General features: G+C 34.5%; 1 non-coding gene and 2 pseudogenes across 1 annotated transcript; 2 read left to right on the top strand and 1 right to left on the bottom strand.

The window, feature by feature from the left end:
• Positions 1 to 17,955: 17,955 nt before the first annotated feature.
• On the top strand, positions 17,956 to 21,403 carry LOC129081039 (keratin, type II cytoskeletal 8-like; annotated as a pseudogene).
• An 11,361-nt stretch (positions 21,404 to 32,764) lies between these two features.
• LOC129081198 (U1 spliceosomal RNA) lies at positions 32,765 to 32,928 on the top strand. Its single transcript, XR_008530270.1, has one exon. It is a non-coding gene; the product is annotated as a U1 spliceosomal RNA (small nuclear RNA).
• A 6,548-nt stretch (positions 32,929 to 39,476) lies between these two features.
• On the bottom strand, positions 39,477 to 42,278 carry LOC129081092 (AP-2 complex subunit beta-like; annotated as a pseudogene).
• Positions 42,279 to 66,662: the final 24,384 nt, after the last annotated feature.

Raw genomic sequence — 66,662 nt, 5'->3', positions numbered from 1 at the left:
TTCATTTATTTGTTCCTGAATGTATGTCAGTATAAACAAAACTATAAAAAGCACAGATAAGCTCTCAAAATGTTACATGGCATTTTACCCAAACATCTGTCAAAAAAAAGGTTAGAATTTTCACTTCTAGAACTAAAACATATACCAATTAGCAGCAATATTCTGCTGCCTATTGCATAATTTTTTGGGGAAACTGATGTGCTTGTTGGATATACGGAGGGCATTTCTACGTGGCTATTTATCTGCTGAATGTCTACAAATTGATTCAAAAAATAACTTCTGCACATTATTTATATAGTTATTTGATAAACATACATTTAATTTCAGCATGTAATTTGAATATATACTAAACACATTACCAAAAATTATGTTATATTAGTTAATAACATTTGTATATATTCCAGAACACTAGTGAATACCACCTTTCTGAATTTGTAAAGAAATTTTTCTATGTAAAAAAATACTACATTGAAGAAAATACTTGAGGTTATAATAATATTTTTAGATGTCACTAAAATTCTGATAGATATAATGTTGGAAACCTGCTAAATAATTACATTTATAACATTTTTAATAAAATAAGTTTTAATTATTTAAGTATAATTTTAATAATATTAGGGGGGACCCCCCAAAATAGCAGAATCATCTTCTAGGGGGCATGCCCCTTGTAATACAGACATCCCCCTCTGGGTGAGTTTTATAGGAACGCATCTTTATCAATGTACCAGCTGATGTTGTTGTGAGAGGCTGCATTTGGCTTAATTAATTTTCTTTGAAGATTCTTTCAAAGTGTTAGCCCATTTCATGATGGCTGATATATGAGCACACCTGCCCACACCACACTGAGTGTTCAGGAGTGTTTGACCGAAAACCGCATGAGCCCTGTGCCCCATCCTCCGTATTTACTTGATCTTACCCCAAGTGACTTCTTTCTATTTTCCCAGATGCAAAAGTCCTCAAAGGAAATATTTTGCCCATTTGGAACAGGTGAAACAAACAAACAAGCAAAAAATGGCAGAAACACTAAAAGGCATCAAAGTCAGTAAGTTCAAAAACTGTTTTGAGCAGTGGAAAAAAGTCTCAATAGTGTACTGCATCAAATGGAAAGCACTTTGAATGTGACTGAAGTTTAAACATGTAAGAATAAATACACTAATTTTTATAAATAAATTCTGGGGTTTTGGGGTTCTCCCTTGAATTCTAAATTTTTGTGTTTGATAGGAAATAATATTTAGTACAAATTAATATTAATATACATTTTTCAAAATGTGTTTTAGTCATAGTATTTAAAAAAAGTAACAATACCTTACCATATTGGTAGGGTATATCATATGGGTAGGATATGAATGAATGTGATTAGAGTGCTAATCACACATTTATATAATTTATTTTTCACCAACTATTGATAAGTCAAGCACATCTTTCCATAATAGAACATTATGCTTCTGAATAAATATGTGGAATTTCATGGTATAGACACACAATCATGTATATAACTAATTCACTGTTAATAGGTACATAGATTGGTTCTTATGTTTTATTTTTTAAGTGTTGAAATTGACATAGTTATTTACATACTTTTATATGTGAGTGAAAATTTTTTCACATAAAATTAAATGATGAAAAATTAATTATCTATGTTGAGACATGTATATTTTAATAACAATGAGCTATATTCTACTCAAAAGGGAAACTATATATTCTTTATACATGTCAATGGCATAAAAGACAAAAAAGACTTTGAAATACTTCAGATTAAAGAGACTAAAGTGATATAACAATTGTAGTACCCAATCCTAGACAGAATTCTGTACTGAATTTTCAAAATGCTATAAAGGACCTTATTGGATAAAGTGATATAACTGAAATACACATAGGTGATTAAAGAAAAAAGGTATCAATATTTTTGATGCCAGAAACAGTGCTGAAGTTATGTAATACAATATTCTTTTTAAAATTTTTTTTATTTGTTGGTGAGAGAGAGAGAAAGAGAGAGAGAGAGAGAGATCAAGTTGTCCCACTTATTTATGCATTTGTTAGTCGATTCTTGCATATGCCCTGACCAGGGCTCGAACCTGCAACCTTGGCTTATCAGGACAACTCTCTAATCAACTGAGCTACCCAGCTATTGAGAAATCTACATTAAAATAATTAGGAGTAAATTGCTATGGTATATAAAATTACTCTCAAATTATTCAGAAAAATACTCTCTGTGTGTATGAATGGATCCATATGTATATACACACGTTTTAATAGAGCATATGCATTGTATACAAGCACCATACAGAGAAAAGAGAGAGATGAGAAAGAAAAGGAAAGCAAATGTGGCAGTGTTTATCAAAGTAAACCTTGTAAAGGATTTATAGGTGTTTGTGTAGTACTTTTATTGTTGCAACTTCTCTTTACATTTCAAGTTATTTCTAAGTAAAATTATAAAAATTAATAGACAATTACAAGTTGCTCTCACAAAAGCAGGACTAACTGTTCCTGTTCTTCTTTTTTCCCTCTTCCCTTTTCTTTAAACAGTATTTATCACCTTCCTCCCTTTATCTCCCGTCTTCCTCCCTCCCTTCCTTCCTTTTTTCCTTCCTTATATTGTCAAAAATTCATTAGGCAAACTCAAATGAGGTAGGCATTATTTGGCTTCAGACTGTAGTTAGTAAAAGGGCCACCTTATGAGGACAACAGCCTGGTAGCAACGAGAAGAGTGATTACACTCAGGATTGCAATGATAGGAGTCCTATTTCACACTGCACCAATGGAAGGAATGGAACCACAAGCCATCGAGGAATGAGAGTGGCTTCTAGCTCAAAATAGGAAAAACAGATTCTCTTTTTGAGCTGCTAGGAAGAACTGCAGTCAGGTAGGCACTTTGATTTTAACCTTTGAGATTCATTTTGTCTGACTTCTACAAAAATACTAAATTTGTGTTGTTTTCAGCCACTTACCTTGTGATAATTTGTTACAACAGCAATAAGAAACTGAAAGAAAGGCATACTAAAAAATTACTGACATATTCAAGCATGCTACATTTGAGGAAGTTAGGAGAAACAAAGGACTGTTCTCAATTAAATGACAGTGATTAAGAATTGGCTGCAGTGGTGATTCTGGATCAAATCTTTTATGACGAAGAACTTTACTGAGATACTGGAGCTAGCCAAATGAAGGATACATGGTAATTTTTGCACTCTATTCTTGCAATTATATTTTGAAACTATCAAAAAACAATTTATATAACTAAAGAACGACCATAATAGAATAAATAAAGAAGAACTTCCCCACAGTGTATTTACTATCTACTTCTGCATATCATCCAATTAGTGGACATTACGAAATATTTTTCTTCATTGCCAAATTAACAAATGAAAATATAATTTGGTTATGAGCAGTTTTCATTTTAATATATAAAGGGATGCATTTCTAAAACTCAATTGTATGCTTGATTTCTTTTTATTAAAATGATAGTCTATGTAATACTAAATACCTTGAAAGTAGGGAAACACAACCTAAATGAAATATTTTGCTTATATAGCAGTACATTTATTAAATTAAATAACAAATGTATTAATTTTAAAAACATAAAATAAATGTAGAAAATTTTAAAGGGTTCAAAAACAGGTTGTTTAATTTAACTTAACTATATAAGTGAACTTACTTATTTTTTATAGCCAAACTGATGTATTCCTTCTCCAGTAGAAAATTTGGGGTTCAGTTAATATTATTCTGGATCTAGTGGTATAAATTTTTATATACTTAATTATAATTTGTTTGTTATCTTTAAATTTATAAAATACTTTATTCTTATTTTATTTATGTAATAAGTACCTTTTGAAATATGAATGTCAGAAATTATCATTCTCATGTTTCAAAGAGGGAACTAAGTATCACAGAAATTAAATAACTTTTAAAGGGTTACAGAGCTATTAGATGAGAGAGATAGGACTATATTCAGGAATTATGATTCAGTTGGTATAAACAAAGTTTTCATGGTCTTCTGAATTTATTTTATTTTTCTTTAATGTGTATTAATAATGTAAAACTAGAATATTTGATAAGGAAGCTGAACTTTGCATTTCAGAGTGAAGTTACAATATAAGGTCAGATTTCCTCACTTCAGATCCTGATTCTACCATTTATTTTCTATGTTACTGCAGGCTATTTTCTGACTGTCTGTGTGTTCTTTATGTACCTAACACCTAAAAGATGCAAAAACCATAGTCCCAGTAATACATGCCAAATAAATATTTTTATTAGTGCTATTATCATGATTTAAAATAAATGTAAATGGCATTGATCTAATAAAGTAAATTAAGTCAACATCACCAGGAAAAAAAATATTGTGATTACATTTCAGTGTTAAATTAGCTATTGAATGTAAATCACCTATCCGAGGACTTGTAATAATTAGTTCAGTTTTCTTCATCATCTTCATCATAATCTATTATTATCTTGTAAAGAAATTGTGTATGACGTTACGACATGGCCTAAAGCAATGTGTGAAATTAATATGAAGGAAAAATTTACACATAAATTTAAATCTCTTTTATGCTTTCTGTTTTCCAAGGAGCAGAAAAACAAAATAAAGTAAACAAAGCCCCGATTCTTTTCATAGTTTATCCTAAATCCATCATTTGAATGTTGCTTTTGCAATTGAGCCAGAAATGTATTTGTTTCTTGTACTACCTGGGTTTGCATTTCAGCTCATGCAAATGTTGGATGTTTGAGTAATTTGGACAAGATACTTAAATATTTCTATACATCCGTCTCCTCAAGTATATATTGGACATAATAGAAAGGTTTACTTCCAGGTGGGTGTTATGAAGATTAAAATAGTCTTGAGAAGTCATTGTAATACAAGTTTAGTCCTGATGTCTTCTTTTCAAAATCCTGGTATTTCAGATGAAATGAATCCTGGTATTTCAGATGGATAAAATCCTGGTGACTCACTGGAATCCAAAGTCACCAGTTGAAATATTGACAAACTATGTTCATATAATGCCCAACATTTTTACAAAATGTTCATTTTAACTAAAAGGTGAAACATCATCCAACGAAGATGGCTTTAATGTTCCCCTCAGCTTGACTAATGCTCAGGCAGGCTTCCTCCTGACTCTAGGCCCCTGACCTCTGTTTTCTTAAAGAATTTACTTCAGAAAACTTGCAGTTGTAAATTATTTGTCTGCCTCTTTGAGTTGTATTCTTCTACAACCAAGGAATATCTTCCTCAAAGACTCGGGAACCATTTCTTTGAAATGCAATCATCTAGTAAGGTAGGCCACCTATCTCCCAGTTATGGTGGGAATTTAGGGCCTCACCTCTGTTAAGTGATGATTAGCAAATACAAATAACTACATTGACCAAAACTTCCCACTGCGGTCCTCTGTTAATTTTGTGCTAGGTCACCCAAGCTTTAAAAAACTTTCCTGTATTTTCTTTCAGTGGAGTTAAAATTAATCATTCTCTCCTATTTCAATAGTCCTTAATAAAGTCTTCATAGCTTATTTAATTGATCTGGTTGATTTTTTTTTCTTTCATACATCTTATCACAGAAAGTTGTCTCCAGAATTAGAGAATTTATTACATTATTGTATGTAAAAGAATTATAGTAATCTGTTAAATTTGCAAAGGGAATCATCAAAATTCAAGTATATTTTATACAAAATTTATACTTATATTTTCATTTAGGTACAAAGTTATCAATTTTGACATCATGTGTTAAATAATTGACAGGATTAATTTTGGAGTCACTTTATGGTGTATTTTTTACCTTGCTTTATTGTTCCAATTATCCATATGAAGTTAATTTCAATTTTTGCTGAAGTGTCAGATCCACAAATTTTAGCAAACTGCTTTACTCATCATATAAGTCATACATATAAATAACCCAATGCTATAGTTTAAGATGTGTTATGATAATTAGTCAAGGACTTAATTATGCTTTAAGATGAAGACTCAAGAAAGCATTTTTATTTCTTTAGTTATTAGCTTGATCTTAGGATTAAAAATAATTTATGAGATACCAAATTGTCATAAACACAACAGCTTGCTATTAAAGTTTTAGTTACATTCCATATGGTTTTAATATAATGAAATACTTATATATTTTTCTACATTTTAAATATCTGTTCATGTGAAATATATATAAAATGAAACTTTTAAACTATAGTTGGTGAATGATTTGGTTGATAGGTTAAATGAAATGGTATACATTAAATGCCATGCATAGGACTGTAGAAGGCACGGACTGAATGCCTTTGCTCTCAGTTTCCATAGCTGTTTTTAATTTATTCATTCATTAATAACAATAGAAATAGTTGGAATGATACAAGTAAAGTGTGAATAAGATTGGCCTAAAGTAAGTTGGATATGGCTAAACACAATAACAGTGCGAGTTTAACAATAACAATAAAATACTCACTGCATTAAAAATTAATTTGTAAACCTATAATATTAAATCTTGAATGAGCACTGTTATTGGATTGAGTATGGCTTAGTTGTCTGTCATTAAAATGGATTAAAAAAATACATGGCATTAAGAACCTCCCAGAAAAGGCCGATAAGCTTTTGTCCTTGTGTCCATTTAGTATTATACCTATTTTAATGATCTAATTAAAATATCACTGTATTTATGTCCAAATATAGGGAAAATATCATTAAATATAATACTATAAACACAAAATAAAATAAGTGGAATGGAAAAAATATACAGAAGAAAAATGAATTAACAGAGATTTCAATATGCAATAACAGAAAACGTGCCTTTGATCATGAGAAGCATAAAAAAAGTAGAAATTTTTAAAAATCTCTTAGATTTTGAAGTATTTCTAAATATTAGCAAACAATATGCCATAATAATTTGACTCAAAATAGTATTTTTCTCACAGCTTTTCTATTGATTTTATAAGAATTAGTTTATTCTCTTTAACTCCAACTTCAAAAATATAGATGTTCCAAAGCAACCTTATTACAGATTTTTAATAAGTCATATAGGTAAATTTACTTGACTCTCTTTCTTTTAGCCAGTGCACTATTTAATAAAAAAATTAAATAGTTATTGTTGCACAAAGAGAAAAACAGTCAATATAAAACTATGACTTAAGAATGGTTTCTAACTTTTAAGCAAACCATAATCATTTTATATAATTTGAAAGTGTCATTTTAAAGAGACAATATACTATGTGCCCAATTGCATTCCTTTTTCAGACAACAGTGTAATCAAGAGAAAGTGTGATGAAGTTTAATCAAAGGTTAAACCCTTTTAATTAGGGAATTTTGTGACTAGTCATTTGGCATTAATTACTGTTTTGGTTGGATTCTTTTTGATTTATAAAGGGCCCCGAGCACTGCAAAAATTATATTGCATCACAGAAATTGTTGACAATTAAAGCAAAAGCTTGTCTTCATCAACCCATCACACACCTTAAAAAGGAACATCATTTTAAATGCTACATGGCTGCCTTAGAGAAACAGACTAGAAGCTTTTAAAGGAAAAATAACAGATGGCATATCAAGCCAGCTGCCTTGGATGGGCAGTTTGAATGTTGTTAATTGTAATGATTTACATGCTGTTTTAAAATGTTCAGCCACAAGTTTAGGTGCTAACTAGTGGCAAGAGGTATATGTGCAGTCCAAAGGCTCAAAACACCCCTATGAGAATCATAAACCTAACGCACACTACTGCTGTATGAATAGAGGTCATTAATCACACTCAATGGTAAAATAGTAACTGACCTAAAAGTTCAAATAATATTTTATTTGTGGACCCATGGAGAACAAAAGGTAAGTTGAAACTATTTTTGTAAGATTATAACTCTAAATCCAGATAGAATGACCATAATAAGAACTACCATTTGTCTCTCTGTGATTCAGAGAATACATTCAAGGGTTAATCAAAATAAAAGAATTTAAAGATCAATAAACTAGTTTGTTTCAAAAGAATCTGAGAAAAAAGTAAGAACTTATACATGTAATGATAATTGAAAAACATAATAATGTGCTGTGTTTGTGCAAGACTATAGTGATTCTACTTGTGCAGACATAGACAGTGAATTTTTTTTTTCCAATTGGGAAAAAAGCATCACATTTTCTCTGTGCTAGCTGCTTTGTAATGGAGGGTATTCAATTTTTATCACAATTTGCCTTAGGTTTGGGTTATGGTCTGTGGACACAGTAAAACTAATTGGCCTGAAAATGGATGTCACCCATGCCCTCACTTCATTAGCAGCACGTGCTAACAACTAAGTTAAATAGACATGGTAGGACTAAAGTAAAACTTAAAATGGTTGTGTGAACAAAGGATACATAATGCTGAGAATGGAACATGTGATTAATTTTGCCTTTCTTAGATCATGCATAAAAGCTAGTAAGCTAAAATGTGTTCAATATAATTATACTTAATTACCTTAAAGATAATAATCTCTCACAACAGTAAAAGTATTTAAATAATATCAATATTTGAAGCCACTTCAATCTCCATTAAAATAAAAATTATAAATATAAATTTATAAGAGGAGATGATATATGTTGATTTATTTAGACTTTTTATTAGCTAACATTTCAAGTTTATATTTTAGGTTATTTTCATGTCCAATGGAGACAATATGAAAATATGCAAAAGTGGAAATTAATTGCTCATTATGGTGAAGAGCTTGTGGGCATTGAGAAGGCATTACTGATCTCGCTCCTCTCTTATCCAGCACTGGGGTAAAATAAACTGGCTCCAAAACAAAGCATAGCTACAGGGCCAAATTTTCCAAGATAACTAGGAAAATGGCTATGTTATGGTAATATGCCCAAAATATCACTAAAATATCTCGGGTTTCCTAGCAAGCAGCAGAATTAAGGAAATGCAAAAACCAAGAGGCTAGATAGAACTTTACAATTAATAATAATAATTTATTTATTGCTGGCTATTTATCAGTTTACATGCATCATGTCATTTAATCCTTTTGACAACATTTTGATGTGTGATTATCCTCATTTTACAAATGAGAAATTCAGAGAGGTTAAAAGTTTCCAAGATGAAGCAGTTAGTAATGGTCTAGCTAATATTTAAGTCATGCTTTTTTTGGAAAATAATTCTAAGATTAAAAAAAAAGATTGGAAAAATATTAGCTTTAAATGCTCCCTTTATTTTAATAAGCGGATTGCATTTCTTTTAAATGTTGAGATATCACAGAAGATATAGAAAACTAAATAACAAATGTGGGGCAAGAAAAGGAAATGTGAGTAAGACAAACACTGGAAATGCACTGAAGTTTCACCAGTACAGACTAAGGAATCCACTCTTGAGTATTTATCTGTGTATTTAAGCATAGTCTGTCCAGCCCAACTTTTGCTTGAACACTATCTGGCCAACCTTAGCCCTGGAGTTTTCGGTCTGGATTAGAATCAAGGATTTAATCCTTCAAATCTCTCTCATACTGATATAAACAAAAATACTTATGAAAAAAGTCAAGTCTCCAGGTCTTTTTTCAACATTAATGGAAAAACCCCACAGATCGATCTGGGTAAAATAGACCCTATATAAAAGGAATTCCAAGTTCTTGAGTCCTTCTGTCCAAACTGAGATCGAAACTCCTCCTCCAGGCATTTCAAACTCCCTTTGTAACCACTTATGCAAGTTCCCTTTTGTTTGAACAAAACCTAAGCTTTTAACTAAGTGTCCCATAAGGTCATGTACCCTCCAGTAAATATACTCATGAAATCTGTGCTCTCCCTCTGTGCTAGCAACAGTTTGTGGGCCTCTTTATGAGCCTTTTGGCGTCTAGATTAAGAATCTAGAAGATAAGAAAAACAAACTCTTAACAGAATGACTATGCAATATAACAATTTTCTCACTTCTGTTGTCTGTAGACAGCCTATAGTCTGATATTTAGTCTTAGGGTGAGGACCATTCTCATTTCTGTCCCAAGCAAAGGGAATAATGTCAGAGCTTCACCATGGCAGGAATATTCTTTGGCATGGCATCAATCAGACCAGGGCTGGAGCCTAAGAAAACTTCCTCATTTTGGTATCATACTCTACTATTACTATTTCTTTTTTTTTCCTAATCAAACCAGGAGAGTGCTGAATAACCTTGGATTTTCTCTTACAATTTCTCTCAAAAAATAAAGAAAAACTGAAAGTTCAGAACAGTAGAAATTGTTTTTAATCTAATTTTATATTTCTGAAAGAACTTGATGTTTTAAGTTATGATTAAAGTTAATTCTATTTCTTGCATCCATTAAACACAGTCTCAAATCTAATCTAAGAATGAGATTTAGTACATCAAACATGAAGGAGTTAAAATTACAATTCACAGGTTGCAATATTTCACTTAATATTTTTTAAATTCAGAAATATACTTCATGAAGAACAAATATCAATAATATCAAATATCAAATATAATATCAATAAGTATCATAAGAAGTCAGTTTATAATTGAAACAAATTATTTTCCACTTAGAAACATTTTTGGTGAGACTAAATATTAGAACTATATTTGGTATTCTTTGCATTACTTACTTTCCCACAGAAAAACTATCAGTTAAAATGATGAATTTTAACCTTTTCCATTTCTCCTTGAGAACGTTTAATTCATATTCTTCAGGGTTTTTGAAACTGGTTTCCCATACTGATGAAAAAATTATTATTTTCATACTATTTACTAATGCCCAGTTACTGAATCTTTCTCAAGCATATTTCATTTGCTTTTAATGTGTAAATCTCTGAGAATCATTTTGGGGAAAAAGGCAGGTAAACAAATTAACATATGCTGCTAATTGCATGATTTAATGAATTCAAATTAAGCCATAATATATTAAATACAATGCATGTGATGCATAGAAAATAAAAAGGCCATGGCAGGTAAGAATAGTAGGATCAAGAACAGAAATACTAATGGACCATAAACATACTGTTTAAATATTTGTTTTCTACTCTGAGTCCCAATTTTTTTTTCAAATTGACTGTTCTTAAAACTATTTTAAAAAGTCAACGACGTGATTTTTTAGCGTTCTGTGACTTCAAGAAAAGATAGGATTATGTTATTCATTAAAATGTGTTATTTCCAGAAGTAGTTAAATTGTAATACTGAACATTAATTATCTGGAGATGTGAACAATAAGCTATAATTTAAGAAAAACAACTTCTTGACTCTCTTTACAATTACAGGCATAGAAACATATTGCTCAGAAGATGCTGGCTCATCTAAAGGAAAGGATCACTACTTAAATGCTTCCTCTGGATATGTACCCATAGCCAGAGGGAAAGGGGTTGAGGGGTAGGTGGAGGTTGGTAAAGGGGGAAGGGGAGAGTGGGGATGGAAAGAGAATTTGTGTAAGGCAGTGGGTACATGATGCAGTGTGTAGATGTTTTATTGAGTTGTACACTTGAAACCTGTGATTTGTGAACCAATGTCACTTTAATTATTTCAATTTTAAAAAAAGGTACATGTAGTGAAGTGGTAACTGGGGTTGGTCCACATGACTTTTTCTAATCTCTTCCAACCTAAGACAATTATAACTGAGGACTGAGGAGAGAAATATTATCTTCCAAATCTTTGTCCTTGGATCCTTCTGTTTTATGATTTATTTCTAACATGTATTTTACTGTTACAGACCCATGCTGTATATTATTTTTTCCTCAAAATCACAGACTATAATTGGTGTTTGTGCTTTATACATACAGTTTGGTGACATAAATTTTTTGTTGGAACTGAGTTTAGATGTTTTAAATATTTCAATTATTGTCTATCATTATGACGTTCTAAGTTTTGCTTGTGATTTTTCTTCTTGGCATAATGGTTTGAGCATGCACTCTAGAGATACTGCCTCAGTCAAAAACTGTGGCTGCCATTTACTACTTATGTGATCTTGAGGAAGTTATTTAGCCTCTCTGTGGTTTGCATTCCTCATCTGTAAACTGCAAATAATGTTAACAATATTGTAAGTGTTCATTTTTGTTACCCACTTGATAGAGAAGGAAGCCAAATCTTACATAATTGAAGTAGTTTAGCTGAAATGAAATAACTAATCTGAAACAATAAATTTCTGGTCAATAACTAATAAGTAGTAAAGCCAGAATTTGAAAAAATAAATTATTTTTTTCTCTTTGTTAGTGGTAAAACATGTTTATTAATTTTGCAAATGAGTATAAATTCAACTGACCTTTTCTCCCTAATGCAATATAAACAGTAGCTTAGCAAGGAATTAGTTTATACTTAAGTAACATTTAATATTTATTCAAACATATTTGTCTTAGATATTTCAGAGTAAAACACTCAAAGACCAATTTGAAAATCCAGTCATCTTTAGGAAGTGGGTAGTGGACAAATACAATGGTCATTATAGTAGGTAAACTTTGTCTCTTCGCCCACCATAATTTGCCATTGTCCATCCTGGATATGACTGGATACAATAAGCAAGTACAAGACACTTGAAACTTCTTTGATGTGACCAAAATTTTGGACCCTGCAGAAGTAACAGAGCCTCAAGCCTTGAACACCTTAATGATCTCTGAATAATCCTACACTGAAATTTGGCCTCTACTTTATCAGGAATAAGAATCATAGTAGAATTCTACATCTCCTCCCTTAAGTACCAACGTCCTTTCCCAGGTAGTGGTATTGGAATGGTACAAAGATTCTGCCCTTCAATAATTCCCTCACTCATTCTATCCAGCAGATACCCATGGAGTTTTCTAGAAAGTAGTTGGTAAATACACTTATATAATTTATTGTTTATTTGTCTGGAGAATTTGTGAGAAGAGTTGATAAAATGCTGTATCACATTACCATTTAACACAAAAACTTTATCAGAAAATTGTATATTCATTTGATTACTTTAGGATTCTGGACGTTGCATTTAAGGTTAGCATCATAAAAGAGGCTTTTACATACACACACACATACCCCCTAGAGGACTGCAGTCATATAAATGAGAAAGGATTTTTCCTGGTCCACCTTCCCTAGTTTTTGCTTCTCAGATGGAATTTTATTTCTTTAGAGGTAATAGTTGTAAAGAATCAGATAGTGAAAACAATGACCAGATAACACATACTGTCTTACATGTATTTCTGACTCTGAACCTGTTGCCATTTTTGAAATATGCCTTATGTTTTCCTAAATAGTTTTCCTATAATTAAAATATTTTCACACCTCATCTCTACCTGTTAAAATCACATCAATCCTTTACATTTCTATACCATACGGTTAACCCTTATTGCCCTCAAAGGCCCACTTAAAAACCTTCTCTTGATTCCTTACAATTGGATGTGATTTTTCTTTTCTTAGACTGTATGGCAATTTATTTATGATTTCTTATGATACAATTTTATTTTGCTCTGCACTGTCATTTCTGTTTATTTTATGACTCTTTTTCATCTGAAAATTATGAAGATCTAGGGGATAAAGATGATCTTCCCACCCCTGTGTACCCCAGGGTCTAGCACAACATTTTACAGATAACATCCTCTAGATGAAAATTAGATTAATCATCCTGCCCTTTTCTGATAGTGCCTGTAACAGTGTTATGTTCTCTCTGACAGAATATGTAGTTGAACACCTGAATATGTAGGGACATGGCTCTTCAGTTTTCTTAGCATGTAGTAAATACAAGAGAAAGGCTATGCAATTACTGACTCTCAAGTGACTTTAGCTGGTCCAGATAGCAGGTCTGAGTATTACTAAGTATAGCTGCGCTAACAACTGACGGATGTAAAAATATTTAAGTGTTGTTGTGTAAGATTTAAGCCCTATAAATTAAGAAAGAAAAAAGTATGCAAATTTTATTATTTATAAATCATCATAAACAAGTGGCATCAAATAAATATATCCAGGAAACATACATACATTTATTTATTTATTTGTTTGTTTGTTTATATCAATATATTATGCATGTATATATAATTTTAAAATACATATACAAATGATATATACAGTCATCATTAAGAACCATTTTTGGAAATCATGGCTCACATAACCTTTATTTTGCAAATAGGATGTCCTAGATATTACTTTATTGTCCTAAAATTATTGCTTAATTGTAAGGTACTTCATTTAAGCTTCTTAAAATATGACATGGTAATCATTAGCATGATTTTCATGAATAACAAATAACAATAATGATACTGCAGTTCTTTTAATGAAATAATTTATTATTTAAGCTGTCTAAGCATTATGCATGACAGCTAACCTATCAACAGAGAAGTTAATTCAATGCACATGGAAGAACAGTTTAAATATTAAGCAATCAATCAATCATTCTTTCATCTTAGTTAATGAATAAGACTATTACTTTGGTTGTTTCTTCTCTACTGAAAGGAAGAACATAATAATCAAATCGGAATTTCATAGAAAATGAGCAAAAATACTTATTTATATATGGTTATCATAGGCTAGAATTACTTAGAAATAACATTGAATAAATCAATGACTCTTAATAAATATAATTTTAGCTTTAGTCAGTTTTTGGTAATAATTACTAAAACTGTTAACATGATCAAAGCATTTAGTTTGAATCATTTGCATGTATTTTATTAATATGGCAGGTTTCTTCCAGGGCTAACAGAAATAACTTACTAATATTTACAATATTGTAAGTGTCAGTGAAATTTTACTGTGTTTCATTCCACAAAAGAACAATCTTTGTTACCACATGACTATTGGCCTATGTTACAAAAAGATCATATATAGGACAAATATATAACAAATCTATTTGTGTAAAAGTAAGTTATGAAAACAGAGTAGCTAAATCAAGGTCTGTACAGCACTCTAGTAAATATGTAAGCAGAGAGTATCTTTAGATAGGGACAAGACATACTTCAATTAAGGAAAGGCTAAAAAGATTTTGAGAAAAAGAGAAGGTATGCAGTTGTGTCCCATGCCTCCTGGAAATGTCCGAGACCGGCAGGCATATAGAAGGAAACAGACTGGTATGGTAAATATCTCTTGTTAATTGTTAGTGGGCTAGAATTAGAAAGTCTTATCATGGATAAGAGGCTTTTACAAAGAAAGGAACAATCATTCAAGTCTTATCCTATTAAAAAGAGCTGATTATGAGGAAATGTTCAGGATCGTTTTTAGTAAAACAATATCTTAGTATGTCTTTTCCTGCTAGTGAGGGTGGTTTAAATTAAATATGCAATAAAGAATATGTATATATGTAAGTAATATACAGAGATGATATAGAATAAACATTGATGATTAAATAGTGCATTAAAATTAGGAACCACTATATTGCGTATACCTATATATTGAAGATCTATCATTTGTTTAATTTGAAATAGCATTATAAAAAGAACTGTGAAAAAATATTCAATAAGATTTAGATATTATTAGCTACTTACCTAGTAACTATTTTAGATTATTGATTTTTACAGAACCCAGAAGACTGAACTTGTGATATAGAAAAGAGAAAAAGTTTAACAAGAGATTCCAAATGAAAAAGAAAATGTATTAAGTAATTTTTAAAAGCACTTTCATTCTTAATTGATGGAATGAATACACACACACACACACAGACACACACACTCTTTTTGAGTCTTCATTGGTGAAGCTCCTATGAGGTTTCATATGAAAGATAATGTCATTACAAAAGTCCACTTATAATATGACCACAAATATTTCTTCCCATTTAATATCAGCCTTTCTTTGGTCAATTGATTCAACATTTTTCAGCCAGTTTTTCCTTCACAATCCTATATTTTAAACATCCCACAGTACAATATAAACATGATACATATATTTAACAATCAAAATTAAAGTTCTGAAGAAAGATGGAGGATTTAAGGGAAGCACAGAGAGTGATGTTATAGTACTGAAACTGCTGGAATCAGTGAAAAGTAATATAAAGTATTTTGGTTTTAAAATAATTAAGCATGGCCAAGTAGTATTCCATTGTGTAAATATCCCAGTTGTTTTATCCACTCATCTACTGAAGGCACTTGGGCTACTTCCATATCTTGGCTACTACAAATAATGCTGCAATGAATATAGAGGGGCTTATGCTCTTTTAAATGAATGTTTTGGGTTTCTTTGGATATATCCCAAGAAGTGGGATTACTGGGTCAAAAGGCAGATCCATTTTTAATTTTTGAGGTAACTTTATACTGCTTTCCATAGTGGCTGCACAAATTTGCATTCTCACCAACAGTGCAAAAAGGTTTCTTTTTCTCCACATCTTTGCCAGCACTTCTTTGTTGATTTATTGATGATAGCCATTCTGACAGGTGTGAGATGGTATTTCATTGTGGTTTTAATTTGCATTTCTCTGATGCTTAGTGATGTTGAGCATCTATTCATGTGTCTCTTGGCCATCTGTATTGCCCTCTTTGGAGTAGTATTTATTTAGGTCCTTTGCCCTTTTTAAAAAATTGGTTTGTTTGATTTTTTGGTGTTGAGTTTTGTAAGTTCTTTACAAACTTTAGATATTAATCTCTTATCAGATGTATTGACAAATATGTTCTGTGGGTTGTCTTTTTGTTCTGTTGATGGTCTCGTTTGCTGTGCATAAAATTTTTAGTTTGATGTAGTACCATTTACTTATTTTTTTCTTTTATTTCCCTTGCCTGTGGAGATAGATCAGATAAACTATTGCTACAAGCTATGTCTAAGACTATACTGCCTGTCTTCCTTTCTATGATTTTTATGGTTTCAGATCTAACATTTAAGTCTTTAATCAATTTTGAATTTATTTTTGTGTGTGGTGTAATGTGGTTTAGTTTAATTGTTCTGCACATATCTGTCCAATTTTCCCAAAACCATTTATTGAATAAACCATCTTTAGCCCACTGTATATGCTTGCTTCCTCTGTTAAATATTAATTGAATAGAAAGGTGTGGGTTTATTTCTAGCATCTCTATTCTGTTTACTCTTTGCAACAGCATGGATGGACCTGGAGAACATTATGCTGAGTGAAATAAGCAGTCATAGAAAGACAAAGACCATATGATTTCTCTCATAAGGAGACTCTAAGAACAAACTGAACCAACAAGCAAAATAGAGGCAGACTCATAGAGAAAGAGCAGGATAACTTCTAATGGAAGTTCGGGGTCAGAGGGATCAAGCAAAAAGGAAACAAAGAACTCATGGATATGGACAACAGTGTGGTGATTGCAGGGAGGAAGGGGTATGTAACAGGGTGTAAAGCATGGGCACCCTGATAATAGCAGAACACTCTCACAAGGCAGGATTGGGGGGAAAAACAGTGGAAGGTACAGCATTTTAAGGCATATTGCATAATAAAAGGAAGATTAACAGTTGTACCTTCCTGAAGGGAAGAAGGCTGCTGCCCTGGGTGAATTGTGTCCGTGACTGTGAGAACGTGCAGTGACTTATGACATAGCCAACAAGGTGGATGCCCTCCCTAGATGCCTGTACATCACTGGGAACTCTTGCCCTGACTAAAGATGGCAGCCAAAAGAGGGTCAAAGACACTGAGTAGCTGACAAAAATGGTAGACAGTAATGTACCATAGGAAGAGCCAGATATGAGCCCACATAGGAAGTTCTGAGCCAAGCATTTAAATCAGGGAGGGCTGAAGGCCAGTAAGAGAGGCCCCAGAAAGAAGAGGTCTGCAGTGAGGTCTGCAGAGAAGTGAGCCATGAGGTCAGAGGATGTGTGCAGAGGAGTCAGCCATGAGACCTGTCTGCCTGGAGACCTGCCTAGAGAAGATGGTGGCAGACCTGACAGAGCTGAAGGGAGTCCAAGTGTAGACACATGAGAGATGCTTGGAGCTGAACTGTGACTAGGAATGCTGAACTGCAGACATCTGCTTCTCTGAAGAAACTATGGAGGAATCACTCTCTTGGAATGGGGACAATTGATATGGGACTTTAGAGCTTGGTGCAAGCTCTCTCCTCCTGAGTTTTTGGCATTTGAACATTTGGGGCTTCTGGCCCTGCTCCCCATATGAGTGGGGGCACTTGTAGGACCAGAAGATGCAGGCCCCACCAGAGGCTTAGACCCCACAGAGGATGGCAGCCCAGTCCTGGAGGCAGAGTCCCACACTGGGACAGTGTACATGGCACATGGTTTCCTTAACTGCTCCATGGGGGCTGAGGACAGTGCACCCCAGATCCTGTACAGAAGAGCTGCTGGGAGAGTTTGGTGACTCCAAAACCCACAAGTGCACTTTCCAGAGGATAGAGATCTGTTTGCATCACCAGCTGATGGACAGACAAAGGTATGGGGAACTTCTGGGCATGGTTTTAGCTTGTGGCTTTTGGGAAGCAAGAGAAGTTCTGGGTCTCATGGAAGAGAGGGCTCTGAGCAGGATTGCTCTTAGTCCCCCCAAGGTTGAAAGCCTATTAATAAAAACCTGTTTCCTTCAGCACTAATTATTGAGTCATATAGATTGAGGGCGCCAAGTGGCTAAGCCTTGGTTTACATGGTTACAAGTATAAGTGGTTTAAATAATAATGAAAAAATACAATAATAATTTTTAATAAAATAAAATAGTTAAGTATTGATGAAGTAAAAATTTGCCAAGTATGTTGACAAGATTTATTTTTTTTATTTTTTAAGCTAATCTTCCAAACCTTGGCTTTTCCTCTCTTCATATAACTTGTTTTTTGCTTTAAGTGGATTTATTTGAGTGACTTTTTAAAATATTTTGGAACTGGTTATACTTAGATACTAAATTTTTATTTAAAGAAAATAAAAAGTTTCAGTCATAACATACTAAAAAATAAGTATACCGCAGTTGATCAGAAAGTTCCTTAAATACAGAAAATAAAATTGGGTTTGGATTAGGAAGATGAAATAGGAAAGCAATCAGCACCTGCCAACAACAGAGATAAAAATTTCCTTCCCAAACAACCTCAGACAAGTTTAAAGTTCATGGTCAATAACTCCAAAGAGCAGAAGATGAGAAGAAGAAATTGTCTGGACAATTTATTACAGAACTTTAATTGAAATTTCTGGGCAAGCCTGAGTGTTCCTCCTCCCATCCCCTTGCCCTATATAAATAGCACAGGCAACAATTGTTGTGGCTAGATGTAAAACTGAGACCCACCCTTTAAATTAAATGATAGATATGCCACGGGAAGCTCCAAAAGTGGGAGTCAGGCCCCAAATGAAAGAAATCATAACTTCTGAGGGTAATTTTAAAAAATACGCAATACCACCTTTGCCTAGTAATAAAACTTAAGAAAATATCACAAACAATAAAGTCCTTCTTACTTTGGCAGCTTGTGCTATGTTCAGTCTTGCTGCAGGGAAGCATCTTGCCCCGTGCCACCCTCTTATATAAAGCCCTTCATCACCCTTCCTTGTGGAAGCGATATGTGGAAACAGACCCGTAAGAACTGAAAAAGAAACATGTATCAGCTCCTTATGCTAAACATCATGGTCTTTTTAGCAAAAATGGAACAAAAATAAAGATTAACATATATACATAGAGTAACAAAGACATGAAAAAAATATTGATACCAAATAATTCAGGAAGAAAGATTTAAAAATCCAATCATAACACTAGTTTCTAATAAATTTTTATGGAGAGATTTGATAGTCTAAAATATATTTGAAAAACAGACCAAGCTGTAACAAAGTAAAGAGCAAAGAAAGCAAATAAAAATTCCTTTATTTTTGAAATAGGAAAAAAATTAGAGAATAAATTGAATTAACAGAGCTAAAAAATAATTCATTGATAAAATCAATACAATATGCTTATTTAGTAATTATATAGGTTAGGTACTGTTCTAAAAACTTGATGTATTCTTAAATTATCCAATCCTACAACAAAGCTATAAATTTGAGACTGTTGTCATCTGCAGTTCACAGATGAGGAAACTGAGGCAGAGAGGCTTACTAGCCTAAGACTATACAGCTAGTACTGAGCAGCTGCATCTTGAATCCAGGTAGGTTCCCACACCTACCCATTGGGCCTCATTGATCTTAAAGACTAAGTTAAGGCTTTTGGCTTCTTATCCAATCTTTGTCTGGTTTGGCCTCCTTGCCTCCACTCCAGCCTCTACCTGTCCACAAGGGTGACCCTGAAGACCTACAAGGTGTCGACCTTTGGGCCCCGGGTCTTCAGCAGCTGCTGGTACTGGAATGGGCCCAGCGTCAGCTCCTCAACCTTTTCCTGAGTGGGCAGTGGCAACTGGGTTGGCCTGGGGTCTAACATGAACCTGGCTGAGGGTTTCCGCAGATCTGGGAATATGGAGACCATCAAAGCCCTCCAAGTGAAGCAGAGGCTGCTGAGCCCCTGAAGTGGGAAATAGACCCCAATATTCAGGCCATGCACAAACAGGAGTAGGAGCAGATTAAGAGCCTCAACAACAAATTTGCTTCCTTCATGGATAAGGTGAGGAGCCTGGAGCAGCAGAATAAGATTCTGGAGACCAAGTGGACTCTCCTGCAGCAGCAGCAGATGACTCGCAGTTACATGGATCATACGTTTGAGAACTACATCAACAGCCGTCAGTGGTAGCTGGAAACACTAGCCCAGGAGAAACTGAGACTGGAGGCAGAGTCTGGCAACATGCAGGGGCTGGTGGAGAACTTGAAGAATAGGTATGAGGATGAGCTCAACAAGTGCACAGAGATGGAGAATGAATGTGTCTTCATCAAAAAGGACATGGATGAAGCTTACATGAACAATGTAGAGCTGGAGTCTTGCCTGGAAGGTAAGATCAACTTCTACAGGTGGCTGTATGAAGATGAGATTCATGAGCTACAGTCCCAGATCTCTCACACGTCGTCTGCGGTGCTGTCCATGGACAACGGCCCTCCCTGGGCCTGGACAGCATCATTGCAGAGGTCAAGGCCCAGTACAAGGAGATTGCCAACTGCCACTGGGCTGAAGCTGAGACCATGTACCAGATCAAGTATAAGGAGCTGCACACATTGACTGGGAAGCATGGGGATGATGTGCATCACATGAAGATGGAGATTTCTGAGATTAATTGGAACATCAGCTGCATCCAGGGATCGATGGTCTCAAAGGCCAGAGGGCTTCCCTGGAGGCTGCCATCACTGAGGTTGAGCAGCATGGTGAGCTGGCTGTCAAGAATGCTCAGGCCAAGGTGGCTGAGCTGGAAGTCACTCTGGCAACTGCCAAGCTGAAAACAGCCCGGTAGCTGTGTGAGTACCAGGAACTCATGAACATCCAGCTGGCCCTGGATGTTGTGATGATCACCTACCACAAGCTGCTGGAGGGCGAGGAGAACTGGCTGGCATCTGGGATGCAGAACATGAGTATCCATACCAAGAACACTGGCAGCAACTCAAGTGGGCTGAGCCAGGCTTAGAGAAACCCAAACTACAGCCTGGGCTTCCAGGCCAGCTTGGGCTCTGGCGGGGACCCTGGCTCCTTCGGCTGTAACCAGCACCAGCTCCTCCAAGATGGCTGTTGTGAAGAAGATCAAGACCCGCAATAGGAAGCTGGTGTCTGAGTCAGATGATGTCCTAACCAAGTGAATGACTACTATGGTCCCTTCTGTGCTCTGAGCTAGTGGGAAAGGAGCTGTTCAGGAGAGCAGAGGGTACAGGAGACCCACCTGAAGCTCAGCCCCAGTCCTCAGCTCACCCTTGTGGGGGTGTAGTTTACTGCCTGGGCCACTGCCTCTTGCCCATGCTCTGACTAAAAGCCAAATCATGTGTTTCTTTTCCCCCTAAAATAAAGTCTCAGCTGGCTCTGCCAAAAAATAAATAATAATAATAATAATAATGATAATAAAGTTAGTTTAAAGAGTATGAAATAACTCTTTATTTAAAGAGTTTAAAGATTTATAATTATAAAATTATGAAGTCTGGTAAAAATACAACATAAGGAAAATATGGAATTTAAAAATACAAAAAATCTGGAAAAAAAGACCAAGAAAGTCTATTATTAACTCATTCAGAACAACAATACAAAAAATCCTGAATGGAATATATATTCCAGTCTTTATATTGAAAGGTTTTGTTGAATAAAAGCAGTGGGAAAAAATTTGAAGACTTGCTCTTAAATGTAGCCAGGACAAATTCCAGAACACTGTAAGAAAGACAAAAAATTCTAAAGGTAGCCAGAGACAAAAGTCAGGTTAGCTACAACATAAAAAAATAAGAATGACATCAAATTTTGCATGAGAAACAATTGTGTCTGAGAACAATATGAGACCTCTTGAACATGAGAAAATTTATTGATATGTTTAGCAATAAACACACAATATTTTGTTTGTGGTATAAAAGCATCTGTAAAAAAGGTCAGAAATTATATCAGAAAAAATAATGTTAAAATAGCTGTGTTCAAACTTGTCCTGTCGAACAGAAATAAACCTCTTAAGCCCACACTTCAGTAAGAAGAGGAAAACATTAATTTAGGGATATCTTTTTTAAAAAAACACACCAACAGTGAGTGATATTTAACAGTAATTGCACTATTAAAAATTTTATTAAAGGTTACAAATGCTAACACTTATGGAAATAACAAATTGAATTTAGAAACAAAAGAGGACTGAAGATTGAAAAAATGAAAATCCTGTGTGGTTTAGTAGAGGTAAAATCAATCAGTAAAATTAGAAAAGAACAATTTGTGACGCTTCTGTAAAATGAGCAAAGTTTAACCACTTGGACCTAAGCCAATTTCTTTTTTTTAAGACCAGTTACTCCACCTAGATCTGCAATAATTTTATAGAAGCACAATGCTGGCTATTCTATGTATTTTATAACAGAGAAATTTAAATTAAAACCACAATGAGGTATCATCTCACTCCTGTCAGAATGGCTACCATAAATAAATCAACAAACGGAAAGTGCTGGGCAGGATGTGGAGAAAGGGAACTCTTGCACTGTTGGTGGGAATGCAGGTTGGTGTAGCCACTGTGGAAAGCAGTATGGAGATACTTCAAAAAACTGGGTCTGCCATTTGACCCAGTGATCACACATATGGGAATATATCCAAAGCAACCAAAAACATTAACTCAAAAGAACATAAGCACCCCTATGTTCATTACAACATTATTTACAATCACTAAGATATGGAAGCACCCCAAGTGTCCATCAGCAGATGAGTAGATAAAACAACCATGGGGTATTTACCCAATGGAATACTACATAGCCATAAAAAAGAAAAATTTCCCCTTTGCAACAGTATGGATGGACCTAGAGAATATTATGCCAAGTGGAATAACCCAATCAGAAAAAGACAAATACCATATGGTTTCACTCATATGTGGAATCTAATGAACAAACTAAACTAACAAGCAAAATAGAGACAGACTCATAGATAGAGAGCAGGATGACAGCTAACGGGGGAAAGTTAGAGGTTGGAGGGATTGAGTAGAAAGGAAAAAGGACTCATGGGCATGGATAACAGTATGGTGATTGCAGGTAAAGGGATACATAAGGAGACTAAATGATAATGGAAAAACTACAATAAAAAAGAATAAAAAATAAAAAATAAAGTCAATGGTGTGGGGATTGACTGTGGAAGTGGAGGGTGCACTGGGTGGAGGAGAGCAAAGTGGAAAAATTGGGACAATAACAATAATAAATAAATAATAAAATAAAAAATATAAAATTGTTCTGCACACCAAAAATAAAAAAGAAAATTAATGTTAAATATTAATATCTAGAGTTACAAAGTTAAATGCATTATTTATAGACAATATGAACATAAAATCACTCATATCCTTCTGTACAAACACAATTTTCTATCACTAAATTAAAACAAGTGCTACATTAATTAAAAGCATATATATGTATATTTACATATATATACTAACTGTTCATACTAGATGTCATGGATTTTTCTTATTTTTTATATATTCAGACACAATATTATATAATAATATTTATTACTTGTTAATTATTCCATGTATGGCTGTAACATTCTGTTCATAAAGTATCCAGCCATGTAATATGAAAAATAGAGACATTTATTGAAGAAGATATGAGATACCAGAAACATTGTACGTAAGACAATGACATCTCAGCACCCTTTAAAGTAGGCACCTTGGTGCTTCACACAGTCCTCCCAATCGACATCAGCTGCCCCATCATATTTTGCTGAATCTCATCAGTGGTGTGAAATCTCTTCCCTTTCAAAGGTGATTTTAGCTTAGGAAAAAGCAAGAAGTCACAGGATACAAATTCTGGCCTGTAGGGGGCTGAGTCATCTGGGTGATTTGATATTTTGCCAAAAAACTCTGCATAAGACGTGATGCATAAGTGGGCACGTTGTCCTGATGAAGCTGCCAATCACCAGTTGCCCATAGCCACGGTCTTCTGAATCATCAGAATAGTTTTTGTGGAGGAATGTTCGAGCTTAACACGAAATTTGATGCAGATTAATTGCTCTACTTGCTCAGTCACTTTTTATGTGATGGCCACACAGGACACATGCTTATTCAAGGGCATCTACCACCCCACACTGACTAATACAGTGAAGTTGTCATTGTTCACACATGTGCATTCCAGTCCACTCTCTTTGGCTGCCAGGTTACATCTATGTTGATGTTGGGCAAATAATTCTCATTGTATTAACAGTGGCTGAACATTTTTGAGACAGACCTCATATATTTCAAAGTATTGAGGTTAAAGGATTGACAAGCAGGGACTGGAAAGGGCTAAATTGGTCATCAGTTTAACACTGGTGAATTTTCAACTTATTATAGTTTCTTTCTTTATAAATGAGTCACATATTCTCTTTCTGTTTTCTGTTTTACTCCCATTCTATTTCTTTACCTTATCCTCACACCCTAAGGCAAGCTAATGTGAAGTAATGAAAACCATGCATATGAACAAACTGATAGAAAAACTATTGGCTTGCTTATGTGTTTATTTATCACAGTACTTACTTCTTGGGTAAATTATCTTAATTATCTTTAACTATCTAAGTTCCATGCAGATACTCAAGGTGAGGAAATTCTCATTCTATTTCAGTTGTCAGCACCAGTGATTTCTTAAAAAGATTTATCTGTGATTGAGAGATTGTATATAGTAACGGAAGAAGTTAACATTATTAAAATGGAATGAATTGTTTCAAGAAACCAAAGGGGGTAAGATGATAGAAGAAAAATAAATCTAATCATTTATGGTTAGTAACCTAACATTAGACCATGTTCAAGGCTGTTGTACCAAAAGATAATGTGAAATCTGTGACATCTTTCAGTTGTCTTTTTATTTTTCAGTTGTCTTTGTAAATATGAGGTCTAACTGCCAAAAAACAGACACTCTTTGTGTTTCATGACTAAAATACTAGGACATGAGTAGGATTCTGTCAGGTAAAATAAATGTAGGAATAAACAACAGAATCCACACCTTTTTACCATCTACATATTGTGACATTAAGTGTTGGAGAGCATCCCTTTCCTCATTCAATGACAACTGGAATTGAGTTTAACATACCAAAACCCTTCAACTGCCAGAGACATTAGAATTTCTCTAATAAAAGTACTTCTAGAATTCTTAGCAGGTCTAATACGGAGTAAGCTCCCCCAGTGGTTCGTTGATACTTTGTCTTCCAAACTATTGCCAGGCTTACACGCTGTTTATACTACCCATTCCACATATAACAAGGCAGAATCAGAAAAAAAAAATTTCCTTTCAAATGCGACATGCACTGGACAAGCACTGTCATGACGGCTTCCTAAAATTTCAGCAACCAACAATCTACCATGGGGCACTCTTCCATTCACAAGTAAATGAGATTGCTTTTATGTTACAGTCCACAGGAAGTGTTGTTTGTTTTGCTGTTACAGAGTTTTCAACAATATCTTATTCCAACTGTGAAATTTAATAAATACAACTCTAAAGTGATGTGTGTGTTTGGTACTTTATATTTCAATATAATGTAGAGAGAAGCTTATGTGGGCATCTTATTGTTCTTTTATCTAAGAAAATCATGTTAAAATTGGTGAATATACTGTCTCATCAAGAAAAAAAATTAGCTTTTTTTTGGCAAAGAGCTTCACATATACTATAATAAAATAAATTCCTCATTAGGTGTACCACATCTATATGAAAAGTAAAATTTTTATTTGCTTTTTCATTTAATTTTAATTCATTTGTTCTGAGAAAAGCTGATGTGTAGTTAGAAGTGGTTTTAAAGTATTCACTAAAGATGTGAAATTTTGTAATGGCATTACTTTTCACAGCAACACCACTTTTTGTTAAATCATGTGATTCTCTTAACCTAGCTGCAAATAGAAGTCATTGTTTTCACAAGAGTAAATTCATGCATGTTCAAAATAGCTGATGAGTTGAATGTATCATAGCAATATTATATGTGGACTATATTATAAATCAATTAGGGTAGATAAAAAAGGGGTTAATAATAATAATTAGTATTATTGTATGGTAAGAAGAGAATTCATCCTAAATTTAAAGTGTGGGAGATACAGATTTTGGTGCATACATATGGCTTGTAAGTTGATAGAAAAATGTATATGAAAAACAATTAACAATACTAATAAATGTCATTTATTTAGCACCGTGAGGCTCCAAGCACTTTGCTTACCTATTCCTTTATATCAAATCTCACTCAAATAGAGATAAAAGAACAAAAAACAAAACCAAAATTCACTGACTTCATATGGTTCAAAGAAGACAGTTATGCAAACACTTAGTTTTAACTGTTAAAATGACTGTAAATTTAAAATATATAGTTACAGTTGAACCATAATATGAATGCAAACCTTCTAATAATAAGTCCAACGTTGAAAATTATATCATGCTGATATTTCGTAATATAAATAAAGAATAATATTGTAGCTGTTGTTGCATAAATTAAAGTGTTCCCATTCTTTATCAAGAGTGCTATTTTAAAAGACCTGCCGCTGTAGGTGGTAAATAAACTCCTTCCAGTTTTGTAAGACGCACTTGATTGAAAACAGTTAATTCAAAGAAGCTTTGAACTAATTTAAATTTTGCTAAATAATACAACTGGTTTATGCTAATTTTATTGAAGCTCATCAGGTCCTTGATACAATTCTTTTTATTTCTTACAAAAAAATGATTTAAAATAATGATCTATTTTCTAAAGTTTTGCAGATAAGCTTTTCAATGATCTATTCTTTTTACAAGCAAATGAGGTTAATTCAAGGAAAATGCCATAGAACCTTTTTCTCACTTTTAGTTTCTTACAATGGATTATCCATTTTGATAACCTTCTGAGAGGAAAATTAACTAATAGTGTAAATAGAATTACGGCTTCATGGTTTCTAAGTATCACCTACAATATCAGTGACATCCTGCCACATACGTCCTTGTCTATAGTCAGTCTTTTTCGTATTTCCTACAGCAAATATTTCACATTTTTACCCAACACATTCTCCTTATTCAGCTTGGTCCAGAGTGAATAAACAGAGCAAATATAGTGCTCAAACCTTTAACTTGCTTCAGAGCACTAAGATCAAACTTTTCTATAAATGAATCCTTCCTTATACTCCTTTTGCTCCAACCTTCTCCTTATCTATTTTGTCTTTTGTTTTCTCTTCATTTCCAAACTTTTGAAATAACAGAAAAAAACAGCTAAAAATTCTTTGATTCTTCAGATCAATTCACATTACAATCACAGTCTTTGACTTCCACTCCAAAGTATGTTCCTAATGAAGTCATCCGTGAGATGTTCCATCTTAAGTTTTCATTTAATCTGACCTACTGTTAGCTTTTGACATTGCTACTCACCTGCTCTATTTGTGAAACTCTCCTCTCTGGCAGCTCATGAATTTACTCTTCTGTGTTCTTCTCCAGTTAAGAATATACTACTACTCCTCTTAGGATTCCTAACAGATCTGTTTTCTGTACACTTAATAACTTTTAGTGCTCTCTGTTATTCATTGGCCAACCTCTTGCTCTAGATCACTTCCCTGAGTAGAACCATCTTCACAATTATCAATTCTTATTGTGATTTCCAGTCTATGGATGATGGCCCTGTGTATGCATTCCCTCTGTTCTGAGAAACATTACCATCTGTGTATCTCATAGACAGCCAAAAATTGACATGACTCCATCTAAATTAATTAGCTTCAATTTCTAAGTTCTATTCCTATATTTACTTTCTTAATATCATCATTTTCTTAATTTTACAAATAAATACTAGAATCAACCTCAGGGGCTTCTTTTCTCCTCAACCTTCATTACCTGTCTCACAATCAAATCCATCAATGTGTCATACTATTTTATCAATTAAATAGATTTTGGGAGATAACTTAAAATTGTCATCTAGACATTGCATAGATATTGAGTTCAATTTAGACTTTCAAATCTATAGTAAAAAAAAAACTGAAGAAAATTTTATGATACATTTGTATTTGTCTTTTAAAGAATGAACATGAAATTAAATAAAAATATTTTATTAATCAGTCACTTATTTTATGATCCTATATTAAATTATAAAGCCATCTAGTTAATAAGAGTGAATACATTAGAATTCATTTTCAATTCATTTCTTTTTCATTATATATACTGGAGTATTTTTTTTTTTTTTTAGTTTAGATTGTCATCATAATGTACCAAAGCTTCTAACTTTTCTCCCTGCCCTAGGAATATCCCCTGTGTTTTCCCCCCTGTTTTTCATTTTCATTTCATCCAGGTTTATCTTTCTAAAAATCAGGGTTGCATAATCAACCACACTATACTGAAACTACTCACATTGTTACAGAATGGATCAATTTGGGGGCCCAGATACTGTTACTGAAATGCAGCCCCCTCCCCCAGGGTCTTTCTGTTCTAGGTTTGTCTTGCCCACCACTGGTGTTAGGAATTGTGGCTCTAAATGCCAGAATTTGGTGAAAAGGAAAGGAATTATTTATTCAAAAGTTATACAGGTTTAGAGTAATGGCAAATGTTGCTGTTAAATTTCAAAGTCCCTTTAAAAAAACACCCATCAACACCCATAGTCCTGGTTTCCCTCTTTGCCCAGTCAGGCCAGTCATGCCAGTCAGGGGTACCGTATATCAGGAAAAGAAATAGAAGCCCTTAGCTCAGCTAGACTCCCAGTTCCTCCCAGTAATCCGTGCTCGCCTGGGCAGGCCTCCCGCGGTTCCCAGCACCATTAGCTGTGTTGCTGTGATCCAGTTCTTAATCCAAAACCACATGGCACCTCCTCATGGCCTGCCACCAAGAGTTCTTCTGCATTCTTCCTAACAGCTAAGAGAGAGCTCTACATCACTGCTACATCTTGCTTTCCTGCTTCCTAGGCTGCGTGGTCAAGGGAGGCCCCTCTCCACACCCAAAACCGTGCGGTTAACCTAGCATGGCTGCTGTGCCTGGGTTTAAATCTCGGGCAGATCTTCCCCCTGTAACCCCATTTCTGACTCCTCCCACAATTGGCTACACCTGCCAGCGCTCCCATATTCTCTGCCATTCTTGGCTGCCATAGTTATTCCAGGCAGGCGTGACTCCCTGGTGAGGAGTGAACCATCTCCAAACTCTCGAATAGGCACTGTAATCACGGATCAAAGTCACGCCCATTTCCCCTCCCTAGTGTGCTGTTGATATGCAAAGTAACTCTCAATGGGCCCTGCCCCAAATCTCCCATCCCCCTAGCCAGGCTGGGGGCTGGGGAAGGGGGAAGAGGGTGCGGGGTGGCGGGCGGTGCTCTCACACACCTGCACCCTGTTACAGCTCTGCAGGCTATCCTCTGCACCTGGGTAATGAGGCCATCAGGGAAACCAAAACCAGATTCCAACTAACCATGATGCATGTACCATTGTACTCTGATGGGGCCATCCTCTGCATTGATATCGGGGAACAGGCTGGAAGATGATCACCTTCTAAAATGTCAAATGTAAGTGATAGACAGTAACCCCTATCCTTAGATGTTTCTCATGGAATCCTGGAGCATGAAGCAATTTATAGTTGTTTTTTTCTTTTCTTTCTTTTTTCCTTTTTTTCTGAAAATGTAAGGGACACATTCTGAGCATCTTGCTCTTCTGCTTCTCTCTCCTTTATTTTTAACACAAACCCCCCAAACTGGAAGCCTATCTGTTCCATTTTCTACTTCTTGCCTGATCAGGTGTTCTTTTATCTAAAAGTTTCTTATCAAGTTTGCCAGTTCAAATCATTATTTGATTTTTAAAAAATGATAATGAAATTTAGCTTACTCACTTTTTTATTACACAAGATATAATAACCTTGTCTTCCTTGAAATAATATATTTCAAGGTTTGGTGGAGGTGAAAGCCAGCAAAAGAATGTTATTTAAGGGCTATAATGAAGCCCCAACAGCTGATATTTCTTTTTTGTAATGCAAATGCACGCCCTGAGCTTTGATCCTCCAGGCTTCCACTTCTAAGACCTCTGTCACTAATAAAAAACGTTGCCAGCCACTTGATTAGGTAAAGATCTCCCTCTGGACACTCTGTCCCCAATGTTCCTTTGTTATAGAGATCTTGGTTGATTTCAATAACTGACCACTTGGGTCCATACTTTTTTCTTCCTGTGTTTTAAATTCTCACTCATATGCTTTAAATTGACAGATAGTGAGCCCCTGAAGTGTAGGCTTCCCACCCTCAACTCCAAAAAAAAGCAGAAACCCAGACTTGTGCTCTTTCTCTACCTGTGACCTTGCTTTGTAGCCCCAGATATGCATTGTACCCTCAAGGACCTGTAAGTAATAAAACCTTTCCCCCCCAAAAAAGGTTCCCTGATGGTTATTGCTGAAGATATTTTACAATCGAGAAATACAAAGTTGATCCAGCCGCAGAACTGATTATTATGGGCTGAGACCAGCACAAAACAAAAGAAGTAAAAGATCAAGTTAATGTTTTCAAATTGTTCTCTCCATAATACTTTATTATTAACATGTGTTTATTTTTTTACCCATATGTTATAGCAGGGCTTAAGAAACTACAACTCATTTCCAATTTTTGTAAATAAAGTTTTATTAGAACAGAACCACATTCATTCTTTTACATACAGCTGGTCTTCAAATGTTGTTTCCTCATAATAATGATGACAAAAGTAAAATCAGCCCTGGCTGGTGTGGCTCAGTGGATTGAGCACCAGCCTGTGAACTAAAGGGTCAGAGGTTCGATTCCCAGTTAGGGCACATGGCTGGGTTGCAGGCCAGGTCCCCAGTAGGGGGACCGTGAGAGGCAACCACGCGTTGATGTTTCTCTCCCTCTTTTTCTCCTCCCTTCCCTTTTGTCTAAAAATAAATAAAAATTTTAAAAACAAACAAAATGAATTCCCATTAGAGGCCACTGTTTACGTGGGGTTTGCACATTCTCCCCATGTCTGCGTGGACTTTCTCCTGGTTCTCCGGATTCCTTTCACATCTCAAAGCAGTACGTTTTAGTTGAATGCGTGTGTCTACATTGTCCCAGCCTGAGTGTGTCTTAGCAAATGCTTGTGATCTAAGGGTGTACTGTCTAGGGTTGGGTCATACCTTAGTTATGTAGGATAGATAAATATTAGGCTGGGGAAGGGAGAATGGGGGAATAAGAGGGAAAGTTTATCTTGCTCATAAAACAAGGAACTCAGTAGTGATGAGAAAGTGCAAAACCAAAATCACAGGATGGCTCAAAGGCTATGAAAAAAGCCACAGAATGCAGAAGGGGGAGTCTTGAAGCCCTGTGTGCCAGTCCTCATAACACAGAAGGAAAACCTTAACATCTGTGGCGAAAGAACATGAAACTCTTAAAACCCTCAGCAAGCGGGGTGCTCAGACTAACTGAGTTGTCTGCTTGTGCTTCCTGCCAAGTGCATTTCTTTAAATAAACTACTTGTCCTGTTTAATTACTGTTCTGAGTCTCCTGCCTGAATTCTTTCTCACAGAGTGTGACAGGAACCAGGAAAGGGGAAGCTCACGGACTTGGGTCTTCTCCGGGGACATCTTGAGCTGCCAGGATAATCTTCAGCCACCGGTGACCCTGACCTGGAATCAGGAAGTTGGAAAAATCATATTCCTTGTTTTTATTAACCTTTGTTAACTGCATGTATATATCACATTTATTTTTCTGTTTAATTTTAGAAGTGTTTTGGGACTTTATTTATAAGTTTGGTGATGTTTTTGTGACTAGAACTTTGCCATAGGACTTAACTCGTGTGTATGTCAATTAACCTATTGTAAACTTGGTTTCCTTATATATTGTTTCACTTAAATTTGCTATCTCCAAAACCTATCAACAATGTTAAGTGAGTACTTACTGAATTGTATTTGGCTATTTCACACTACAATGAGAAAATTGACTAGTTGTAATCAAGATCACGAGTCCCACAAAGCTTGGAATATTTACTATTTGTTCTTCACAAAGGCTAAGAATCCATATTTTTTTGTAGCCTGGCTACAGATGATCAATCCAGAAACATTATATCCCTAATAATCCCTCTTATAAAAAGCAATCTGTAGTTGTTGGGTTTTTTTTTTTTCTGAACACACCATATTCCTTTATCTCAGCACCATAGTTCTTTGTTTTTGTTTTTGTTTTTTAATTGCAGTTTTGGTACAGAATATGCTTCACCCTCTTCCATGCTTAGGCTTTGAAGTCTATTCATACATCAATGGAACTGTTCAGTGGAACTTTTCTCTGAGACTTCCAGGTATAGTTGTTCTTCTGTGCTTATATTCACATCAGGGAAATTTAAGGTTTTTCACAATATTTCCTCATTTTAAAATAATTTTTCAAAAATATATATCTTATTGCCCTGGCTGATGTGGCTCAGTGGACTGAGTGCCAGCCTGGGAACCAAAGGGTCTCCGGTTGGAATCCCAGTCAGGGCATCTGCCTGGATTGTGGGCCAGCTCCCCCGTAGGGGGCGCATGAGAGGCAACCACACACTGATGTTTCTCCCCTTCTCTCCTTCCCTTCCTCTCTCTAAAAATAAATAAATAACATCTTAAAAAAAAAAAATACTTACCTGGCAGGGGAGATACCATGATCATGAAGGTGGTTTTCCCAAGATGAGGCTTATCCATTGCACTCCGGATGTGCTGACCCCTACGATTTCCCCAAATGAGGGAAACTTGACTGCATAACTTGTGGTAGTGGGGGACTGCGTTCATGCTCTCCCCTAAGGAGAAAAAAAAAAAAATATATATATATATATATTTTATTGATTATACTATAACAGTTGTCCCAATTTTTTCTCGCCTTTATTCCCCTCCACCTTGCACCCTCCCCCACAAGCATCCCCCCACCCATTAGTTCATGTCCATGGGTCATACGTATAGGTTCTTTGGCTTCTCTATTTCCTATACTGTTCTTAACCTCCCCCTGTCTATTTTGTACCTATTATTTATGCTTCTTATTCACTGTACCTTTTCCTCCATTCGCCCCCTCCCCCTCCCCTCTGATCTCCATTTCTGTGATTCTGTTCCTGTTCTAGTTGTTTGCTTCGTTTGTTTTTGTTATGGCTTTTCTTTTTTAGGATCAGTTGCTGATAGTTGTGAGTTTGTTGTCATTTTACTGTTAATAGTTTTTGATCTTCTTAGATAAGTCCCTCTAACATTTCATATACTAAAGGCTTGGTGATGATGAACTTTAACTTGACCTTAGCTGGGAAGCACTTTATCTACCCTTTCATTCTAAATGATAGCTTTGCTGGACAGAATAATCTTGGATGTAGGTCCTTGTCTTTCATGATTTTGAAAACTTCTTTCCAGCTCCTTCTTGTCTGTAAGGTTTCTTTTGAGGAATCAGTTGATAGTCTTATGGGAACTCCTTTGTAGGTAACTGTCTCCTTTTCTCTTGCTGCTTTTAAGATTCTCTCCTTATCTTTAATTTTGGGTAATGTAATTATGATGTACCTTGGTGTGTGCTTCCTTGGGTCCAACTTCTTTGGGACTCTGAGCTTCTTGCCTCTCCTAAAAGTCTATTTTTTTACCAGATTGGGGAACTTTTCTTTCATTATTTTTTTAGATAAGTTTTCAATTTCTTGCTCTTCCTCTTTTCCTTCTGGCACCCCTATGATTCAGATGTTGGATCCTTTAAAGTTGTCCCAGAGGTTCCTAAACCTCTTTTCACTTTTTTTAATTCTTGTTTCTTCATTCTGTTCTTGTAGAAAGTTTATCTCTTCCTTCTGCTCTAAATCGTTGATTTGAGTCCCGGTTTCCTTCCCTCTACTATTGGTTCCCTGTACATTTTCCTTTATTTCACCTTGTATAGCCTCAATTTTGCAACCATACTCAACCATTTCTGTGAGCATCCTGATTACCAATGTTTTGAACTGTGCATCTGATAGGTTGGCTATCTCTTCATCACTTAGCTCTGTTTTTGGAGCTTTGATCTGTTCTTTCATTTGGGCCATATTTCTTTATTTCTGCATTCTTTAGAAATCATTGGAGGGGCAGAGCCTTAGGTAGTTGCGAGAGCAGGGCAACCCAGGTCCCTGCGTTATGGCACTGTCTCTCTCTCTGTGGGGGAGGGGTCCGAGAAGGAACAATGCAGCTTGCTCAGCTCTCGGCAGGCTTTCAGTCACTTTCCGTGCTACCCACAAGCAAATTGGGCCCTTCTTGTGCTGATTCCTGGGTGGGCGAGTTTGTATACATTCTAGGACCCTGTGGGTCTTTTCAACAAATCCACAAATTTTTGGAGTTTCTCCTGCTGCCACATCCCCCACAAATTTTTATAGCCAGAGGTTTTGAGGCTTTCTTTTTCCTCTTGGAAACCTGGATTGCATGATCTGTCTCACTCCCCAGCTGTTCCTCCCAATTTATCCACACACAAATGTGGGATGGTCCATACTGCCAGCCACCACCTTGCCGTGTGTGTCCTCTCTGCCTTGGCTGCCAATCTCTGCCCCTCCTACTGGTCTGGATGAATGTTTCTTCTTTAGTACCTTGGTTGTCACACTTCCATACAGTTTGATTTTCTGGCAGTTCTGGTAATTTTTTGTTTTTAAATTTGTTGTTGTAGTCTGCCCTCCCCCAGGGAAGGGAGGGGCCACAGAGGAGGTTGCCACCTCAGGCAACAATAAAGAAGGTACTGTGTTCAGTGTGCATTGCCCCAGCAACTAAGCAGCACATTGTGACTCAGCGGGAAGTGGGGCAAAGATGCAGTGCCTTGGGATAGTCTGTGCTCTCTGGTCTGCCTCGCTGAGAGGGGTTGGGAAGTTCTAGAGGCAGCCTGGAATCAAAACCAGAGCAGAGGTATGCTTCCTGTCTCCCGAGATAAGTAAACAACTAACACAGCTTTTGACATGGCTTATGCAGAACCTACAGGGACTGTGGGGGCTGGATGCTCTGCCCTGGACAGAGAAGCTTGCATGCCTGTACACAGCTGAGAAACTCCTTCCGCTTTCCAGATCCTATTGGCCAGAGGAAGGACAAAGACACTGAGCAGGTTGATGCTATTGGCCAATGTTGGCCTGGAACTGGTTGGAATTTGGACACTCCTACAGCATGAGGAATTTGGGGGGAAAGATTTAAAACAATGGGTTCCAGAAGCTTGTTTTCTTCCTGCCCCCAATGGGGGTGGGGCACGAAATGTTCACTGGACCCACGGGACACTGGGCCCTAACTCATGACTCTTGCCTTGCCCTGCTCTCATGATCTGCTGCAGCCTTGGATAGGACTCCCATCATGCCAGCAGCTGTCTGGAGGGATGCTGCTACCCTGCCGCACACAGTGTGTGGATCCTGGACTGCTTCCATTCTCGTACTCTGAGAGTAGCACACAGATGTGCAGGCCGGGAAAGCTCTCTAACTTCAAGGGCACAAGCAGCCTTGGGCACTGGGGCCCCGTGGAAGGAGTCCCTATGACGACCAGCGCAGTGGTCTGTTAGTGTGTCCCAGTCCTGGGAGAGAGAGAAAGCTGCTGCAAGGAAATGGAAATCCTGGCCTCCTAAGTACAGGCACTGGAGGGAGGTGCGGGGGAGGGAGAGAGAGCGCACCTGGAGCTGGAGAGATGGAGATCCATCTGTGTAGAGGCATTGGGCTCCAAAAAGAACAGATAAGCTTGGAGGGAGACCTCTGGACATGGGTTTGGATTTTGGTCTTTTTGGCAAAAAAAGGAGTTCTGTTTTTTTGCAGAACAGAATGGCTTGATGCATGCAGGACCTACACTCCCCCAAATTGGGCATCCTGTTATTAAAAACTTTTTCCTTCCCCACCAATCTCTGTTTTATGGTTGTGTGCAGTTGCAGACAAAGCCCAAATTCCCCTGTAACATTCTTCCTGGTGTTACTTTACAGTTTTAGAAAAACCCATTAATAAGAGAGAAGATAAAAAGTAAAAACTTTTTTATCTTTCAATAGGCAGGCTATATTATAATTTGAATTTTCTTGACCAATCACACTTTGTTCTTTAAATAACTATATTCATTAACTTTTTAAATTTAATTTTACATTTTTATAAATACATTATTCTTACATATATTTTCTTAAATTAAGATACTTTATTGATTAATGGAATATATTTCTTTATAATATTGGAATGCAAGATTTGTCCTCTCCCCAATTCTCATGATTAAACACATTTTTACATTCTTTTGACAAAAAATTTTAAAATAGTTAAAAAATACCTTTGGTCAAATATAATTAGAAGGTCTTTTTTAATGATTTTTTTCTCAGTTCACTATTCTTCATGAAAGTCAGGAATACTTGAGAAGCCAAGTTTAAAATTATAAATAAAAACAGATATTTATCTCTATTTTAATTAATGTGAATCAAATAATATTAAATATACAAGCTTTCCCTGTTTAAGTGTTGTACTGTTCTTAGTAAATTGAGTTTTTCATAATTAGGTCATTGTTTTACAGAAGTGTATTTTTTTTCCCTAAATGTAGTTATTAAGTGTCTGCTATCTGCCATACTGATATTATAATCAGTATGGGAGATTTAAAGATAAAATGATAGCCTAGAGAGGTGCACTAAATAGAGTTGTAAACATTGATAGAGTAATAGGCACCCAGATTATGATAGTCTCCTTACAAACATGTGGAATTGCTTTAATACTTTAATGAAGTATTGAGTTTTCTCACTAAAATGCACTAGCAGTTTAAAATCTTCCCTATGGCTGTACCATAGAAATCTACTAGTGACCTTTTCCTAAACCTTTCTTAATATTAATCACTATAATTGAGTCATCAACAAGCAAAATACTCAATTCTACTCTAATGACAATTCACTGCAAAATAATTCTACTAATATTAATGTTGTCTTTATAATGTTACTTACCAGCTAACTGACAGAGCCAGATTTTAATAATAATGATTAATATTAATTCAATACTTGGTATATGGCTTACCAAGTATTATCATAATTCAGTAAATTTTAAAGTGACTTTGAGCTATGCAAAATTTCTAACCTTGTTTTATTAATGTTAATTTGCCTGAAGACCAATTGTTCCTAGGTAACAGCACAGGGACTTGACCCATATCTCTGCCACTGATATTCTTTGCACAAATAGCACTAAGTCCTAAGTTATAGAGGACCTATATAGAGAGTTTATAGCATATATTTCATGAAACCAATTCCTTTAGTAGTGGCATGCATACCATATACCAATGATACAAAATTAATGAGCAGTGATCCACAAAAGATCTACCTTTTAATTGGAGAGAGGGGATGTAGTGGTAGCCCTATTAATAGAATGGGTAAGCCAACCTGTATAATAATAGTAAGATTGTTAGGTGAACAATAAGAATATATATATATATATATATATATACACACACACACACACACACAACACACATATATACTATACACACACATATATACCATATATATACACATATATATCTACTATATATATACTAGACATAAACAAACTAGAATATAAGCAATTTTAGTTTTAAATACCAAAATGTAAAAACATTAATGTATACTGTGTCAAAGTTTTTAATATAACAATGATTGGACATAGCAGATTAATGACTAGAAAAATAGAAAGATGGGAATATGAAACATACAGATATCGGATATCAACTGAATAAGTATTAAGAGTCAGTAAAAAGCACTGAGATTTGGAAAGCTATATGAAAACAAACAAAGAGCCAAGCTTCTAACATGTTTCCAAAAGAGCCTTGTTAACCATAGCAGTGCTTGCTCATTCTGGGGTGTTAAAAAAAAATTCTGCTAAACAAATAGTATATGTTTGAGAGAACAAGTATAAGATTTGTTTTGTAATACTTTTTAAAGTTTTAAATGAGAATCTAATAAATTTAAAGTGTTATGTTTTAAATTTTATTTTTTTGGTGTGCAAAAAGATACTTTCGTGAAAATTTGTGAGATTATAGTTGATGAGTATATAAAAGAACAATTCCAAGTATTTGGTCTAAAGAAATTTGGGGGGAGATAAGATGCTTAGCACAAGTCATAAATTTCCACAGAGCAATACATGCTACAAATGACTATATAACTTCAAATCAAAAACTTTGTTCAGTATGAATTAACTACTTTTATTGCCTACCCATTTCATTTTCATAGCATCATTATATCATTTTTTATTCAAGCAAACAAATTACATATATAAGGTCTCAGAATTATATTCCATTCTATGAATGATTCAAAGAGTCCATAGAAGCAAATTTTGTCCTGACAAAGCTTTAATTTTTTTTGGAATGTCAATCATCAAGAAAATAAAAATCTGTGTGTCTGTGTATATATATACACCTTCCTGATATTTAAACTTAAAATCTGAAAGGGAAATTTTAACTATAAGCAAGAAGCAGAAGATTAATCTTATATTTTTTAAACTGAATGTTTGGGTTCCCCTCAAATTCATATGTTAAAGCCATAACCCCTAATTTGAAAGTATTTGGAGGAGAGATATTCGGAAGGTAATTAGGTTTAAATGAGGTTGTGAGGATGTGACCCTCAGGGTGGGCTTAATGTCTTTAAGATACAAGGAATGCTTTTTCCTTTTTGCCCCATCCCTCCACTCCCATCGTCCCCCCCACACCCAAACAACAAATATAGTCATCCTACTCTCTATCTATGAGTCTGTCACTATTCTACTTGTTAGTTCAGTTTGTTCATTACATTCCACATATGAGTGAAATCCTGTGGTACCTGCTTTCTCTGACTGGGTTATTTCACTTAGCACAATGTGGTAATTGCAGTGAGGAGAAGGGTAAAAAGGGGTTAAATGGTAATGGAAAAATACAATAAAAATTTTAAAAAAAGGACAAGAGGAAGAGATGGGAGCTTGTTCTCCCTGCCAAGTGAGAGCACAGAAAGACATTAACTATCTGCAAGCCAGAAAGATATTTCTCTCCAGAACCCAATAATGTTGGCACCATTATCTCCCAGACTTCTAGCCTCCAGAACTTCTAGAACTCCAGAACCTTGCTTTAATATTTTTTGTCTTTTTCTGCTTTTGAAATGAGTTCTCTATTACAAAATATCAAACTACACTAAAAAAAAATGCCAGCCATTGACACAGTATGAAGAAGCCCATGAATAAGATCAGTTAGTAGCAGGGGGTGGGAACTGATTGAAGCGGTGGTTAACAAGTATTCACAGAAAGCCAAAACAATTCAGCAAGTTGTGCCCTGCTTTAGCACAGGTTACATTAGTCACTACATTGGTGAGTGGCCTCAATGTATTTGGGTTCCGATTGTACGTGACAATACAATTTCTTCCAGTGACGAATTCTTGGCTTGCACCGATCACAGGGTGGCCAGAGGGCACCGGACCAGTCTACCGGTTTTTCAAAATTCTGTCATAGACTTGATAGATGTACTGAGAGACTTCAGGAGCTCTACACTTCAGTGACGACATATAATTGGGGTTTCCTGGCTGGACATGTAGCTTAGCCAATATCCAAATGCCATTGGTGAGCTTCAGAGGTTGGTACACATGCCCTTCCACATTTCCTTGGCAATAATATAAACATTGTTGTTTTCCAACCTGCTGGAAACAGTGTGAGCATCTAAGTGACATTCCTTAATCTGAAACTAAAGTTCATTTTCATTGGGAATATCCTTCCATGTTGCAAGGAAGACCTGGCACTCCATTTTGCCATGTTCTATGAAAAGCACATTGAGTGGGATGAGGCAGCAGAAGTAGAGGCCTCAATATTGTTTTCCATAGCCACCTGCCGGTTATTCAGAGTTCCATCTTCATGACTGGGCCCAAGGTGTTGAAAGACAGAGAGATGTCAGTGCTCTGGTTTGGCATCAGTGGTGTATGGATGGCCAGAAGAGTACTGGGGAGGACACCAAAGCTGTTCTTATTAGATTGGATTGCAAAGTCTGTCATGTGCTGCAGAGCTTTGTTGATGAAGTCCATTTCCATGTAGTTGGGACTCTGATGATAAGTAAATATTCTGGAAATCTCCAAGCCTTTAGCCTTTACTCCAAGTGGCAAGCCAGCCTTAGGAACCACATATCCATCACGTGCCATGCCTATCCCTGAAGAGAGTTCAAATAGATCATTCAGGCCACTGCTGAACACAGCAGGAGTAAGTGAAGGAGCAGAGGTTGGAGGCACTGATGATGGGATGAAGGATCATTCCACCAGCCTATCTTGTCTTCCTCCCAAGAGATCCACTGCTCCCACCTGCATGAAGGATACCTGTGGCACACTGACTGGGAGACAGAGGTCAAGGTTTAAAAGGTCTCCTAGAAGGTCACCTTTAGAGGGAATAACCTGAGGCTGCTCCAGGTTGGTGGCAACAGGACTGTCACCAGCATCAGTGTTCCTATGATGTGTTGGGCAAGTGTTTGTGATGGATCCCGTGACTTCCTTCCACAAAAGCATAGGGAGGTTTGTGGGACACAGATGCCAAAGAATCAATGTGGCAGATTAGCTCATCCAGCAGAATTGGCTCAATAAGATCTGTCTCCTCAGAGATCAGTGGCTTCTCAGATGAGACTACTTCTTTGGCTATGACATAGTCTGTTGAGAGAAGCCACCAATAAATGTAGCCTCTCTTTCAAAGGTCAGGATTATCAGAGTCCTGTGTTGCCAAGCTCAAGACTGGCTGTACCAGCTCCTGTGTTTCTGATGGTTTCTTGAGAAAGAGCTTCACTATTGCAGTAAGCAGAGTGAGCTGCACCTGGCTGCTTTCATCCCAAAAACCCTCCAGCAAGCTTTCTAATAACTCATCTGCATTGTCAATTTGCTCAGCATATCCTCCCACCATCCAAATCATAGCTGCTTGAGCATCTGGCTCATCCAGCGAGACTAAGTTCTCACACAGAGTAACAATTATACTTTCATACTTGTTGGGATACTTGTGAAAGATATCCTTGTTGATAACGATTGCCTCTTGCAACATAATTTACTTTAGTTGAATAAGGTCAAGCAATGTACTTACACAACGTTCTGCAGATTGCCCACCTTAATGGCACACCGTCCAATGGTCTGCACAGCTTTGCGAACAAAGTCAAATATGCTACTCTGTGGCATATTCCTTTAGTTCAGCAGAACCTGAGCAATATTTTCTTGGGATGCTGCTAAATGAATTATGATATCTAACATCTCTAGTTTAACATAGGTGTTAAACTAGAAGGATCGTTATACTTCACAAAGATGACTTTGGTTTCCTGTTTTAAGATTTCAGGCCTTTTCTGAACAATTAGGCTGATGTTTCTCAGGGCAAAGTACTGAGGAATGTACAGCACCATGATGAGGGAAGGGGCCAACTTCTTCAGCAGCATGTTGTAGTAGTCAGAGTCCTTGGATAGTAACTCTAGAAATTTCATTAGGACTTTTACTGCTGAAAGCACCACTGCTGAGTTGGCATGAGGTAGCCAGGGAGCTACCCCCCATAGACGCTCTGAGCCTCTCGATCATCTTTAGGGTTATAACTGGACAGGTGGTCCAGGATGAAAACCTGGCCCCACTCATTCAGGTCTGCCAGCAGCTTATTAATGTTCTGTTTGTTCAGATCGAGTAAGTTGCTCTTTGGGTGGGATTCGCCAATTTCAGATAACGCTGCTACAGCATTAGCCACCATCACTGGGTTTGAATCTGCTATGAGATCCTGTGTAGAATCTAGAAATCCCTCATCTTCCAACATTTAGGCATTAATATGATGGGGTTTTGCCACACGGACTGATGCTGTTTTCCAAACATAAGGATATTCATTCTTCAAGCACTTGTGGAGGGGCTCATAGAGATATTCTGTAATCTTGTCCACCCGGATGCACCCCATAGTTCTGACTGCCAAGGTCCGAAACAGAATACTGGGATCTTCACAGCCTTTCACAAAACTGTTGAGAGCCATGATGGCCATGTCTGGCTGACCTTTGGCATAGTTCATCAGGTAGATATACACAGCTTCTTTAGTTCCAGATTGCCAGTCTGCACACAGTTCACTACATCTGGAAAGAGACGGCTAACATCCTTCCCCACAGTCATAGCAGCAATCACTTTCTTTGCAGCCTTCTTTCTCTTTTCTTTCTTTTCATTGTTGAGCCTTTAATTCAAAGATTTCTCCTTTTTATTGGTTGTGAAGTACTTGGAGTCAGTCATAGTATAGTGTTGGCTCTTGATTGTGTACTGAGATAGCGATGCAAAAACTATTAAGTAAAGCAAATGAATAAAAAATTCCTGTCCTGACCCCCAGAACTTTGAGGAATAAATTTCTGTTGTTTAAGCTAGCCACTCTATAGTATTTTGTTATGGAAGCCTGAGCAGACTAAAACTTTACCCTGCTGCTTGTCTTCAAAAATGCTTTCTAGGCTTCACTATTTCCCTACTTCACTCAGGTTGAGAAGACATATCACTACTCTCTCTAATAACAATATGAAATCTAAAGTGTATAAAGTAAGACTTTATGGTAGCATCCAAACTAAAAAGATACTTTGGGGAGTATTACAAAGAAGAGAAATATAGATCTGCTTTTTGTTACTTATGAAATTCAAGAAAATATATTCTGTGGTAAAAAAAAAAAAGAAGAAAAAGAGGTAAAAACATAACAAGAATTAATAAAGCACTAAATTGAATTAACTATATTTTTCACCTGAGAAGAAAAACTAAAGAAAACAGATCAATAATAATAGGAACAAAATACAGCATAATACTTAAAGTAATCATGAATGGTGTAGATAATTGAGTCAGTATGTGTATCAAAAAAAATGTAGCACGGAATTGATTTGCTGGAGAAGAGAAGAGAATAGAAAGAGAAAATGGAAAACAATTAAAGTATTATGGAAAAAGAATATTTTGCATTAAGATATTTCCATAAATCAAGACTGTATTAAAGAAAATTAATTGGAAATAAATAATCAGATATAAACATATTGAACTAAGAATATTTCCCCACATGTTAAGTTTTGGGTAAAATAGACCAACCTAGAGAGTTTGAAATGGAAGAATATAACTAAAAACAAACACTAAACAACTTATTCTTCTGGTAGAGTAGTAAAGAGATTTTAAAATGTAAATGGATTCAACATGTATAGAACAACATACTTACCTGTGTAATGACATACCAAAAGACTCCATAAGTGAAAACAAGAGCTAAAATTAAGCATTTATAGAGAAGAAATTATAAAACTAAACTCAGTAAATGGAAATAGGAAAGAGGAAATAATAAAGATCAAATTAAAAATTAATTTAAAGATCAAATTAATTAATAGGATAGCAGAATTAAAAGTAAATAAAAGTTATTTTAATACCATCATTAAAACTTAAAATACTAGGTAATTTGAGAAAAAGATAAAATAAATATATAAATTTAAAGCCAACATTTTATAAAATTACTATTTATTTACTAAATATATGTATTCAGAAAGTATTTTAAAAATCCGAACAAAATAAAAATATATATTATAAAACCAGCAAAACAAATACAGAAATGCATTATAAAATAGATTTTTTTCTTGAAATTCTCAAAAAGGATAATGTAATCAGTTTATTAATGTTCCAATGTATTAAAATAATTCAACTCATTATACATTAAAAAGAAATATGTGATTATATAATAGATAATAAAGCTTTGATAAAATTAAATGTATATTGATAAAAGTTGTTAATCAAATATGAACAAAAGTATAATTTTTTGCATGTCATAAGGATATATATTGCCTATCCCATTTAATTCAAATCTGTCTGCTAGTACAATAATCTTGAATTTTCATCCATGTAATACAATAATACAACTATTGTAAAAAAGCAAATAAAGCCTAATGTTCCATATTAAAAAAAATGTTCCATATAAAAAAAGATGTTTTATCTAGAAAGGACATAAACATTGATTCATATGCCTTTAGGAATAATGACAGAAAAATTATTAGGTTAGTCAAAAATGAAATTAAATAATCGCTCATTTTTACCATGTTGGACACTAACTTGTTGAGTAACAGAGTAATAAGACAGGATCCCCTTCCACAATTAGACAAAATCATAAATTTACAAAGATTGTTTATCCAGAAATTTGAATTTCAATATAATTCAAGCATCGGAAGTGTACCTAATTTTTCCCCAAAGATAGTTCATTTTAAATGTCCTGTGTTTGTAATAATGGGAGAATGATTTAATGGAGTGCTCAGTGAATGACATGGACGCGACCTGCTCTGTACAGATGAGCAGGTGGTCAGCTGTTTCAGCTCAACTCACGTGATAATGATACGGGTGGTGTGGGTTGTAATTAATGGATTGTAAATGGCTCTGTCAGAAGCTACTTTATGAGACTAAAAATGCCATACATTTCCTAGGACATATGTTCCGAATTTCTGACTAGAGAAGCTCCAGCTATGTAGACTGATATATAGACAAAAATGGAAATGTTAAAAGCATAGTTGTAGAAGTTGGTAAGATCATAAATGTGTATTTTCAAAAGTGCTGTTTATTACCCACTGTGATTTTTTTTGCAGATGCTGTGAAACTAAGTTTATTTGAAAAGTTATTTTGTAACAGACAAAGTAGGATTTCCTGGAAAACAATCTTCATTATTGATTTTTTAAATTTTTAATGAAAATCAGTGAATTCTGCAAAGTCTGAGTCTTTGTAGAAATGGTAGAGTAAATGCACCATTTCTGCTTAAGTCCATAAATTTTAGTTTTTCATGTAATATGCTATTTCTTCTGCTTTTATATAAATCAAATTATTTTAAATAAATGAAAAAATGATGAAATACTGATGATCTATTTTTTCATTAATGATATTGTTTTGTAAAGGGGAGGGGCTTACTGTTGCCACAGAGTACAGATACAAAGATTCTGCAGGGGATAATTTACAAGCAGAGAAGTAGCAGAGAACACACCTGTCCTCTGAGTTCTCATTCTTTTAAAAACACTATGGAGGAGCGTGGAGCTCTTTTGTACACGTCATAGCTCTGGCTGAAACCAAGGCAGAGGGAGGTCAGCTTCAGCTTAAAGGCTAGGCATGGGACAAGAACATGTCAATGGGAAAGAGCAGAAGAAAAAAAAAAAACCCACATTAAATATTTCTAGTTAGCAGCCTAAAATGAGCTAGGGAACACCTTGTTTCACTATATAACAGGACCTATGGTCCAAAAGCAGTGCTGGGAGTGTGCATAGTAAGAACCAAAGACCGCATACCTCAGCTCTGGGAATAGCCCTACCAGCCAAAAACTGAGAGTTCAGCTAAGTCAGTTTTTGGAAGTGCTTAATAATTTAACATCCATTGTGGAATCACAAATGTGTATTCATTAAATTTCCATCTTGCCTTATATATTATATTATGCCCCAAACTTTATGTGAGAAAATTCCCTTTTTCATTTATTTGGTCTGAAGCTGTAATGGAATCAGAATTTGGAAGTCTTGAGAGGGGGTGATTACATTTGATATGTTGGAAGAATACAAATAATTTGTGGGTAGAAGACCAACTATGGTGGATTAAAGATAGTTTATAAGTGCTTTGCCACTTTCCTTTCAGACAGGGAATCTCATTCTCTTTTCCTTGAATCTTGGCTGGCATGTGACCTCTTTGACCAATAGAAATAGAGTAAAGAAAAAGTGACCCTTTCCCATCCTGGCCTTAAAGAAGCTGGAAGCTTCAGCCTCAGTCTCTTGGATCCTGATATGCCATGCATGAAGTTTGAAAACCTTGCCAAAGAGATGATATGGAGAGGCCCAGATGCTAAATGAATACAGTTTTCCAGTCATCCTCATATGATATATGGGTGTGTACACGGAACTATCTTGGAACCTCCAGGCCATCCCAATCAGAGTCTAATATCACCAGGGGACCCTAATAAAACTTACAGGAAGCAGAATTGCCTAACAAATCCTGTGCACATTCCTGACCCACAAACAATATAAGATATGATAAAAAGTGTAAGTCACTAAATTTTGGGGTAGCTTGTTGTACATGAATAGATAACCAGAAAAAATTCACTTCAAATGAAGTCACATTTTTATACAATTTCAAGAAAATTCCATGTGTTTTAGTTAATAGAAATATCTTACCTGGAAGAAATGTGAAATTCAAACAAACAATATTGTAAAAAAATACTAATGAAGAAGTACAAGGCCATATGTAATATATATTATAAACTTTAAATAATTCATGAAGGTTTGATAGTGGTGCTATAAAAAACATCCAGAGCAATAGAATTAAACTAATAAAGAGATTTCAGTTTATGTAAATGAGTTTATGAGAAATTTGTCATTGATGAATAATTCTTTCACAAAATATCCTGTATAGCACTGTGAATGTGATAAACATTTCTAAATTTGCTGAAACTGAAACACCAAAAGAACTAGAATAAAGTGTAGCTGAGTATTAGCTTGGAATTTTTATAATTATTTAAAAAGCATATTTATTCTTGCATTTTAACTTTCTAAACTACAAATTCTTTGTGGGCAGGAATCATATATTTGTCTGTTTTAATCTCTCACAGTGATTACCACAGTTTAATATTTAAAAATTTTATACTTTCTTCTAAATACAAATGATTCTTCCAAAATGTATTAATGCAATTATTTAGTAACAGTCTTGGTTTATACTATTAAAACTTAGATAATTTTCCCTAACTAGTGCGAGGAAAAACTTGCATGCAATCAATTTTTGTTCTACTAAATAATCTTGCTTCCAAGAAATCAGAGTACAGAAAGCTGCTGCTCTTCCTGTTAATACACTATCATATAGTAAAAATATGCAGTTTCCCATGGGCAAGTGTTCATGATATTGTCAACTGACATTTAGCAGCATGTACCTCTAAGCTGCCAATTCTCTATTTTGCATAATATATTTCTTTCTTAAATAAAAACTAAAACATAGGGAAATTTTCATTTGGCATGTCCCTGTGGGATTGACATCTATGTAATAAATGCAGATTTCTAATGTACTGAGACAGCCACACTTCCACACTCTGACGTTTTCCCACACCCCAGACTTACATGCAGAAATACTGAATGATTAAAGAAGAAGAAACAATGCATCATGGAAAAAAGGTAGTATAAGAATAGATAACATTAAGTAGAGTTGCCATATGGTATACCAAAAAAAAAAAAAAAAAAAGAATGACAGTTCTATTCTTTCTAAGTAGGTACCTAAAATACCTGTTAGTAAAAAAGGCCATATATTCATGTTGGAAGGAATCTGTACTTTTAGTCAATATCATAAAACATTCTGTAAAGCATAGAGACTGGTTATATAGGATTTCAATTCAAAATTTTTCTTATTATCCCTGACATATTGGAAGTAAAATTGTATTTTCTCCAAATTTCTACTGAATAATAATTTTAAGTGCATTAATGTGAATGTTAGTTGTTTAAGTGAGTTTACACTTTACTAAATTCATTCTAGTATCACTGTTGCCCTTTGCCTTCTCATGTGTGTTAACAAGAGGGTTAGAGGATGGAGCTGAATGTTAGATACCTCACAGACACTGAACAATCATTGAAGAAACAATCACAAGTTTCTTCACTGCCACTAAGACTTGAGCTAATTCATTTACAAACACAATTTAAAATATTGATGGAGTATCTGCTGCTCATAATTATTCAATAAATGATAAGGATTCAAATACCGCTATGGTATTTGAGGAGGGCACAATTTAGTGAGAATTTAAACCCTTAAGATTTGTGTACTCTAATACTATTGTTTTACTGAGGATGTAAATCAAATAGAAAGAAAGAGATATAGAAAAAAATGGAGGGAATTAATGTAATCAAACCTTTCTGCAGAGGTTTCTTTAGCATATTAATAATCTGAACTTTGGGAAAATTTCAGTGGCATGCGTATATATATTCATTTTTTTTCATATATGATACCTTATAAGGAGAGAGGTCTCACTGACACACACCGCTGCTGCCATGGGGTACAGATATAAAGATTGTGGGAGAGATCATTTATAAGCAGAGACATTGCAGAGAAAAAAAACATATACACATATATATGAAATCAAAGGTGTTTCAGGAGGCAAAAGCCACCAGAAAAAGCAATATTTAGCATAGTTATGCTGAAGAGCAATGAGCATTGAGGTCAATGCCTTGAGGAGTTAAGCTGTGATATTAAGTGAAGTCAGGTGATGGAATTCTGGGACATTTTATCTTTACTCTGCACTTCATTTAGTTTTTGAGTAGAGGTGTGACGCTTTCTGATTTAGGCTTTAGGTGGAAAAAAAGATAACATCACAAAGAATTGCTTGGAATTATAGAATCCAGTTAGGGGTTTATTGTACAATCCAGAGCAGAGATAACAAGCACAAAATTTAAGGTACTGGGAAGTGGGTTTATAATAACAGAATTTACTGATGATGGAACATATTCAAATTTAAGCAGTTGAGGATATTATAAAACCATTAACTGAGCAATTGCACTCAGGTCTGCAGGGAAAAATGGTGAGTTTTCTCTGGGACATTTTGAGATTAGGGTAACTGCATACTCTGTGTTAATTGGAGTATGGAGCTTCAGAGGGCAACTACGTGTACTTGGAATCACAGATACAAACATGGCGGTAATGTGGGAGGTGAAAGTGACCTGGAAGAATTGCGGATTAAGGAGTGAAAATGGACATAGTTATACTTAAAATGGTGGTGGAGAGATAGACTCAACTGAAGGGATCAAGCATATGGCTTGCTGAGTTCAGAATACTAGGAGAGAGCTGTGCTCTAGAAACCAGGGATGAACTAAAGGTGGCTGATGACAAATGGCTTGGAGGAGACCAAGCAGTTCAAGTTACAAAAAAGATACTTCTGTGTTTTTGAGAAGTCAGCTTTATTAGAGTTTTGAAAATAAAGATCAAATGTCAAAGGTTGAAGAGTGAAAATAAAGTGATAGCAGTTGATTTTATTTTTTTGCTTCCATTTTTATTCTTTTTTTATTTCTTTTTTCAATTATATCTTTAAATTGTTCAAATACATTTGTCTGTATTTTCCTGTCACCACATTCCCCTGCCCTACTCACTCCCACCCGCAATCTGTCCTCACTTTGGCTTTGTCCGTGGGTGCTTTATACATGTTCCCTCATTTGACCATTCTCCTTTTCTCTGTTGCCCCCTCCCTCCTTCCCTCTCGTTACTGTCGGTTTCTTTTTTCCTTCAATGTTGCTGGTTATATTTCCTTGCTTGTTTGTTTTGTTGATTAGGTTCCACTTATAGGTGAGATCATGTGGTATTTGTCTTTCCCCCCTGGATTATTTCGCTTAGCATAATGCTCTCCAGTTCCATTTATGCTGTCACAAAGGATAGTAGCTCTTTCTTTCTGCTGCATAGTATTCCATTGTGTAAATGTAGCATAGTCTTGTGTTCCATTCATTTACTGATGGGCACTGAGGTTGCTTCCAGCACTTGGCTATTGTAAATTGTGCTGCTATGAACATTAGGGTGCATGGGTTCTTTTGAATTGGTGTCTTGGGATTCTTAGGGTATAATCCCAGCAGTGGAATCACAGGGTCAAAATGCAGTTCTATTTTTAGCTTTTGGAAGAAATTCCAAACTGTTTTCCACAGTGGTTATACCAGTCCGCATTCCCACCAACAGTGGACTAGGGTTCCCTTTTCTCCACAACCTCGCCAGCACTTGTTTGTTGGTTTTTTTATGATGACCATTCTGTCCGATGTGAAGTGGCATCTCATTGTGGTTTTAATTTGCATCTCTCTGAGGGCTAGTAATGCTGAGCATCCTTTCATATGTCTCTGGGCCCTGTTTATGTCCTCCTTGGAGAACTGTCTGCTCAGGTCCTTTGCCCATTTTTTATTGGATTGTTTGTATTCCTGGAGTGGAGACATGTGAGTTCTTTATATATTTTGCAGATCAAACCCCTATCCAAGATATCATTGGCAAATATATTTTCCCATATGGTTGGCTCCCTTTTCATTTTGCTTATGTTTTCTTTAGAAGTTGATTTTAGACCACGCATCCAATTAAGTTGAAATTTTTTGAAAACAGAGAAGACATTGGTAGCTTGATACAAAAGTTGATCTGAAAATGTACTGTCCAAGTTAAAATAAAAGTTGAATATATTATTATATCAAGGAAGTAGCAAAAAACATCAGTTTAATGTTTCCTTTGGTATATTTATTATAAAATTACTATAAACTAATCTGTGCTTATTTTAAAGTCTTACAACTTGCTCTTACTTTCTTATTGTTATTTGGAACTATAGTAAGTGGGTGAAATATAACTCTAGGTTAATATATATTTTGTGGGTCAGATAAAATATTATTAATCTGTTGGAATCATTTCTGACTTCCCTGAGAAACGTATTGTCATTATGTAATGTTGATAGGCTGATAGGATGGCATTGCTTGATCAATATCTAGGAATAGTTGTCTTGCTAAGTCCTCATATGTCTTTTTATGCTAGGAATTCATTTTAATTCTATGTAAAGGGGAAAAGGGATTGCTCAATAGGAACTTCATCATTTGGAATAAGAACAAATCTATTTTTTGTCATTGTTTTTATCTAATTTGTGGTCTTTTATATTACTCACAGATGTTATCTACAGCAATATATTTCTCATTACCATATTAAATGAGTTAAATAAAGACCCATTCATTCATTGTTACCCCTTAACATCAAAATATTTAATGCAGCCTAAAACACCCTAGTCACTTGCCATTCACGAAGCAGTGAGGAACTAAATATTTCAATACTGTTTATTATGTCTTCTTTTTCTCCACTCTGGTTGTATATTTATTTGTAAGAAAGACATTCTTACTTAGTACATATAACATAAATCACAGAAGAACTAGATAGCTCTATAGGATTTGTAGTGTGAGGTATCCACCCATGTAATTATGACTTTTCTTTAATGTTATTCCCATTATTCAGAAGATTACTTTTGTTGGACTGAATGATATCCACTGGTGCAGCGAAACTTTGTATTAGCTTTCTTAGGATTTCTACACCTCAATGCATGCCTGGTCTGTAGGTTTAGCTTGTTCTTGGTCTGTAGGTTTAGCTTGTTCTATTGTGCTGCAGTATATTTGTCATCCTGTGGTTTCTCACTGTTTTGATCATTTTAAAGTACTATAATGCTTTCCTCCCTGCTAGGACATTTCTTATAATGTTTCATCATCAACACAGTTTCTTGTACTCTCAGAGAAAGTAAGATCTTTCATATATATATATATACTGTAACTATAACAGTATTTTCAAAACAGAGTTATATACAGAAGTTTTGTGTACTATTTTGGCTGGGATGCCTAGAGAAGCACAAAAGACAGTACATAAGTGTAGGTGCTTGAGATTCTGTATCTTATTTGTTACGGTGTCATAGAAAATTAAGTCCTTGATAGTCTGAATGATGTTTTGTGATGGTGAAGAAGATGATGCAATATGTCTCTTCATAGACTGAGGGGAGCAGAAATTAGTGCACCAGGATGAGTAATCACCCAATTTTATAATTTGGAAACTTAAGTCTGGTGATTCTATTGTAACTAAAATATAAGAAATTAGAAAGAGTTTTTAGGGAACTTATAAAAATGACTTTTTTTTTCTTTTTCTTTAAAAAGGGTGTTGGTCCTATTTTATCTTATCTTACCTCAGGGAAAGTAAAATACCCTCTCAAGAATAATCTTAATTAAATATGGAAGATCATTGTTTTAACATTTATTCTTGGTAAACACCTGCAAAGCATTTTTCATCACCTACTGCTCTCAAGGCCTTAAAGGGAATCCAAACAAATAAATGTGCTTGATTTGACATTCTAATTATATTTTAATTAAAGTTTGGGCTTTGGTTGGCTAAACTTTAAATCCAAAATAAAAGTAGCATATGGAAAGGAATATAATTTAAGTGAAAGTGTTACCATAAAACAGTAAGTTGGAGCACCGGGAAGTCTTCCCCATTAGTCAAGATGAAGGAAGGGGAAGGTTCTTACACTGAACATGCAAAAAGCTAACAAGATAAATGGATAGGAAAAAAAAATCTTTCCGCCCCCATACTAGATTGGGGGTGGGACCAGGGGAAGGCAGGCACATGTACCATAGAAGTCAAAATGATGCAGGGGCACAGGTGCTGGACCAACGAGGCCTATCACTCTAGTCTGGGGAAAGAAGTGATTCGCTGGGAGGTGGACTCACCCCAAGAGTTTGGGAAGTTGATTAATCACTTTGAGAAAGAACCTGGTCTACCCCAAGCCCAAGCTAATATAATCCCAGAGGAACAAAGAGGCTCTTTCCTGCCCGCCTGATGATGTACTTGCCCGTACGTTCTCATGTGCTCTCTCACCCAGTAGCACATGACCATGCGGCTCCCACGGGCATGGCTTGTGGCCATGCGGGCTCCACGCACAGGCTCCAGGAGGGAGTCTGGAATGGACAGCGGCCAGGTACAAACTAAACTACTTGGATTGGGGCTAAGGCTACTCAGCAGCCTCCTGTGGGCTCCAAAGGATTGGCTGTACTTTAAAATGGATCAGGAACTCTGGACTCTAGCTTTTGTCTTGGTCTTGCTGAGGATTGTTGGACTGTTTCCATGGAAAAAAGAGGAGATGATCTTTGAGACTGGAGCCTGCCATTCTCCCAGGTTGTGCAGCACCTGAGTAAAACCTCTTTTCTTTTGCACTGGCATCTGCCTCGCAAGTTTGAATTTTCTGATGACAGGCAGCCAAACTTCTGTTTTTGTTTGATTACAAACGTACTTTTACTTTCTTAATCTACATTAAAAAAACATGCTCTTTAAATACACACACAAAAAAGCACTTCAAATTTTCTTATATGTTCACTATAAACATGAGAAACCATAATAAAATTTATATTCTGCTTTGTCTTTTCAGCCAATAAATTCACAAATACTCTATTTTCTAAAAAACTGATGAAACATGACTGATATAATAGATACAAATATCATTATTTCTTTATAAGGAATAAGTACTTGGAAAAAGAATTGTATACTTTTTGTGTATCTGAAATATTTCATAGCAATCAATAAAAAATGGAAGAAAAAACAGAAGAATTGAAATGAATATCATGCTTATTCTTAGGGACAATATTATAATTGCATGTTTATGGGGATATAAAATAAAAATAGAAAATCACTAGGACTTAGCATCTGCTTTCTAAAAATCAATCATATTTATAATACACAATAATTTAAGATGTTTGTGTTGGCATCGGTATTTCTTAGAGTATCTTTGTTGAAATTTTTTATCATGTTAATGGTTGATGATTCCAAAGAAATATAGTAGACACATTTTATTGTGATTTTAGACATGGCGTTGATAATAATGCATGTTGACTATTTGTTCATGTTTATCAAATATTTGTAGTCCCTCTGCGGTGAAATCCTGTCTTGCATTTGCCTATTTATCGTTTGGATTTTACTAATTTATATACACTTAACATAGAATTTTTTAATTATAATGAACTTAACACCTTTTCTTGCTATTTATACTGTGAAAATTTTCTAAACTTTGCTTGCCTTTTTTGTAGTTTGTTTGCTTGTTTGTTTTAAATTAAGTAACAGTAAAATCTGCCAATATGTTTCCTGATATTTTCTATCATTTCAAAAAATTTAAGTTCTTTTTATTCATAATTTATAAACATTTAATTTCACATTCAGTTTTTTTCTTTTTTAGCTAAATTCTTACCAAGTGCTGTTACACACATATATAGCTCTTGGGTATCTCAGATGCATGTATTTCTGTCCATACTTCCTGCCGTTATAGAAGTTTTGTTAACCTTGACTCTTCCGTAGATTATTGCATCAGTTACCCTATTGTTCTTCAGACTCCAATTTTACTTTTTTCGATTGATTCTCTATGTTTCAAACTGAGTGAGCTATACATTTTACTTTGATACTTAAAATCTTTCCTGGTTTCTGATGCATAAACACAGTTCATCTCCTGGCCTTTGTAATTGCATGTTTAACTTCATAACTTTGTTTCCTCGCATTTTCTTGTTTTCATTTCTTTTCATCAAATGGAATGTCTCTTAGTTAATGAATACAATATCTTTCTTTTTTCTGTGACTTTTCATAACTTCTTTCTGATAATTATCATTCTCACACATGTCTTGACTTCTTATCCAAGTTAGTGCTTACTCCATTCAACCAAAATTTATTGAGGGCTATTTTAATTAAAATAAAACTAGTATTTAATTTTTAAATATACAGTCTAGTAGATGATGCAGAAAGTAAAAAATGTGTATATAGATATATGATTATAATTTTTGAGCAATTTAATGAAAAATAAGATCCAATAAAATGGAATAACAAAGGATAAATAATTTATATTAGAAGAAAGTGCAAAAATGGCTTCTGAAAAAGTGGTAGTTAAAGTTAGAACTGAAAGATTAGTATTAGTTAACCAAGGTAAAAGCAGAGTAGGAGTATGCCTGTGATTCAACTAATCCTTAAGATACCACCATTTCTGGGAAACTGTAACTGCCTAAGTTGCTTAAAATTTGTGCTTACAGGAAACCTCATCTGTTGTTATCATAGCTGTTTCTTATCATAGTTGATTATTAAATGACAAAAGTATTTGTTCTTCTATGTGGATTTACTATTTCTTTAATTTCTGGCTGAAGCATTTAATGGCAGCCTTCTGAATTTGCATTTTTGTGTAGTATGAAAGTCTTGTTACCATTCACAACATTTAATACAGAAACATTATTCAAATGACCTTTCTGAATTCTGAATGGCTCTGTACAAACTTTCCTATTTATCACTGATCACTGCTAAAGGCCAGAGACATCATACTTTCTGCATTTACTGCAACTCCTGCCTAGTTGCTCGCTGATCAAGCATGAAATGGTTATATTTTAACAACGTTAATAAAGTTGGCTAAACAGGTACACTCTTTTATAAAGCCACTCTGACTTTGCTGTAAGCATCTTATTTTAGCTCAGTAAAGAATGGAAACTGTATAGTCAGAATAGAACTAGTATTAAATTATTGCAAAGTTCCCCTTTTCACTCTGCATTACAGAACCAAACATTTTGTCTACTCTGTTTAAATAATCTTTTCATTATAAAATTTTTCAGTGTGTTTAATTTAAAAATATCTCCTTTCTTACCTAGGAGTACTGTCTTGGAAGATTTTATGTCTAAGTAGAATATCAGGTGGTAGGAAGTAGATTCCAAGTGAGTAATTTTATAGATTTTGTTTGCACTACTTTTTATAAAATCATAAATGTTACAGCCAGACATGAAGAGAATGTGCTAAATTATTTTATTTGATTTCATTTGAATAGAAGATAAGGTTTCTTTAATTCTTTTAAAATCAAAGAGAGAATAAGTATAGATTATGGAGTCCCAAATTAGTATTACCTCCTCTGCTTACACATCCTAATGAAAGTATTGGCTAATTATATTTTACATGAAACAAGAGCATAACATCCAATGTTTTGACAAGAAACAAATTACACATTAGCTAGTTGTAAATAAACTTATTAGAAACAGTTGTCTTTGTTTATAGATTCTCCTTTGAAAGAATAAATTAATTTAGGGCTGATCATTCACAACAAATGTATTATAATATCAAAGCCATAGTTATGTGAAAACAGAAGGAGAGACCAAAGAATAGCTCCTAAATAACCAAAGAAATCTGATATTGTAACAGGATGAAAGAAGAAAGTATGTGAGGTCTATGATATCAGCATGGTGCCTTCTGGTAATCAGATTTTCAGTCATGATTCATTTGGCTTGATTATTCTGCTAATAATGTTATCTGTGCTATAATATAAACATAATATTGTTTTCCACTGAGAAATGTAAATTACAGAATATTAAGCATTTTTTTTCTTGAGGATTCTTTCATTGACAGTTAATTGGTAGAAATGTCAACTGTTTTAGACTTCATGATGCAGTACTTTGGCTCTTAAAGTATATTCGTAGCAATGGATATATGGAGACCCTATTTTTTTTTATAATAATATTTGAAGAGCCTAACTAAAACACAGAATTGGTATGGTAACTACCAATTTACTTGGATATATAGTTTATTCAAAAATGTCACAATTTAATCATAAATATTTCTATATGCAGGAGGATGAGTCAAAATTTTTCTGATTTTTTTAATTGATTACTATTTATTAAAGTGTTTTCTAGTTTCAGAAATTGAGTTACCTATTTCACATGCATCATATTAATTAATCCTTCCAATTATTTCCAGAGGTAGGGGTCAGGGCCCTATGTTAAGTATGAGGAAGCCAAGATTTGGGGAAGTTAAATAATGCAGCCAACTTCTCTAGAGATAGTACCTGTATGAAATTCAAGCTTTAAGGAAATATGGATAGATGTATTCATTGTCCTATGTTAGGTACCTCAGGAAGTAGACTCTGAGACAGATATCAGTAGGCTAGAAATTTTCTAGAAAGTTTTTCTTAGAACACTTTGGAAAAATCTGAAGAAATCAGGACTGTTCAGAAAGAGAAGGTAGGCTAAGATGCATGCTTCAGAGCTATCATTCTATAGGGAGCTTTGAATCTGAGATGGTCTTTCAGAACTTAAATTTGAGAGATGATGACATCCTGTTACATACTGAAATCACTCAGTCGTTGACTGCAGGCTTCCCTGGAGAGGGGGCTGGCCTTGGGGAAGAAGGCATCTTCAGCTGAGGGAATTCCAAAGAAGGCTGAATACTGAGGGCTCTGTGCTGGAGGCACTCCCAGCAGTGGGGGCATGAAGGGACCACCTCATATCTACTACATACAGGTATGTGTACATGTGTGTATATGGAAATATCTGTTTAAAACTCTTGTACTGGTGAAGTTCTGATTCATATTAGAAATTAATATGTAACAACATTAAAGTAAATTTATCAAAATGCACCAATACTATTGTCACGATTGGAAGATAATTTCTAAATTGCCCACTATTTTTAGACCAATCTTTAAAATAAGGTCAATGTCTTTTTTATACTTAAAAAGTAATAGCTTGCTATAAACAGAAAGATCTAGTGGAATTCTATCTTTAAAACTCTAAATTATGTAAATTGTACTAATTACAAATTCACTATATTCTTGCCATTTTTCCTTTCTTATTCATAAAACAATTAAAATGCCTATGTATATATTCTTTAATTGTATATAAACATAAAATATTGATAAAGAATTAAATATAACTTTAATTGTACAACATATTAGAAAAATATAATTTGTATTTTTAAATATAGAGCAAACTTTTTATGATAATCAAACTACATATTCAGGTCTAAAAAAAGGAATGTATGCAATATATATGATATATGTAAATGTCATAATATATGTCTATATATTATCAAATCCAAAGAAATATATGGTAAAGACTATAAATATACGTATTGTTAAAATTGCTAATGTGACGTATATATCAGAAATGCCTTTAGAGGCAAGTGAATGAAAACAAACTTTCTTTTAGTTATAATGGGGAATAATAAGAAGTTGTGATAATAAAAAGTGGCTCTTCTTTGCTTGCTTTTTCCAGTTCAAATTACTGAATGCCCTCTGTAAAGGTTGAGAATAAAATCTACTCATCGTCAGGTGACCAGATTTCAAAGTTGCACATGGAGTTTGCAAACTAAAAATATGTTTTAAAGCAATGAGAAAACACTTTTAAAAAGAGTACTGTATTAATATAAATTAGAGATCATGTTTTGGATAATATAAAATGTTTGACTTAAACTACTCATAAGTTCTTTTACTAATATATATCCTAAATATTTTATCTTTGCCTAAGAAACCAGCTCTGTGCAATAGAACTTTCTGATTATTCTAGCTTTAATTTTATTTTATTTAACACAATTTTTATTTTAATTTAAAAGTCCACATGAGGTTTGTGGCTACTATATTGGACAGCATAGTTATAGACTTTTTTACTAAGACAAATGTAGATATTTTAATTGCAATAGAAACAAGAAAGCAACTCATATACTCAAAAATCTATACTTAGTCAAATATGTGGGTCCTAGATTAGCTATGTAGAGCCAATCTACATTGGGACATTCATGAAGTGTAGAGATGTTACTTGATTTATGATGGGGTTATGCCCCAACAAATCCATTGAAAGTTGAAAATATCATAAGTAAAAAAATGCATTTAATACACCTACCCTTCTGAACATCATAGTTTAACCCATCCTACCTTAAATGTGCTGAGAAAGATTACATTAGCCTACAGGGCAAAATCACCCAGCTGCTACTGCCCTGCACCATGACAGAGTATCATACTGAATATCGCTAGCCCAGGAGAACGTGACAATTCAAAACTCTAAATAAGTTCTTACTTAATGCTTTCCACTTTTGCACCATCTTAAAGTTGAATTGGTTCTACATCTGGACGATTTCTTCTTTAGTAACACAATGCAGGAAATGGTGTTATGATCCGTACTGACCACTAGGAGGCACTAATTTGATAACATAAAGAACAGAAAGAAACTAAGCTATATAAAATAAACAAGGGCCCTGACACTGACAAAACAAGACTAAATATAAGAATTACTTGTTTGATCATTCACTCTTTATGTTCAGGTGAATAGTGCCAGTGAGCTAGAAGTAAAGACCTTAAGTAGTATGTGTGTTCTCAGACAAGCAATCCTCCTACAGTATTTCTGCTTTGAATACTTGTCATGAACATGATAGGCAGGAAGCCATGGCAACTAGGAATATATGAAAGGCATCAGAGAGCAAATCTAGGGCACTCTGTGGCTATGTCAAATACTACAATTTCATTTTCCTAATTTACCTAAATTAAAGCTTTCGAACCTACTTGTGTGGACTTTTTTTTTTTTAAGCCACAGAGTTATTTTTTTCTTTAAGATTTTTATTTATTTATTTATTTAGAGAGAGGGAAAGGGAGGGAGAAAGAGAGGGAGAGAAACATCAATGTGTGGTTGTCTCTCACTTGCCCCCTACTAGGGACTTGACCCACAACCAAGGCATGTGCCCTGACTAGGAATCAAGCTGGTGGCCTTTTGGTTGGCAGGCTGGCACTCAATCCACTGAGCCACACCAGCCAGGGCTGACTTTTTTTTAAATTAATATTTCTTTTTGAAAGATAAACACATGCTCTAGAGGGCTGAGGAAAAAAAAAAAGAAAAAGATATACATTAACTTAGTCTTACATAATATTCTGTTTTCACTAATAATATCTAAAAGAAAGAAAAGCTACAAACAAATACAATTCCAGTTGTTATTATTTACTTCCCCAAGGTAATGCATATTGCACAGAAAACCTTATGTATAATAATAGAATAAACATTTAAATGACTATTAACTGTGGTTTGAGTTGTACTAGTTATTACTCTGAATAATTAATAAATGCTTAATTGATCTTAAACTTACACATATAAAATTAAAACCAACAAAAGAAATAAATCATATATAGAACTTCACAGAAATTATCTATTTTCTCTCTCTAGTCCTTTTTTTCTTCCTATCCCCTAGCTCAAAACAATGCCATGACCCATTCAATCCTATTTAGATATGGCTGATACCAGGTACAATAGTAGCCAAAATAACTTATTTTTGGAAGAATTATATCCTACATTATGTTATATGAACACTTTGGAGACTGCTAATTTCATATTCTCAGTTTAGAACTGAAGTATATTAACAATGTAAAAATTAAAGCTACAAACTTTACTCCAATTGTAAAAATGTTGAGTTGTGTGAAGATATCTGACCCTAGATTTTGCATCCTCTCTTAACAGAAGAATCATTCAACTCTGCCCATTCTTAATTGTGAGTTTGTTTGTTTTCATCGTAGTATAAATGAGTTTCTCATACAGAATTTCAAACTATGATTCAGCATGTTAGGAAATCTTTGCATGAAAAGAAACATATTTTATCTCTAGCACAAGGCACGTATACTAACATGGTTTAAAATGGGAACTCTCTAGTCAGTTTGCCTGTGTTTATTTTCAGCACACTTTTTTTAGTTATACTAGTTTTCTCTATATTTGATGGAGAGGCTGTAATCTCACCCACTTTATAAGGTTGTTAGAAAAAAAAAAATCACTTAGCAGATTGCCTGACACAGAATTAGCCCTTGATAAATGTTAACTGCTATCTTTATCATCATCATCATCATCACCCTCCTCCTAATCTTCATCAAAGCAATTTTTAGACATTTTAGTTCAGGAAGAGAGTCTTGTTGACTATCTCCATTCCTTTAAGCAATTTAGCAAAATATAAGTGAAAAGAATGAATTACATATAAGTATTTTACAAAGTTTTAAAAAGAATTTTACATACTAAAGCTTTTCTAAGTTTTATTTTTCTATTTTTAATAGGGCAATGTAAATTTAACAGTAGAGATTCTATAGGATAGCTTATGGCCCAAATTGCTTTCTCCTTTCCCTCAGTTAGCTTTACATAAATATTTTTAACATCTAAATAAATTTCCCACTCCAGTGTTGTAAGTTATACCAAACTTCAAAATAGCCCTTCTGAGAAGTTTGGCAGATATACAGACAATCATTTCTCTCTGAAAACTAGCACCATGCTGGTGCTATCCCCTCAAGAGAACAATGAAAATCTTTCTTCAGAAAACTTAAAGGTTTAATGAAAGAATGTGCACATTAAAAAAAAAAGTCATTAAGAAGGCAATATGGCAGAATTCAATGTTCAGGCTTAGGAGCCAGAATGGCTTGACTCTGATCTTAGTATCCTATCTCACTGGGTATGTAGACATGTCAAGATCGGTAATAACAAACACATGCCAAAGTTTTCTTCATTTAAAATAACTAAGTTGATTTCTAGTTCACACCTCATATATCTTTATGGGTTTGCAAATATACTCCACATTTCTGCATTCTTGACCCAGGCTAACAAAAGTTTTGCTTGATACATCCTTCATGGTCACAAGAGCAGGTAAAAAATAACATGGTCAATTTTGCACTTGTTCGAAAGTATATGCTAAAAAATGACAGGCACTTCTATTGTACTTTCATTATACTGGATTAGCCAGGTTACTTGACATATCTGAGTTCAACAAAAAGGAGATATATAATTCTTTTGAAAGAAGAAGGCTTAAATGTTTATGGAATAATAAGACAGTCTACCATATGGGATGACTAGGTGGCAACAAATAAAATGTTTATCCCTTGAGTTTTTTTACCACATAAGTGAAAATCATAATAAAAACTATTTCATAGTGTTGTATGAGGGCTAAATAATGCTTTTAAAGCACATAAGAGATATACAGACACATGACAAGTGGTAATTAGTGTTTTTTTTTTATTATTGAGACTCAATGCAAAAACATAATTTAAAAACCATGACTTATAAAAATAACTAGTTTTTTTAATAAATATGTCACAAATGATAATTGATACTTGCACCATGGTTTTTGAAGTATAATAGATAATATTACTATCACTTGACTAATAAGACATTTAGTTAAGATTGATCAAGTTATGGCTTATATATAGCTCTTGTGACTCTAGACAAAAAGACACATAAAATTTGGGGAATTTTCAGATATTTTGTGGACCAAAACTGAGAAGAAAACTATGGACTATCTACTCGGAAAATACATATATGCAAAATTTTGCATAAAATGTCAAAATTTACTCACCATCTGCTCTGTGATTTTTGTTATAGTAACCCACACAGATGAAATTTTTTACAATTTTTATTTGTTTAGAAACAATTCACAGGTCCTACCCTTACTCAAGAAAAGGGAATTTACACAAGGCATGAATAGGAGGTGGGAATGGTGGAAGTCACATTACAGTCTCTCTATTACTCTCTTTTTTGCTTTGTGTTGCTCTTTTATGCATGAATCTTGATTTAGGGCCTACAGTAATCATTAGAACCATTCACATATATTTGCTTTATGCTTCACAGAACATGGTAAGTTTGTGCTTTCTGGCACTGTTTGAAGTTAATCATGATGATGTAACTTTCTTTGAGAGGTGAAATGTGAGTGGAAGATAGTGTTATTTCTGAATGAAAGCTTAAAAAGCTAGTGATTGATTCACCTTGTTACTTTCCCCTTGCCTCGGTGATCATGGAAGCGAAGCTCAAGGTGCAGACTCTGTCAGCCTAGATCCTTGAACTACTATGATGAGCAGAGTCCCACTCCCAAACTCTATTAGACACATAGTATGAACAAGAGAATAGTTTTTATTGGGCTAACCTACTAAAATGTTAAAGATGTTCATTACTGTAACATAAATCATGTTATTCTGATACAGAATTTTTTAAATGCTTCTTATTCTTATGTGTCTATTGTACTAGATTTTAAATTCAGCCAGGATAGGAACATCGTCTGCTTTGTTTATACAATATATCTAGTTTTTAGTCAGTATTTGAAGCATGGTGGTTAATCTAGCAATATTTATTAAATGAATGATTAAGTAAATAAAGGCATCACTAAGTCCTTTAAATATTTTTGTCCCTTCTCCTGGAATGTGGCATTTATTCCATAATTTTTATTGAGTTATATTGATTATTTATCCCGATGATTTCAACACCCTCTCTGTTAACTCAAGGCAATGGTACTTTGATTTATGTTCCATTAAAATTGACCATGTTGCTTCTTAAACAACTCTATCATATAATTATTTATACCCAGAACCTTCTCACTTCCTTTACTCCAAATTTCTCATTCTCTTAATTCTTGAATTCAGAATTTCTCCTGATGTATCATTTTTCCTCTTCCCTGTTTTTTTAAAAGCTGATCAACTTTGTCATGACCGACAATTTTTTCAGTTTTTCCCAGCTTAAAATCCATTAATAATCCTCACCATCAGCTTCACCAACACTACAACTATGAGTTTAATCCCTTTCTTTTTGGTTGCGAACATCTCAGTTGAAAAACACTGTCCTATCTAAAGACCTTTGCCACTTTGTTTAACTTCTGTAAACTCAATGTCCTCATGTATTAAACAGAAAAAAGTAATATTAAATATGCCATTTGGTAGTTATAAGAATTAAATGTGATAATACTTTGCACATACTTTATAAACTGTTAAGTCCCATGTCAATGTAAAGTAATATAATCCAACTTTTTTAACATGATGCAGAAACCAACTGCCTCCTGAGTTTTTGTTATTGGTCTTCTAACACATATGAATTTTCTGTCATCTTTTCTTGTTGCTGAATGGAAGACACAAAAATAGCAGACTAACAGTATTTATCTCCAAATTTTGAATTTCCGTAGGTAGAATTAAAAAACATGTATACAGAAAACAAAATATGACAGGATAATTATATGCTTTCAAATACTGGCTTTAAAAATATGTTAGAAAAAATAAGTTTAGGAAGATAAGCCTGTAACTTCAAAGGAGTGGTTATTTTAATACTATATTTTAAAGAAAATGTATAGAAATAGCTCATATGTGAGAAAATGTAATCCCTCTTGAATTACAAAGGTTAGAGAATTTTTACACAATTTTGTTAACAGAAGAGGTTTTATTTCTTAGAACTCCAAAGAACCATTTTTGTTATCTTCCTGGTTACTCTAAAGCTCATAAAAATGTTAACATATCCATTTTTTAACTATCTTATATTTTCAAAGTTAAAAACAAGAGAAAAGTATATCTTTGTTTCAGGGGCTACATAAATTATCCATGTCATACAAAATAATTTTAAAATAAATTATTGAATTAATTGATGATGTGAGAAAATTGCATATAGGAAATGTTATGATGTATTTTCTCTATATCTAAGTAATAAAACCTGCTTAAGGATACAATCTACCATTTCATACTGTCAGGAATATTGAGAAGCTATTGTGATAAATTCTCAAAAGATGTATCAAGGAAATTCAACTAAAGCAAATTTTAATGAGCCATGTTCTAAACTACATATTCTATCCATACAATTATATTTGATTCACAAGTGCGAGCTTAATAATTCTATAGCTGCTTAAAAGAAAACATAGGTAATATATTGCTTATATTTTGGTTAAAGATGAAAATATAATAATCTCACCATATTGGAATAACTCTCAGATTCCTTGTTTACACTTTGGGGTACTACAAAATAACTATATTACATGCACACAAAGAAGGTAAAAGGGAAAGTGCAGTAAATCACTTCTGTGGTAACCAGCACCAGGCTGAGCTTACACAGTTTAATGTGAAAACTTTAAAGTTCTCAAACTTCCTCAATGTTTCAGTCAGCCCAATTTATGCTTTTATAGCAATAAAGATTTGATTGATTTTAAGACATATGTCTCAATACAATGTAGGTGAAAGAACTCAAAAGAGTAAGTTGAGAAGCTAGGCCCTAATTTCTGCTTTGTCACTATCTGTGTGATTTGGGTGAAAAATATTTCTTGGTTTTTTTTTTTCAGTTACAAGTCCAACAGGTTATTTATGCTTCTAATCATCTACCAGGGATGTCCAACCTGTGGCCCAAGGCCACATGCAGCCCACGATGGCTATGAATACAACTCAACACAAAATCATAAATTTACTCAAAAACATTTTTTTTTGTTCATCACTTTCCATTAGTGTTTATGTATTTAATGTGTGGACCAAGACAACTCTTCTTCCAGTGTGGCCCAGGGATACCAAAAGGTTGGACACCCCTGGTACTCCTTGCTCTAAAATTCTACCAATACTTTGGTAGTTTTGAACCTTAGAAAGTTTTGCAGTTATATAGGTATGAAGAAGTTTTCAAAATCATACATGTAGATTAATCACTATTCATTGCAATAGAAGGAGAATAGAAAGGTCAAACGATGAAAAGAGAAGGGAAAGTCACTATTAAATCATGGAGTCTGGGAAAAAGAAGTTAGTGTTTGGAGACCAACAAACATGGCCACAATTAGCACTAAGGTTTAACAGTCACTTCACGTCTCTGGGCTTTATTTTCCTGATTTTAAAAGTCAATATGCTGGTTTTTAATGGGGTTATATTATATTATATTAATATATAATATCTGTTTTATACAAAATAATATTATATTTAATACAATTATATATTATATATGTTGTAATGCTCAATATGTGTGTCTCTGTGAGCATGAATGTGTAAGTGGATGTATATCATTTATTTTCTTAACTGTTTCTATATTTTTTAGCCCATCTCATTGGTTATCATATGGATAATTAATGCAGCATATGGATAACTTTCTGTTTTTAAATTTTTATTAAATTTATTAGGATAAATTGGTTAATAAAATTATATAGGTTTCAAATATATATTGCCACAATACGTGATCTATATAATGCATTGAGTGCCTACCACCCAAAGTCACATCATCTTCTGTCACCATATATTCAGCCTCTATCACCCTTTACTACCCTCCACTCTCTTTTCCCTAGTAACTGCCATACTGTTATCTATGTCTATGAGTGTCAGTTTTACATTCCACATATTAAGGAAATCATACAGTTCTTAGCTTTTGCTGACTGTCATGTTTCACTTAGCATCATTTACTCAAGGTCCATCTATGTTGTTGCATATGGCAGTATTTCATCTTTTCTTATGGCTGAGCAGTATTCCATTGCATATGTGAACCACATCTTCCTTATCCAACCCTCTGTTGAAGAACACTTTGTGGTTGACTCCATGTCTCGGCCATGGTGAATAATGCTGCAATGAACATAGGGGTATATATATCTTTGCAAAAAAAATGTTTTTGAGTTTTTAAGATAGATACCCAGAAGAGGGATTGCTTTGTAATATGGTAATTCTATTCTTAATTTTTTGAGGAACTGCTGTAACATTTTCCATAGTGGCTGTACCAGTTTGTATTACCACCAGCAGTAAATGAAGATTCCTTTTTCTCCACAACCTCTCTAACACATGTTACCAGTCTTGTTAATAATAGCCGTTCTAACAGGTATGTAGTGGTACCTCATTGTAGTTTTGATTTGCATTTCCCTAATAGCTAGTGAAGCTGAGCATCTTTTCCTGTATCTGTTGATCATTTGTATGTCTTCTTGGGAAAATTATCTGTTCAGGTTCTCCTGCCCATTTTTTAATTGGATTTTTTGTTTTTTGTGTTGAGTTGTATGAGTTCTTTATATATTTTGATTAACCACTTGTCACAGATGTTGTTTGCAACTATCATCTCCCATTTGGTTGGTTGCTTTTTGTTTTATTGTCAGTTTCTTTTGTTGTGTGAAAGTTTTTTAGTTTGATATAGTTCCATTCACTTATTTTTACATTTACTTTTGTTGCTTTTGGGGTCAAATTCATAAAATGTTCTCTATGACCAAGGTCTATAAGTTTAGTACTTATGCTTTCTTCTATGTAATTTATTGTTTAAGATCTTATATTTAGGTTTTTTACTCATTTTGAGCTAATTTTTGTATATAAAGACAAACTATAGTTTACTTTCATTCTTTTGCATGTTGTTTTCTAGTTTTTTCTGTGCCATTTATTGAAGAGGCTTTCTTTTTTCCATTTTTTCTCTTTTGTCATGGTTATATTTGCCTCATAAAATGTGTTAGGAAGTATTGCTTTTTGTTCAATTCTTTGCAAGAGTTTAAAAAGGATAACTATTAAACTTTCCTTGAATGTTTGGTAGAATTCACTAATGAAGCCATTAGGTCCTGGACTTTTATTTTTTGGAAGGTTTCTGATGGTTATTTCAATTTCTTCACTGTCGATTTGTCTATTTA

This window comes from Pteronotus mesoamericanus, unplaced genomic scaffold, assembly GCF_021234165.1.
Source record: "Pteronotus mesoamericanus isolate MK-2021 breed Mesoamerican mustached bat unplaced genomic scaffold, CSHL_Meso_final contig_94, whole genome shotgun sequence".
Classification (NCBI taxonomy): Eukaryota; Metazoa; Chordata; class Mammalia; order Chiroptera; family Mormoopidae; genus Pteronotus; species Pteronotus mesoamericanus.
Note: the sequence above shows the minus strand (reverse complement) of the source record. Positions and strands in the feature narration are given on the sequence as shown.